General features: G+C 35.8%; 6 protein-coding genes across 6 annotated transcripts in view; 5 read left to right on the plus strand and 1 right to left on the minus strand.

Moving 5' to 3' along the window:
- The first annotated feature begins 8,085 nt into the window (after positions 1 to 8,085).
- On the plus strand, positions 8,086 to 12,113 carry RPT3 (regulatory particle triple-A ATPase 3). The gene is made up of 6 exons (XM_089630648.1): positions 8,086 to 8,700; positions 10,035 to 10,265; positions 10,532 to 10,690; positions 10,830 to 10,982; positions 11,517 to 11,600; positions 11,746 to 12,113. Exons 1-6 carry the CDS (start codon positions 8,200 to 8,202, stop codon positions 11,878 to 11,880), a joined length of 1,263 nt encoding a protein of 420 aa, XP_089486774.1. The 5' UTR covers positions 8,086 to 8,199; the 3' UTR covers positions 11,881 to 12,113.
- Positions 12,114 to 33,498: 21,385 nt separating this feature from the next.
- LOC149381534 (Leucine-rich repeat protein kinase family protein) lies at positions 33,499 to 37,487 on the plus strand. Its single transcript, XM_089630444.1, has 3 exons — positions 33,499 to 34,048; positions 34,631 to 35,959; positions 36,560 to 37,487. Exons 2-3 carry the CDS (start codon positions 34,678 to 34,680, stop codon positions 37,213 to 37,215), a joined length of 1,938 nt encoding a protein of 645 aa, XP_089486570.1. The 5' UTR covers positions 33,499 to 34,048; positions 34,631 to 34,677; the 3' UTR covers positions 37,216 to 37,487.
- A 320-nt stretch (positions 37,488 to 37,807) lies between these two features.
- Positions 37,808 to 38,479, plus strand: LOC149381535 (Late embryogenesis abundant (LEA) hydroxyproline-rich glycoprotein family). Its single transcript, XM_089601377.1, has one exon. The coding sequence runs from the start codon at positions 37,808 to 37,810 to the stop codon at positions 38,477 to 38,479; it is 672 nt and encodes a 223-aa protein (XP_089457503.1).
- A 3,835-nt stretch (positions 38,480 to 42,314) lies between these two features.
- LOC149381536 (ubiquitin-conjugating enzyme E2-17 kDa-like) lies at positions 42,315 to 44,055 on the plus strand. The gene is made up of 4 exons (XM_089630199.1): positions 42,315 to 42,503; positions 42,709 to 42,836; positions 43,239 to 43,343; positions 43,603 to 44,055. Exons 1-4 carry the CDS (start codon positions 42,434 to 42,436, stop codon positions 43,744 to 43,746), a joined length of 447 nt encoding a protein of 148 aa, XP_089486325.1. The 5' UTR covers positions 42,315 to 42,433; the 3' UTR covers positions 43,747 to 44,055.
- A 12,957-nt stretch (positions 44,056 to 57,012) lies between these two features.
- On the plus strand, positions 57,013 to 58,377 carry LOC149381537 (pathogenesis-related genes transcriptional activator PTI6-like). Its single transcript, XM_089601751.1, has one exon. The coding sequence runs from the start codon at positions 57,238 to 57,240 to the stop codon at positions 58,015 to 58,017; it is 780 nt and encodes a 259-aa protein (XP_089457877.1). The 5' UTR covers positions 57,013 to 57,237; the 3' UTR covers positions 58,018 to 58,377.
- A 10,627-nt stretch (positions 58,378 to 69,004) lies between these two features.
- The window catches only part of MES18 (methyl esterase 18), a 4,928-nt gene continuing 1,843 nt past the window's right edge, over positions 69,005 to 72,089 (minus strand). The window contains exons 2-4 of the mRNA XM_089600868.1: positions 70,041 to 70,208; positions 69,765 to 69,878; positions 69,005 to 69,516 (exon numbers count right to left, since the gene is read on the minus strand). Coding sequence (XP_089456994.1) covers positions 69,226 to 69,516; positions 69,765 to 69,878; positions 70,041 to 70,208 — 573 coding nt within the window. The 3' untranslated portion in view covers positions 69,005 to 69,225. The remainder of the gene's footprint in view (positions 69,517 to 69,764; positions 69,879 to 70,040; positions 70,209 to 72,089) is intronic.

Genomic DNA, 72,089 nt, shown 5'->3' on the forward strand with positions numbered 1-72,089 from the left:
TTGAGAGGGAATGACAAAATAAATACATTATATTTTAGGTTGGATATATACTTTGTTACTATTTTTTTTCGTTGATGAAAATATTTAATGTTATATTATGATTTTGTTGTTACTAATACTACTTACTTTAAATCAACGGGTCAGATTTAACTATGAAATCGGCCAAAACTCACCGGGTGCCACGATTCATCGTTCACGACGTGACCGTGGTTCTTGTGATGTTCATGTAGCTTGCTGTGAGAGAATAAATTCATTACATTTATATAATCAACACAAAACCACAATTGCAATACTAAAAACCAATGAAAGTATAAATCAGCAACTAAAACTGACCATCCATGATAAGGAATAAATCAGCAACTAAAACTGACCATCCATGATAAGGAACAAGGAATGGAATGAAGAATGAATAATATGGCCAATCACATTGTTCATCTTCACATCGTTAGAGAAGCTTCTATGGTTGCTGAAAACACAACCTTAATCCCAAATAAAAGACTCGATCGTTCTTATATAATAAAAGAAAATTACTAGTCGTGTCCATGAACGAAGTGAACCCAAAAGATGATCGCTCGGGCAGCCCGACATAGAGGCCAGACGAGCTAGTTGTTGATGCTCGTCACGACGACGACAAGGCTAGCCGCCGCCTATATGCCCAACTCAACGGCCTCTCCTTCTTCCCCGTCGTCAACTCCAATCAGCCCAACTCAGCGTCTACATTTTTTTTTACATTTTTTATTATGATTTTTTATCACTTAATTTATTTTTCTATTTTTTTAATTAAAACTTTATATAAATTCACATCTATCATAGGATTGTGACATGTGTATTTTCGTTAAAATATAATAGTTAAAGTAGTAATAGCGTAATGAAAATATAACAATAAATATTATTTCACCGAAGAAAAAAAGAATTGATAGAAAAATGTATCTAGTTCAAAATATTTAAATACTGTTGCCATCATTCCGTATCCCTCGTTAGTTAATAATAACTCATAATAACTAACTAAACTCCATAAACGCTCCTTCAAATACCTCATTTTTTTATTATTTAATTCATAATATATTCTTAGTTGTTTACAATTTTATTTAAGTTTTTTTTAGTCTTTATGATATCATTTAATTTTTGTTTGTCCTTATCAATTTCTTTCAAAACGGTAATTTTATGAGGTGTTTAGAAAAATTCTATCTTCAACTCAAAATGATTTTTTTTTTACAGAGGTAGGTTTTTTTTATTTTATTTTATTTTTATTAAGTACAACACTTTTTTAAATAGTGGCTAATTTAAATTATCTCAAAACTAGTGTTTTATTTAAGCAGTGGAAAAAGTTAAATGAAGCTCAAAATAGTACACCAATTTTTTTTACAAAAATCTGTAAAAATATATTTTAAAAATAATTGTTTATGACTTGAAAAAAACTATTTTTGTATAAAAACTTCAGACACGGAATTAGCACAAGGCGATTTACACACTAACTAGCTAGTTGTCTCCAATAAAAAATCAAAAATTTTTCATAACTAACTTAAAATATGTGTTACTTTTTATATTTCACTAACATTTTCAAAACATTTCACTAGAAACCGTTTCTCCTTTTATCGGATTAAAATACCCTCGTGTTTCAAAAATTTAGTCAACAATTACTGAAATTTGATCACAAATTATTGAAATATGGTCAACAACTATTGGCATCTTGTTAATTGTTATTTAAATCTGGTTAATTATTATTGAAATCTGGTGAACTGTTATTGAAATATTATTAAAAGTTATTGAAATCTGGTAAAAAGTTATTGAAATATGAAGAACAATTATTGAAATATGATTAACAATTATTGAAATCTGGTAACTGTCATTGAAATCTGGTTAACTGTTATTGAAGACAATTATTTATGAAAATTAGAAAGTTCAACGGTTAATATTAAAAAAAACTTACGAAAAACGGTTACTTTTGACTATTTCCACAAAAAGTCACACCGTGCAACATTGCTGTATTTGGTAATAATAACGTGGAAGTTATTCCTGGTAGCTTTGTAGTTTAATTAATCATGAAAATAGCATAATTAACAATTTTTAGTTTTCTAAAATTTTGTGTAGTTATTTGGGCTCTACTTAATTTTATTTACTTTTTACAACTTAATTTAAAAATAAAATAATTTTTTAGCATTTTAAAAAGTTGTTTTGAAAGGATCAAATAGAGAAATTGCTCAAACTACCACCTTATCGCTAATTTTTTCCAAAAATCCACCAAAGTATAATTTTGGCCAAAAATACAAATTGGCCACTTGTAAAAAACCAAGTTTACCCTCCACTTTAAATTTTCTTTCAATCTCACACATACCCTCTCATACCTCATATAATACCATCATTTAATCCATTTTGAATTAAACTTTTTTTTATCTCTCTCTCTCTCTCTCTCTCTCTCTCTCTCTCTCTCTCTCTCTCTCTCTCTCTCTCGCCAGAAAAAGCTCAAAGCTCAAAACCAAAAGAGAACCAAAACCCTAGATTTGAGCTCACTCAATCCTTGCCAAAGTTGAGCTGACCCAAACCCTTGGATTTGAGCTCCGACACGCTCAAGGAAGCACGACCAAAGCTCATAGATCCGGTCACGATGAAGACCGTAGCTCCGATCCTCGCCGAAGGTTAGTTTTGTTTTTTGTTTTATCAAACTTTTCTTTCGTTTTTGTGTATGTTTATTATGGGTATGTTTAAATTTGGGGCAAAAATAAGGTTTTCGTGATTCTGGGTAATTTTTGAAGTTGTTTAGCGAAGTTCGTAAGTTTCGTCAGATGTCAACAATTGACGTCAACAATTGACGTCAACAGTTGACGTCAACAATTGACGTCAACAGTTGACATCAATTGTTGACATCTTATGTCAACAGTTGATGTCATCTGTTGACATATATTGTTGATGTATAATGTCAACAGTTGACATCAACTGTTGACGTCAACTGTTGACATCTGATGTCAACAATTACTAACTTTGGATTTCTTCTTGATTTGTACAGTGATGGCGGAAATTTATTTATTATTCAAGCAAGATGGTACTTTGGTTGAACCTGGTCAGTATCATGAGAAAAGATCTTTCAGAATTATGGTGTCGTCCGAAGTGAACTTCGCTAGCTTTGTTCAATACCCTTATGCCATCGAATCCCCTTATGCCATCAATACTCGAGGATGGGTGTGATTCGGTCCCAACTCATGAATCGGCAATTCGTTCTACATTAGGATTGGATGATTATTTTTTTATACTTTGTTCAGACTACTTTTTTTAATTTATTATGTTTTGTTCATACTACTTTTGTTTAAGAGTCTATTTGTTTAATTCATTATGCTTTTTGTTCAAACTACTTTTGTTAAAGAGAATCTCTTTTGTGCAGACTACTTGTTAACCTCAACTGTTGACGTTGATGTCAACAATTGACGTCAACTATTGACATCAATGTCAACATCGTCAATGTCAACAATTGACGTCAACTGTTGATATCAATGTCAACAATTGACGTCAATTGTTGACATCATTGTCAACAACATCAATGTCAACAATTGACGTCAATTGTTGATATCAATGTCAATAGCTGACGTCAATTGTTGACATCAATGTCAATAAACAGAGAGCTCATAAATCACAGATGTCAACAATTGACGTAAACTGTTGACATTGATGTCAACAATTGACGTCAAAACCATTAAAAAATAACTACATATTGATAATTGATATATTGTTGATATTCATTAAACATGCTATCAAAAGCATACCAAAAGATTAAGATAAGAGTACACTACTACAAATTTGGTTTTCTGATGCGCATGACTATCAGGTGCGACTAGTCGCACCTAAAAGTCGCATCTAAATGACTTTCGGGTGCGACTAGTCGCACCAGATTGTCAACCCGAAGTATAAAAAATTTCGCTAATTTTTTTTTGCTTTTGAGTATCAGGTGCGACTAGTTTAAAATTACTATCAGGTGCGACAAAGTCGCACCTGATTGTTTGAAATTTTAACCGGGCCAATTCTCCCCCTCATTTTTTCATTCAGTTTTAAAAACAACAACGAGAGAACCGAGAGGGAGGGAAAGAGAGATCGAGCGAGAGAGAGATGGTAAGAGAGCGAGAGAGCGAGACTGAGAAGGGGGGAGAGAGAGAGAGAGAACTCGGGGGAGAGAGAGAGAGGGAGCGAGAGAGTGAGAGACGAAGATCGCGTGAGGACGGGAGTGACGCGCGGCCGAGAGAAGAAGAAGAGGAAGGAATGGCGGCGAGGAATTTTGGCGGCGGCGGAGTTGAGATCTCGCGGAGGCGCAAGGCAACCGTGGGGAAGAAGAGGGCGACAAGTACCTCCGACCGAGACTCAAAATGAACAAAGGTACAACCACGAACCCAATTTCTAGGGTTTCAGATTTAAAGATTTGGGGCTTTTGTGAAATCCGGTTTAAATCTCTCGTTTATGTCTGAATTTTGCTCGTTGGGTTGTTTGAGTTTTGGATTCGATGATGATTCTTAGTTATGGATTAAATTGGTTGTTGGAATTTTCTCTCATTGCCTCTGTGTTGACCGATGTAAATGTTGGATATGGAATCTGAATTGTTGTAAATGTTGAGCTTGCTGAGTCTATGTTGATGGTGTTGGGTCACGTTGCTGGTTTTGTGTTTTTGGTCTCTGTTGGTTTGGTTTTGGCCGAGAGTGCGGGTTGTGTATTTTGGCTGAAAATGATTAAGCATTTTGTTGCGTGTTTTGGGCTGAAATGATATGAGTTTATTGTTTTGGCCGTGAATTGAAACCTATAATCTGAGAAGTCATGTGATGAGTTAGGAAATTGACGTTTTTTTTTTAATATGAGAGGTTATATATTCTTTTACTTTTACAAATCGACGTAGACAGACCTGTATGACCTGAGTTCTTATTTTTGGATATTTTTCATGGATAGTAGACTGTATGAGCTTTCTAAAATGACCAAGAACATGTAAATCCATTGAGTATTGAATGAGTTATGAATTTCCAAAGTTTGTGTTTCGCAACAGTAAAACGGGATTTCCAGAATTGTAACAGCGAATTACGGGCTGTTTTTGAGATATCTATTCTTGTCGTATATATGCTTGTAATATCTCGTTAGAAAGCTACATGAGTCTACTTTCATTTGCCGCTAGAATCAATCGATTTCAAGTTTTGTAGCTTGAGTTATGATGGCTTAAGCGCTAGTGGGTCAGGCTGTCGGGAATTCTCTTGACTTGGCTGAAATGAGTTTGTGATTTTGCTGTGATTCATTGGCCGTGACACTTGTTTTGGCTATGTGATTCATTTTGACTGTTTGTGATGTTGAAATTATAGGAGTGGCCTTGTTCGATTTGAATCGGTTTTGGGACGTGAATATGAGAAGGTTTTGGCCTCGATTCGGACCTCGCCGTGCGCTCAGCCCCGGCCCCGCTGCCTCCGAGTCCCAGCCACCGAGCCGCTGTCCCCGAGTCCCCGGCCGGCCGTCCTAGGTTAGTGTATATATTAGTTTTTTTTTTATATAATCATATATTAGTTAGTTAGCTAGGTTAGTTAGGTTGATAAATATATATTAGTGTATTAATGTGAAATATGTAAGTTAATATATGTTAATAATTGTAAATGTTAATTAGATAGTTAGTAATTTAATTTTGATTAGTTTTTTTAATTTAATTTTGATTAGTTTATGTTAATTGTAATTGTAATTGTAATTAATTTGATAACATGTTAATGTTTTGTAATATGTTTAGGTTAGTGTTTCTATTAAATTATTTATATAATTATTAGTTTAGGTTAAAATTAAGTTTAGGTTAAAATTAGTTTAGGTTAAAATTAAGTTTAGGTTATAATAATGTGATTAGTTTAGGTTAAAATTAAGTTTAGGTTATTTGTATGATTAGTTTAAGTTTAAATTTTCCTGAAAAATGAATGAATATTTTTTTTTCCTTTTTTTTTGTAAGTAATTTATTGGATAATTTAATAGTTAAAATCTTTAAATCTAATAAATATGAACATTTGTATTATTCATATTTATGTTAATAGACTTGGATATAACTTTTAAATTTTAGGTTTTTAAATCATAGAATAACTCCCTATATGGAACCCGATATGGTTCTTCAAATTTTAGTTTTAATATGCTGATTATATATTGTAATATATAATCAGCATATTAATTTTTTTTTTTAAAGATAAAGAGCATTAGGTGCGACTAGTCGCACCTGATAGTCAAGACTTTCAGGTGCGACTAATCACACCTGATAGTATAAGACTTTCAGGTGCGACTAGTCGCACCTGATAATCAAGAGGATTATCAGGTGCGGACTTTCGGGTGCGACTTTGTCGCATCTAAAGTCGCACCTGAAAGTACTTTCAGGTGCGACTTTTGCACTTTCAAGTGCGAAAAAAGTCGCACCTGATGCTATATTTTGTACTAGTGGTAGTACATGAAACACATTGCTATCTATTGTTTACATTGTTTCCTGATTGTCATAAATCTCCATGTCCGATCCAACATTGATCGCTAACTTCACTGCCCCGTGCCGGTATAAGTCGATCGTGAACTTTTACCGGTGCATGTACATCTCCTCTTGTTTGACATCTTGCAGATCTAAGCCGTGAGACATAAACGTAGAATTGACGGTCGTACCTGATCGCCAAGCCATTCTTCTTCGGTCCAGAGTTCATAGTAAAATGTCTTCAATTTGATTTCAACTTCTGTGAAATTTTATCCCTATGACAATTTATCTTCTAGTGGCTTGTACCAATCCCTTTCCTCATCTTTCTTCAGCCAACTCTCCATTACAGTGACGTCCTCAATAAATTTTCGTCATCACTGCGTACAAATCAAGAAGAAATCCAAAGTTAGTAATTGTTGAATCAGATGTCAACAGTTGATGTCAACAGTTGACATTATACGTCAACAGTTGATGTCAACTGTTGACATTATACATCAACAATATATGTCAACCGAATCACACCCCTCCTCGAGTATTGATGGCATAATGGGATTTGATGGCATAAGGGTATTGAACAAAGCTAGCGAAGTTCACTTCGGACGACACCATAATTCCGAAAGATCTTTTCTCATGATACCGCATAGGTTCAACCAAAGTACCACATTGCTTGAATAATAAGTAAATTTCCGCCATCACTGTACAAATCAAGAAGAAATCCAAAGTTAGTAATTGTTGACATCAGATGTCAACAGTTGATGTCAGCTGTTGACATTGTACATCAACAATATATGTCAACAGATGACATCAACTGTTGACATAAGATGTCAACAATTGATGTCAACTGTTGACGTCAATTGTTGACGTCAACTGTTGACATCTGACGAAACTTACGAACTTTGCTAAACAACTTAAAAAATTACCCAGAATCACGAAAACCTTATTTTTGCCCCAAATTTAAATATGCCCAGAATAAACATACACAAAAACGAAAGAAAAGTTTGATAAAACAAAAAACAAAACTAACCTTCGGCGATGATCGGAGCTACGTGCTTGGTCGGAGCTACGGTCTTTGTCGTGACCAAATCTATGAGCTTTGGTCCTGCTTCCTTGAGCGTGTCGGAGCTCAAATCCAAGGGTTTGGGTCAGCTTAACTTTGACAAAGATTGAGTGAGCTCAAATCTAGGGTTTTGGTTCTCTTTTGGTTTTGAGCTTTGAGCTCTTTTCTGACGAGAGAGAGAGAGAGAGAGAGAGAGAGAGAGAGAGAGAGAGAGAGAGATAAAAAAAAGTTTAATTCATAATGGATTAAATGATGGTATTAAATGAGGTATGAGAGGGTAGGTGTGAGATTGAAAGAAAATTTAAAGTGGATGGTAAATTTGGTTTTTCACAAGTGGCCAACTTGTATTTTTGGAAAAAATTATACTTTAGTGGGCAAGAAAAAATTAGTGATGAGGTGGTAGTTTGAGCAATTTCTCTCTAAAATAAGCAATAGTTTTGAAACACTAGACTTAAAAAACAATTTGTTTAGTAATTTCCCCCAACAACAGAACTTGGCCAACATACAAAGCCCAAATAACCGACTTGAAGAAGCCTGTCCAGTACAATACGTCGTCGTACCAAAGTCCCCAACTGAGAAGTGAGCAAAATCAAACACCGACTCAACCAGAGAAAGCATATATCATTTTTCTTGCCCACTACTCTTTCCTCTCTCACAAACACGAAACCCAAACGACAAACCCCAAATTCGAAGGTCTCCGTCAATGGCGTCGGCGATGGTGATGGATCCGAAACACGCGGCGGAGCCTCCGCCGTCGTTCCCTGCGTCCAGATCGGACATCCACGGCTGCGGCGAGGCCTCCCACGCGGCCTCGGACGACGACGACCTGTACGGACGCTTGAAATCGCTACAGAGGCAGATAGAGTTCATTGACATACAAGAGGAGTACGTGAAGGACGAGCAGAAGAATTTGAAGCGCGAGCTCCTCCGGGCTCAGGAGGAGGTGAAGCGGATCCAATCGGTGCCGCTCGTGATCGGTCAGTTCATGGAGATGGTCGACCAGAACAACGGAATCGTCGGCTCAACCACAGGATCGAACTACTACGTCAGGATTCTCAGCACCATCAATCGGGAGCTTCTGAAACCCTCCGCCTCCGTCGCGCTCCACCGTCACTCCAACGCTCTCGTCGATGTTCTTCCGCCGGAGGCTGATTCTAGTATTTCGCTCCTCAGTCAGTCTGAAAAGCCTGACGTTTCCTACAATGTAAGTTCAATTAGGTTTTTATTTTCTTCTACTTTTGGAAATTTGATTGGGATCGCTAGGGTTTTTTTTTATTTTTTTATTTTTATGTTTAAGTTTGTCGGAGAGTGTCTGAGTGGGGGATTGGGCGTCTCTTGGGGGAATTGGAAGTGGTTCGGTTAGGGATTCAGATGGATATGTAGAGCTGAGACTTTGGTTAGGGTTTGGTTTCATTTCTGCTGGTGTAGTTTGTAGAATGGAGAATTGGCTAGGGTTTGGGGACAAGTAAACAAAGATTGGGACTTTGGGGTTGTTGTTTTGGGCGTTCTGGACTTGTTGGTATCAAGCCTTTGAGTGTCTTGAGAGGAACTATATCGTGTTGATAGAAATTTAATATGGCGTGGGAGAAAAAAGAGGTGGAAATTTGGAATTTTGTCTGTGTTGACATATTGTCATCGGCTGAATGAGTTAGGGGTTCAATTGGGGGCTTTGTAGTCAAGCAAGCTACGTAATTATAGTGACTGGTTTATACTCATTTGTTTATCTCCATCGTGGTTTTAAATTACACTGGGCTTAAAATTTTGACAAACATAAAATTTCCTGCTATCAAGTATTTGGTGTCTTTATTAGTCAGGTGTTAAGAATATGCTTTGCTTATTATCTTTTCATTGTTTGAAAATGCTTGGTTCCTTTCATTTCGGATGTCAATGACGGTCAAAGTTGCTAAAAATGATATGTCCTAGGTTATAACGTCAGGGGCCTTGTGGATTTAGTTGGGTTTAACCTGGACACAATGGCTTTAAAAAATATTAACAGATTGTTTGGTTAAATTTCAAATGCTTGAAAGTCTGTGCAATGAAGCCGTGTTTTGGATTTTTCTCGAAATAACTCAGAAGGGGATCTCTGCCTCTTGTTTTAATCATGCAAACTATTTCTAATTTATGCTAATTGAAACCTATATTGTACGTTTCATTTTTTCGTGATGAACTCAGTGATATCATTTTATCGACTAAGTTTGTTATGAACTTTAAAACCCTTGGAATGATTATGGGGGCACAACATCATGCTTTTGTACAATTATAATCAATAGAAGTGTGAGAAAAATTAGAATACAAAAATGAGTTACTCTTGAATTGTAAGTCATATTTGGAGTGTGTTTGATTCTTTGTTAGAATTGGACACCTATCTTATCTCTGGCAAGCTATTCGTAACTGTGCGTCATTTGTTTGTTTTCACTCTGTCATTGTGTTAGACATTTTTTACTCACGTTCCCAGAAAGATGATACTGCTGTTTAGCATCTACATTTTTTACTCGCTCCTATCAAGATGATACTGATGTTTACCGTCTGTGGCATTAGGATATTGGAGGTTGTGACATCCAGAAGCAAGAAATTCGTGAAGCGGTAGAGCTACCACTAACTCACCATGAACTCTACAAACAAATCGGTATCGATCCACCACGTGGTGTGTTGCTGTACGGCCCCCCGGGTACTGGTAAAACTATGTTAGCAAAGGCTGTTGCAAATCATACCACTGCTGCGTTCATCCGAGTTGTTGGTTCTGAATTTGTTCAAAAGTATCTGGGTGAGGTAAGGTGTTTGCTTTCTTCTACATGTCAGTTTTGGAGAATTTTTAGGTTTTTTTATTTTTTTTTTTTATTTTATTTTTTTTTTCCCAATCCTTTTATTCGCAGAAAAACATGGTTACTTGTTACTTGTGTTTGTGGGAATGAATAATGAAATTTTAATTCATATATTAACAAAATGTTTTTCTTCTCCACTTGTATCATGTGAATTGGTCTTTTTTTCTTGCTCCAATAAACTGAGACAAATTATTACTTTGTTTCAATTTCCAGGGACCTCGGATGGTTCGTGATGTCTTCCGTCTTGCTAAGGAGAATGCCCCAGCAATTATCTTTATTGATGAAGTTGATGCCATAGCAACTGCCAGGTTTGATGCCCAAACTGGAGCGGATAGAGAAGTTCAGCGTATTCTCATGGAGCTTCTGAATCAGGTATACTGTTTTTTAGAGGTGGTGAATGAAAGCAAGTTGGGTGGTTTATTTTAATTTTAGAAGTTTATATATCTGAAACAAAATAGCTATACGTTACCATTGACCTATACTTGGTCATTCAAATATTGATTATTTGCAGATGGATGGATTTGACCAAACGGTAAACGTGAAGGTTATAATGGCAACTAATAGAGCCGACACTTTGGACCCAGCACTTCTGCGTCCGGGACGTCTAGACAGGAAGATTGAGTTTCCATTGCCTGATAGGAGGCAGAAGAGACTTGTTTTTCAGGTGAGTTTTTGTGTACATATAAACAGATGCTTCTCTTATTTTTATTTAATTTTTTGGTTCAGCGCAAGTTATTCTTCCCAAACCACCATTTGGTATGCCAAATTGTCTGATAGCTAAAACCTTGTGATGTTGTCGGTCTTAATTTCCTACATTTCACCATCTATGCTACTATTCACCTCTGTGTTTTATTTAATGAGTACTATTGCAAGTCCACTTAATATACACACATCACAGCAGTTTTCGTATAACCAAATATCCACTGGAAATTGTTGGTAGAACCGTAGAACTACGGTTTAAGAGGTATACTGTGAAATTTTGATTCATTTGATCAGTGCCGTGGTGTTCTTTTGATCCATATTGTTGGCACAATCCCATATGCGCATGCACACACGCACAGATCAAAGAATAGACATTATATCTATGCTTTATATATTTTTGACCTCATATGGATTTTCAGCAACAGTGGTGTGGTGATATAGGTTTGGTATTTAAACATTTGTTCATAAACTAGCTAACTGCGATGTTATATAACAGGTTTGCACATCTAAGATGAACCTTGGTGATGAGGTTGACTTGGAAGACTACGTTTCTCGGCCAGACAAAATCAGCGCCGCTGAGGTACGTTGATATATGTTAATCAGTCTAGCCATCCCCGCAATAGTTATGGCCGTGGGATCTAAATCATTTTCCATTACCATATGTGATGTTATCCCAAGGATTGTTACAGTCATTCGTCAACTCTTTTAACTGTGAATTTGTTCAGATTTCGGCGATATGTCAAGAAGCAGGAATGCACGCTGTTCGCAAGAACCGGTACGTGATTCTTCCCAAGGATTTCGAGAAGGGTTACCGGACCAACGTTAAGAAGCCCGACACCGACTTTGAGTTCTACAAGTGATGATCTTGTCTTGTGCTCGATACAGTTGCTTTAGATTTGTCCTCAAAGTTCCTATGTCTAATGCGGTACTGGCATTTTGTCCATTTTATTTTCTGGATATATCAAAGCTGGATGAAAGGAATTTTATTTCACACACTGCTCGTTTTAGAAATTGTTTTCTATATCATGCTGAGATTTGCCGATCCGGCTGAGCGATGAACAGGTATATCTTGAAGCGGCTTCTTTAGAATCTACTCTAGCGTCGTCCTTGTATTACGTTCGTTCTTCCTAGACGGTTTGTTACAACATTTATAGCTATCAAGAAAAATGATGGCCTCATTCTTATCTTTGAATTAAGCCGACGAAGCAGACAGATTATAGCGATTCAATTAGACTTCTGGCCTCGAGCTTAATGAAAACCAGCCTATGCTCATCTGTTTGCTGTGATTAGCGTTGTGAAAGTTGGGAAAAATGTAACCAGGTCCTTGGTGGGGAATAACAATAATAAATATAGAGAAAGAATACACGACTCCTAAGAATTCTTAGCCATAGTAATTCTTGTGAACCCAACACAACAATCGAAAGTTTTTGTCTTATACGTTGTTCATTCTTAATTTCATTTTAATGTATTGCATTTAAAAAAACTTAGAAAAGATTGCTAGATCATCTCCAAGCCGTCAGATTTGAGTTATGAGAAGAGAAAAAAGGTGAAAAAAAATTACTACCAAATAGTCTATACTTTTTGGGAAATATAAATCTGGCGTTGATGTTGCATGCAAACTGTTCCCAGCTACAAATCCTAAACTATGGAGAGAAGTACTAAGTAAATTGCACCGCTGATTAGGCCGAGTTTGATAGAGAAAAAAGTGACGCCTTGAGGGGACGGTGAGCCGGCGAGGAGGTGCGTGTGCGCGGACAAATCAACAACTTTGTTTGAAATTAAGGAATTTTGGTTAACCTACCCGGGACAACTAAATTGATTGACATCTAGTCAGTGTCATGTGAGGTTTACCTTCTTCCAAAGTTCATTGCTCTAAGCTAACTGTTGACTTTGGGAAAATACCGATATTTTATCGTTGTTCTTAGGAAAATTTTAAATTGTCAACGGATCAGAGTTCAAAGCAAAAATCGTTATTGGCAAACTTTTCCATTTTTGTTAATCTTAAGATTTATTAACACGGATTTAATCTAGAGCTACATAAAAATCCTTTTATTTTAAGATTTGAAATGATTTCTCCTAGTTTATGTTAAAACCTTTATCACAATGTTTCAGTCAGCAATACAGTTATAAAACCAAACACAATAATGTCACATTAATTATATTTTTTTTATAAGACACAAACACAATAACGTCGCATTTTCGGGAATCTGCTTAAACTATTAACTTTTAGAATAAAACAGTGTAATCTTACTTTTATGAGAACTTGATTACTTAAATCACATTCTCGGGTATGAGCTCCGAGTCGCCTCCGATCAAACACACTCAAAAGTTATTTAAGGCTGAACCGGTCATATCCGTGGTCGACGCAGTTCTAGATGAAATAACATATTGTTGACTGATTAGTGATTAGTGATGGTGACGGGTCAGCCACGACTCGTAGACATATCAAACCTGTGGCCCTAAACTCGAATCATGTATTTTCTCTGGGTCATTCCAAAATGCATTATTTTGGATGCTTTTTCATGACTTGACATCAACTTTCTTGATTGTTGGTTTGTTTTGGTTGTTTTTTGGAAGATCTCGATCTTATAAAAAGGAATTGATTTGTGCCTACATTCATTATACTTTAACATTTATCCACAATTCATGCGAGATCTTTATTTGGGGCTTGACAATTTGCGTTTGTAACGTAGTTTTGATCTTTGTTTGATTTTGGTTTAAATCCTACATTGCCCTTTTATTTTTCTAAATAAATAAAAATTGCAATTTGGTACGAGGTGTACCTAGTATATGTGCGTGACAACGAAATAACATTCTCATTCAATTAGTTTAATAATTTATTCATGGACTAAGACTAAGTAGTGAGCCCTACACTCGCACCAAATATAATGTTATGAGTTCAAGTTCACTTGGGACTAGGGACGCAGCGAGACTCAAAAGGGGCTAAAATAATTTTTTTTAAGGGAGGTTAATTTATGATTTTAAAGGGTAAAAATATATAAAAAAAAAAATTAAATTCGGGTAATAAATATAAAAGATAAAAATTTGAGGGGGGATTGAGCCCCTGCTTGGCTCAAGCTAACCTTCATCCCTGCTTGAGACGATATTCGTATACGAAGAAAGGAAAAAAAAAAAAAAACCCTACAATCCACTAGCTCAACGCGGAAAGAGAAAGTTGCCACCTCAGCCCCTGACCTTTGTCCTTCGATCATCAAACTCAGCCGCGGCCCGCCCTAGCTTCAACCTCGATTTGGTCTAAGCTTTCAATCGAAGTCTTCAACCTCAATCCTGAAAAATCAGTATCGGTCCTAGCCTTGGACCCAATACGTGCCTCGGTTCCTTGGCCCATTGGTCGTGAGCCCAACTTGGGTCTTATATTTGAACATTATCTTAGTTCAAGCCGCGGGGTGCGGGGTGCTAATCTCGCTATCAAATTTTTGGACTATCAAATTCTCTCTTAAGACTTCATTATTTTGCACTAAAGATTCTCTTCAAATATGAGAGGCCTTATCATCAATGGCATTGGCAGGTTAACGACCTTGTCACGGTGCTTGTTATTTTGGACCAAACACTGCTTGACCAACTTATACCCTGAGTCCATATTTCGATTTCCATATAATATATACAAGATTCCTAAGGAAGGAAAATCAAAGAGTTCAAAGTTCAATAACATTCTAACCTCTCGAGCATTGATAATGAAAGATCTCTTTCTTATTCGTTCCATTAAGAAACCAGCAACTTATTTTTAGGAAAAAATAATAATAGCCTAAGTAGTTTTATTTAATTTTATAATTTTAATTAAGTTTATCAAAAATGTATTTTAAAATTGAATTGCTAAATTGTTTTTTATTTTTCAGAGTTTAAAATTCAACAATTAAAATGAGTAATAATAGTTAAAATTGAGACAAATTATATACACATTATTGATATACATATATATATATATTATAAATATAATTTAATGTCAAACATATAATCCATAAACAGTATTTCATTAAGGACAAATAAAGTGGATCAATTGACATTTAAAAAAAAAAAGCGGACTTTGTTTATTTTATTATTTTATGAAGATTTGTCGCCATCAAACAACCATTTGATAATCTGAATATCTGATAGATTTTGATTAAAATTGCAACAGCAATCGTGTTTTTAATTGTGAAGTTTAGAGGTTGAATAATTTAATTGGTGTCTGAAGATTCAATAGGTACTAAAAGACACGGAGATTTGTCACACACACCTAATTTAAATAGCATTAAAGTGAGTAGTAGCCGTCGTTTTTGTCGGTTGCACTTTATCACTAATTCCTAATGTTTTCCTCTACTTAATCCCATTTTTTTAAATTACGGATGACAAATTCAAGTACGGTATTATAATTTCTGCCCCTTTATTTGTCATTGAAAGCAAATTATTAATTTCAGGGGACCTTAAGCCAAAATTATTGAGTAGGGCAATTATTCTGCGACGATAATTTATTATTGTGTATCCATTTTTATATTATTTGTTGACATTCTATGCGTCTGCTTTATAATTATTGCTTAAGCTTTACTACCTAATGTACGTACCTAATCAAAGAGATTACAATAAGAAACATATCATCTCTCGTAAATCTAAATATGTCTGTCTAAGTTGTATCCAATATATTTTTTTATGTAATAATCCAATATTTTTTAGCTATAAATATACTTTATCTTGTATTTTCCTCCGATCATTTTCCATATTTTGCGATTGATTTCGTGTAAATTTTAACAAAAGATACATGATGCTACTTTAAATTTGGTATGTGTTTTTGTTTTTAGTTTTAATTTTTTCAAATAATTTTTTTTTATTTTTATATTATTCTGTCCATGTGGTTGAGTTAGGACTGATTTGTGGATATTTGACAAGAATTAGGGCCGTATGATAAAGAATGATAAGTTGTTGTGTACTGTCTGTTTCATGTGCTTCATAATGTGAAATTGATACGTATTATTATTATTCGTCTAATCTAACAAAAACCCTTGTTTTGGAATTAATTAATTGGTCTTGCTAGGAAAGCATATTCGAAAACCAACTACTTGGGACCAGAGATCGAATCAGTACACGGCTTAGTAGGTAAGCTATCTGTCATGGGTCTCCATTCTCTAGCTGTAAACTATATTCACATTCAGGTAGCATTTAATTTCAACCGAAGAAAGGAAATAAATAATAATGGCCCAAAGCTTGTGCATTAGTTACATTATCTTTTTCAAAGAAGTGTAAATGAGCCAAGCCATTAGGGAGTTACTAGGGTTTTACTCGATCAAAAACTAGTTCTTGTTTTACTCATCGAGTAAACGAGTTGAGTTTGAACTTATTTGAGGGTTTTGATTAAAAAACACACGTGAACATATATATTTTGTTTTGGGGCTCGTGAAGATGTTCGTTTGATCGCTTTACACAAATTACTGATAAGTTTTTGTTGTGATGAGTCAAAATATCACTTTGGCGTACATTATCTATGCGACAATGTCTATTGGCGTGAGATTTCTCTTGTCAAACAGTCATGGATTACGAAAAAATTTGATTATATTTAATGAGTACTGCTATTTGACACCACTCACGACTTTTGACGATCAATACACTGCTTGACACGTGGAAATAATTTTAAACAGTTTTTAGGCTTTATTGCTTTGTTGGGGGAGTCGTGAGTCGTTGACTCGTGATAAAAATCTTTACCGATATTTAATAGATAGAGATCTATATTCTTGTCTTGAGATCTGAATCGAACTTATTAATATAAAGAGAATAATAAGATAATAGAATAATGAGATAAGAACACTGCATTAATAAGGAGTGAATTAGAAATGAAATGAACACAATAAAAATTTGAATCATTCGATGGATCGAACTCGATTGCAATATAACAATGTACATGGGATTTGGGTAGAGAATATTTTATGCTTTTTTTAGCCTTGCCTACATGTATATATACTCAACATCTAATAACATAATCGCGGATTTGGAGGCTAACGTTCATTTTATATTGATGACTTGATCTCACAATGTCTTCATTTATTTCAATCGTTACTAATACGACCCTGTTTATTTCCTTGTCGTTTTATTCCTTTATGTGTCACTAGTCAGCTTAGTCAGCTTTTATTTTATTTTCTTTTTTTCCTGCTTTCACAGATTAGTTAGTTTATATATATCTTCTGTTTTCACGAAAGTAATATGGTATCAGAGCAAAATTATTCCGCAATTCTTATCCTCAATTTCGAGTCCCAGTAATTCACAGATCTTCCAACTTCGCCGAGAACTGTCAAATTTGGCTCAGGACCAAATGTCTGTGACGACATACTACACCAAACTCAAGGGGCTTTGGGAGCAATTGAGTGATTTTCGTCCTAGTTGTACCTGCGAAGGTTGTTCTTGTGGAGCTACCAAGGCAATGATGTCATTCCTCGAATCCGAGCATGTCATGGCTTTCCTCATGGGTCTAAATGAGTCTTTCACCACTACGAGAGGACAAGTACTTCTCATGGATCCGATACCTTCCATTAACAAGGTATACGCGCTTGTGTCGCAAGAGGAAAAGCAGAGATCCATCGGAGCAGAGATTGGAGCTCAAGAAACATCAAATGCCATGGCCATGGTGACCAAAGAAGACAACGCTCAAAGGAAGCCAACCAAGAAGGATAAGCCCTACTGCACTCACTGTAAGATCCTTGGCCACACAATCGACAAATGCTTCAAGATCCATGGCTATCCGCCAGGATACAATCAGCGAGTCAAAGGCCAAGCAAATGCGGCGGAGCATGTTCAGGTTGATAAGTTGGAAACTATCGACGGTCTCTCTGACGCACAATGTCACCGGCTGATCAACCTCATCTCAAACAAGCTCACGAAGTCGTCAAGCTCAGGTGCATCGTCAAAGACTGAAATCAACCTAGCTTCATACGACTCAGGTGCTTGCTGTTCTATTAAAAATTATGATGATTTGGTTATATTACATAGTCAATGGATTCTTGACTCGGGGGCTTCTCGACATATTTGTATTTACAAATCCCTGTTTAGCACCTTGAGGCCTCTTGTAAATTCCACAGTAACCTTACCAAATCACTCTGTCATTCGTGTTCACCAGTGTGGCGACATTAGAATCAGTCCTCTTCTTGTACTGAAAAATGTTCTTTTTGTTCCTGATTTTAAGTTCAATCTTTTGTCTGTCTGTGCTTTAACCAAAAATTCCAATGTCAAGGTTACATTCACCGATTCTTGTTTCATTATACAGGACATACAGACTTTGAAGACGATTGGCAAGGGTAACCTGCAAGATGATCTCTACCTGCTTGATCCAAGTCAAGATACTGTAGTCAGCAATGTAGTGAATAACGTCTCTGTCCAGGTTTGGCACGATCGCTTGGGACATTTGTCTTACAAGCGACTAGAGCCTCTCAAACCCTTTCTACATTTTGTGTCTAGTCGAAATGTTGTCCCTTGTTGTATTTGTCCCCTTGCAAAACAGCGTCGTTTACCTTTCAATAGTAATAATAATCTGAGTGATAATCTTCTTGATATTGTTCATTGTGATATATGGGGTCCGTTTCATATTGAATCTCATTCTGGCTATAAATGCTTTTTGACTTTAGTTGATGATTGTTCTCGTTTCACATGGATCTTTCTTATGAAGCAAAAATATGATGTCCATAACATTATCCCTCGTTTTTGTGCTATGATTGAGAATCAATTGTCTAGAACTATTAAAGTTTTTAGGTCTGATAATGCCAAGGAACTTGTCTTTGCTCAGTTCTTCTCTAAAAAAGGAATAGTGCATCATTTTTCTTGTGTGGAAACTCCACAACAAAATTCTGTTGTGGAGAGAAAACACCAACACATATTAAATGTTGCTCGTGCCCTTTATTTTTAGTCTTGTGTTCCCATTCGTTTCTGGTCTGAATGTGTTTGCACTGCAGTGTATCTTATAAATAGCACACCAACTCCTATTTTACATAACAAAACACCGTACAATACCATGACTCAAAAGAACTTTGATTATCAGTCCCTCCGTGTCTTTGGTTGTTTCTGTTTTGCATCAACTATTAAGGCTCACAGGTCAAAGTTTGAACCACGCGCAAGGAGGTGCGCTTTTATTGGATATCCACCGGGTATTAAAGGTTATAAACTCGTGGATCTTAACACTCACGAGATTTTTGTCTCAAGAGATGTGACATTCCACGAGTCCCTCTTCCCTTTTTCTGATATTAATAAGCCCGAGTCAATCGTTGACCCTTTTTGTGATTTGGTCTTGCCACAGCCTGCAGATAGTTGTCCTGATTTTACACATGCAGATTATAGTACAAAAACCATTCCTTTGGCTGAATCAAATTGCCGAGACTTGGAAGTTGAGACTTCACCTAGCCACGCATCACAAGATGATACCTTGGAAGATATGGATACTTCTACCACAATGAGACGTTCCACTCGACAAGTTAAGGCTCCTAATTATCTCAAGGACTTCCATTGTAGCTTGATCACTACACAACCGGCTAAGTTAACTTCTCCTCATACTTTAGACAAGGTAGTAAAATATGATCTTCTTTCTCCTTCTTTTAGACATTATATCTGGTCTATTTCTGTTGAGTACGAGCCTCAATACTATCACCAAGCTGCTAAACACTCTCATTGGCAAACTGCCATGATAGAAGAAATAGAAGCTATGCATGACAATAAAACTTGAAGTATTGTATCCTTACCTCCAGGTAAGAAAGCCATCGGATGTAGATGGATTTATAAAAATAAATTCACTTCTGATGGTTCTTTATCAAGACGTAAAGCTCGTTTAGTTGCTAAGGGTTATAACCAACAAGAAGGGTTAGATTATCTTGATACCTTTTCTCCGGTTGCAAAGTTGGTTACTGTCAAGCTTTTATTGGCAATATCGGCTGCAAAGCAGTGGCATCTTGTCCAAATGGATGTAAATAATGCCATTCTCAACGGAGACCTTTTTGAGGAAGTATATATGGAACTGCCTCTCGGATATAAACCTCAGGGGGAGCTACCGCCAGGGAAGCCAGTCTGCAGATTACATAAATCTATTTACGGGTTAAAACAAGCGTCTCGCCTGTGGAATATTAAGTTCACACAGGTTCTTCTTCAGTTTGGTTTTCAACAATCCAAATCTGACTATTCTTTGTTTACACGGGGTTCTGCTACAACCCTTGTTATTGTTTTATTATATGTTGACGATATCATTTTAGCTGGTCCTAATCTTCAAGCTATTGATGATGTTAAAACTTTTCTACATAATCATTTTAAACTGAAAGATTTGGGACATTTGAGATATTTTCTAGGTCTTGAAATAGCTCGTTCTAGCTCAGGCTTGGTTATTTCTCAACGCCAATATGCTTTGCAGATTTTGTCTGATTATGATTTCCTTGATTCCAGACCGGCTAAGACTCCTATGGATCCAAGGAAGCAACTTAACTCTATGGATGGTGCGGTTCTGGAAGACCCTACAGTCTATCGGCGTTTGGTTGGTCGACTGCTCTATTTGACCATCTTGAGGCCGGACATAACTTTTGCAGTACATCAGCTCAGTCAGTTCATTTCTTCGCCACGACAGGATCATCTTGTAGCGGCTCATCATCTCCTGCGATATTTGAAAGGCAAACCGGGCCTTGGTTTGTTCTACTCTGCAAGTTCGAGCATTCAGCTCAGGGCTTTTTCCGACGCAGACTGGGGGACTTGTTTAGACACGAGGCGTTCAGTGACTGGGTTCTGCGTTTTTCTGGGAAATTCACTAGTTTCTTGGAAAGCTAAGAAACAGTCCACCGTGTCCAGGTCGTCCGCGGAATCAGAGTATCGAGCACTTGGCTTAGCGACGTCGGAAATTCTGTGGCTTCAGCAACTTCTTCGTGATTTGTCCATGACTGAAGTGAAGCCTACTGCACTCTTCTGCGATAATCAAGCAGCAGTACAAATTGCATCGAATCCGTCCTTTCACGAGCGGACTAAACACATTGAAATAGATTGTCACTTTGTGCGTGAGCATTTCAAGTCTGGTGCAATCAAGCTCTTACCAGTTAGGACAAATCACCAGCTGGCTGATCTCTTCACTAAGCCTTTAGCTTCTCCACAGTTGTCTTCGCTTCTTTCCAAGATGGTGTTCAAAGACATTTATTCTCCATCTTGATGGGGAGTAATACGACACTATTTATTTCCTTGTCGTTTTATTCCTTTATGTGTCACTAGTCAGCTTAGTCAGCTTTTATTTTCTTTTCTTTTTTTTCCTGCTTTCACAGATTAGTTAGTTTATATATATCTTCTGTTTTCACGAAAGTAATAGTTACTTCCAGCTCGTGATTCATACTTGATCCTCCTGTTCTTCCTTTCGAGTTAAGGTGGGTCTGGTCCAGATTGTTTTTTCTCATTGAAAGTGAGCTCTATTTTAAGCCCAGTTATATTCTTTAATAAACGAGGACGAAGTCCTACACAAACAATATTCAATGTGTTATAGTGTCGTCATACTGCATGTTTGAAGTAAAAGATAACGTGTTAAAACAGATAAGGCGTTGACAATTCGAGGCCTATACAAACTTTCGCAAGTCTGCAAGCCATCCCGTATCTGGTGACCCTTCAAGAGCTGATCAAAGCCTTCCCATGGATGACAGAGAAAAGGAAGAAATGGACTCTAAATTGAGTTGAAAAGTCGTAATTAATTTAAAGGGAGCATGTTCTTGCGAAGCTTTCACATAAATAGCAACCTTTAACATCTTAATGACAATAATTTTAATCTTATCATAACAATTTTTTAAGGGTTTTTTAGTTATATAGTCATTTGACTTGTAGCGTTTTGTATAATAATCAACTTTTGGTTAATTTTCTGTAAATAGTCACCACAATTTGATTACGGCACTCAACAAGATAAAAAAAAACTCAAAATAGGCGGAAATATTTTTGGGTACTTCTATCTTTTTGAGTGCCGTAAATAAATTGAGGTGACTATTGAAAAAAAAAAAAAAACTATAAAAAGTTGGTTATCTGGTAAAGGTAATTTTTAATCTTTCGGTGGCTTCTTTGGCTGATTTCCTTTTTTTAATTGTAATCTCTCTTGAAGTTGTCTCCCTTATTCCCGTGAGATTCGAAAACCATTTATGAAGAAGGTTAGAAAAGAGAGCTGAGTAGTTGAATTTTATTTGTTTGTTCTTCAATATACATGCATGCACAACATATATATATATATATATATATATATATATAATATTTGTATGAATAAATAAATTATGTTTCATTTCTTCTTTCATAAAAAAATTAACGCGAGCTTAATAAGTCGTGTTTGAACTCGGATGAGTTTCTAAATGAGTTTGTATTTTCAAATTTTACACATGCATTAATCGTTTGTTTACATTCAATATTAAAAAACGTAAAATTAAGTCACGAAATTCTTACAATTACTAAATACTTAAGATAATAGACTATTTTAGAATTCAAAAACCCTAAAAAAAAAAAAGAAACGAAAAAAAATCTAAACAATGCTATTTTTAAAGATTCATCCATATTCTCTATTTAGATTCGTCTCTCATTCAATCCTCCAATCTCACAGGTTAATATTGGGTAATATCACTTATACATATTATTAGTCAATATTAGTACTATATATTTTATATAAACGGTTAATAACAGCTTATAATATGTATATATTGGTTAATATCACTTATACATATTATAATATGTATAATATGTATATATATATATATATATATATATATATATATTTGTATGTTTTTACATTTTTGGGACCTTATAAACTTTTGGATTATTTGCTTATATTCAGTATTTGTTATCAATATGTCTTGAGTACACAAGTGGATGATTGAATTGGTTAGTAAAAAAATGACCCCATCAACCATACCAGAACAGATTTGAGATCAAAAGGAACAAAAATTACAATTCTCTAAGAAAGATAAGACCTGTTGGGTCACTGAGAAGAAGATGTTTCAAGATCATCGGTTGGTCAATCGTGATACTCAAAGAAGCCTAAATAAACTTCAATAAAAAAAATACATAAAAATAATAGGGATCAAAACAAAAGAACAGAACAGTTTACTCTCCAAAAAGTTATAGATCTCGATAGTGAGTCTCGAGCTCGAGATCGGGGCGTTGATTGGAAAATGAGCGTAAAGTCATATTGTATTGGAGGAAATGGGTACATGTCTTGAAAAATAGAGAGATAGAGAGTATTAAGTATTAACTACGTGCTAGAATTAACGGGACAAAAAAGACAAATAAATGACACATTAAAGGAAAGAAAAAATAGCCGAAAATATTTCAAAATTGGGATTAGATTTTGCATACTATCACATATAGCCAAAATGACTATTTTATCAAAATTATCTAATTATTAGCCGCAGCTTTAAGGTTTAAAATGGCTTAGTGTAGTTTTTCTATTAAAAAAATGCTTAACATTCATCTTTACTTGACGGTACAAGATCTAAGAGTTAACTATTCGGTGATGAGCATAGAGAGAATCTTGATTCGGTACAATCTCTTTAAAAAAAAAATCATTGTATATTACATACTTTTTAAACAAATTGAATATTCATATTAAGTTTTAAAATGAGTCTATTTATTTAAATGTATGTGATATTAACGTTAAATTATACTTAACCGTTCAATACATTTGAACCAGCACATAAAATAAATAAAGCAATAATAAATAAGGGAAAAAAGTTAATTTCTTTTCAGTAAACTAAGTCAAACGCTTTTGATTTCGTTTGAAGCGTACTTGATGACATGTTCACTTGGCAGTTGGCACTTTTCTTTTATTATTATTTTTTATTTTATTACAAATTTATTTATCGATAATTGGCAGTTAGTACTTGGTAATTGATCAGTTATATGAGTGTTAGCTAGTATCATACTATATAAATATATAGCAAGTAATATCTAATCTAGACGTTTGGAATAATGTAAAACAACATTATGCCGTGGTAGCTAACTTGGTCTCAACGGAGAGGTATTAGGTTCGAACGCTTTAGGTTATAGAAATGTATGTCTTTTTAGAATTTATCTTAAATTATGTAATTTTGGTTAATAGTGCAATATTGCACTGTTATATATCATGTAATTTTGCTCAATAGTATCATTTCTAAAAAAAAAAATTGTTTACGAAATTTGTTTAACTTTTTTTATTTCCAGTATTAGAGTAGATTTTTTATTTTTAATATTCATTAATAATACTTGACTTAACCAACCAAAGCATAATTTATCGCCAAAATTCAAATACTGTTTGGACCAAAATATTCTACACCGTTTGGATCTAGAATTCTGGTAAACCAGAATGAAATTTCAAATTCTCAAGTTTACATGTAGGGTTGAAGTTTATATTTTGGTAAAATAAAACTAACACGGTATATATGTGATATATGATTGGTTTTTTCAATTTATGCAAATCATAATTTAAAATTTATTTTATAGAATATATAGGTAAAATCCTCAATATTTGTATTTTGATATTGTTTAAGAAGGCATGGGTATTATTAGAATATTGATTACCATTATTTTTAATTATATCCTCTTACAAATTGTTAATGTCTCAATAAATTCATATCGGTGTCCGTATTTCAAATCGCTACGATAATATTTGATGGTAGCCAATACTCAAGTAAACACTGGTGAGTATTTAACAGTTAGTATATAAAATGCATAACCTTGTTAGAGCATCTGCAATGCATCTCTAAAATAGAGATAGAGATAGAGTTTGCTCCATAATGCATATTCATTTGCATCTCTATTCTATAAATATGGAGCTGATTTCAATAGTGTATCTCCAAATATGGAGATGAACTATTCCATCTCTATATTTGCCTCAAACTTTTAAAAATTATATTATTTGCCCAAAATTTAATTTATAACTACAATTTAGTGCTTATATGTATTATGTATATATTTGTAAATTAGTGTATTCTAAAAATTATTAATTAAAAAACAACTCATACTTGAAAAGAGAAAATAAAATTAATGGTGTTGGCCAAATTGTGCAATTAATGAATATTTTTTTTTATATTTTCGGATAGATTATTAATAATATCTATGTATTTGGACTAGTATGAACAAAATTAATGGTGTTGGTCAAATTTGTAATTTATCAAAACATTAATGGGTTAAAACTCAATTATAAAAAAATATAGTGGGAGAAGATATACTTAGAATATTCTTTAAAGCAGATGTAAAATAGAGATGAAGTGCAGATAAAATATACTGTTCACTGATGTAAATATGTAAAATAGAGATGAAAAATAGAGATGGATTGTGGATGGTCTTAAATTTGAGCCACAAATTCGACCTAATATAAAAAAAAAGGTTATTTGCTAAACAAATATCTTTCTAATATAATTTCTTGTTGTGCATAACAGTAGTAAGGTCTTCATAGGTAATGTCAATTAATTAAGCTCCACAATCCAACAGGTCTCACGTCTCACTCTCACCCACCGTAAAATCTCAACATGACTATGTAATTTTTAGCAAAAATTTTAAAATTAATACAGTTATACGTTGCGAAAAAATTCTGATAAAATACGAATTTAATACAATTTATATAACAACAAGGGGCGGCATGACACAAACATTATTATAATTTTCTTTTAAATGCGATGACTCAAATATTATAGTTCAAGAGATGGATTGATAGGCCATGTATCATAATAATATTTTTAAAGGGATGTGCATCCAAATTATGAACTTTTTAAAAACCAAAATCCACTTATTAGTTATTGGCCCTTTACCAGAGGGGACATGCTCAGAAAATGATCGAAAAAGGCTTGACACTTTAATAATCAGCACCTCTTTTTCTGATTAAAAAAAAAAAAAAAAAAAAAAAAAAAACACAGCACCTCTTTCAAATTTTGAATGAAATTCCGACTAAAAAGTATAAGTAAATAAATAAATGAATATGTGGCCATGAAAATCCAGCCATCTTCTTTGACTACAAAGCCACTTATTAGGTAGTAGTGGTTGTTACCAGAAGCTACAAGATGATCAAGGGCATGAATCATGATATTTTTCAAAACCTAACCAAACATCTAATTTAGGTGTGCGTGTGTGTGTGTTTTTTTTTTTTTTTTTTTTTGGGTGTGTAACAAAAGAAACAATATTTTTGACACAGAAAACACAAATAGTAACAACAATGTGTAACCAAACAAATGCAAATATTTTGGCGAAACAGTGGATAGAAATAAAATCTAAAACGCCATGCATTGCATGCATGCCAAATGTGAGCCTAAAGTATTATGTTTGTTTTTCATATTTGTCCAAAAATAATTGTCACTTTGATTTTGTCAAGACCTAGAAAAAAAAATAACATAGACAATAACCTATGGTTTATTCCGGTTTTTCGAAATGTATTATTATTATTATTTGGTGTCCTCGTACTATTGTATAATTTATCAAAACACATATAAAGAAATAACAATTACCCAACGTTCATCCCGGTCATCGGAACCAAAAGCTATTGAAAGTTCTGGTTTCGATGCCTTAATATTGTCTAGCGAAAGTTCCGCTACCGTTAATAATGGCATCGGAAGGCACACTTCTGACAGCGTGTCGGAAATGAAAGAAAGGTGTTGGAAGGTCTGACTTCCAATAGCTTCCATTAGAGCTTTTTTTTTTTTTAAATCTCAACCAATAGTATTATTTTAAAATTGATTTTTTTTATTTATTTTTATTATTAAAATCGGAAGTTAATGACATAAAACTTTTCATTAACCTTAACGAAAATACCACTTTCATTAGCACGAAATTCTAATACTATGCTTATTGGAAATACCATTTCCATTAAAGACTAGAAGGCACACTAATGGTGACGATAATTCCGTTAACTTCCGTTGTCCAAGATGACCCAACATCACTAAATATCAATTTATGTAGGAGAAAAACATCAATATATGTAATATTATATTCAATCATGACATTGTTATGCTATAGTGTGTGATAAAAAAAATAATATTATAATTATCGTTGATATGCCAAAAAAAACTCTCTTTATTTTTAAATTATTTTATGATTCAATATCAAAGACGGTAGGTCAACATTACTCCATTTTAATCGAGGAAATTCACCAATATCCACATTCTAATTTTCACCCAATTCCATCTCAATATTTAGAATTTAAAAGCAGTTCACATGTGGAAGATCGCGAATATATTTTAATTTTTTTCTTCTTTAATTGATATATTTTTTTAGAAAATTGCACGAAACTTCCATTAAAAATACAAAAAATTAGAAAAATAGCCAACTTAAACGTTTGATATTGCTAAATAGCCAAGGTTTGGTAAATATTAAGTAAATAGCCATAAATGGTGACGTGGCTTAATATGGCAGTGGCTATTTACTTGATATTTACGTTTGTAAATATATAAAAATGGCTATTTACCTACTATTTACCAAACCTTGGCTATTTAGCAATTCTCAACGTTTAAGTTGGCTATTTTGCTAAATTACCCTTAAAAATAAGGTATAAAATCCCCGAATACATGAAAAGAAATCTAACAACACGAATCATGGATTTATATTGGAGTGAACCTAACTCTAAATACATGTAATAGATCGTTTTGTGCAAGCTTCCGATAAATGGAAGAACGGATAGCACATTACAAATCGAGCATTCATAAAGCTCTTTCAAAATACCCAAATTGGATGGTGGAAAGATCCAGTCAACCGAGGTCTGATGACCATATGGAAGATAATTCTTTCGCTGACATAGACTAAAATCTAACATGAAATCCAAATCAGGATGAGGGATGAAGGCTAATCCATACATAAAAAAACAAGCCAAAAAATAACCAATAACAAAATAAAGAATTTGAGCAAAAAAAAAAAAAAAGTAGACTAGACAACAACCCAAATAACTGAGCAAGAAAATAAAAATGTCAAAATCCATGCCTACCACAATCGCTCCGCCCCACACTCCGGTACTCCTCGTATAGCACACCATCTCTGCCTCCAAGCCTCTTACCTCTTGTACTCCTCGCCTAGCACAATTGCACCGTCCTTGCAAAAATATTCTATGTGATGAACGCCAGAAGTGTTACACCACCGTACTTTGAGAAGCATTTATCAAGGTAACCCCGATCCGGATCTTGAAGTGAGCCATCAAATGCCTATCCACAGATGACTCCCTGCATCCAACAAGTGCGCATCCCTATACTCCTGAACCAGGGTTACAGATCGTGGCCAGTTGAGGCAACTTCCGGGGAGAACAAGCGCCACCACCAAGAGCCACCTAATGCAACCAATCTCTGTCACCATTGACAAATGCCCACTACTGAATAACTCCGGTACGAAGAAGAGAAGTGTTGTCGGAGAAGAAGCTGGAAAGGCTAAGAGATCTGAGAAAATAGAGACTCAAGAAGAAAAGCATAATGGTGGTAGATGTGGAAAAATAGTAATCTTCGCCCCTTCCCAAGTCGGAGCCACGTCGGACGCTCGTAATCTCGGGAGGGAGAGGCAGCGGCTAAATTATTAAGTGAAAACCCTAGGGTTTTTTTTTTCTCTTTTCCAAAGGTTCGATTTTGCAAAAAGTTATTGATGCCTCTTCTTTAATTAATATTGATACTCTTCGAACTTATTTGTTTAATAATTATATATTTTGTCCTTTTTCGTCATGAAATTATTATTAAAGTAAAATAATAACTGTTAAGGCATCATTTTCAATACCAGAAAATGACCTCTCCAAAAATAAAAACGATTTGTGGCGCAAATTCCGAGATGAAGCCACAATCAAGAGCACCACGGAGACCCAACTTGCCACACACCTTTTCGTTATAATGTTGTTTCTTACAGACGACAAAGATTGGATATCAACGAATCTCTTACGCTGTATTTACAATTGCGCCACCCAAATTGTAATTCCACTGAACATGCGACAAGTATGGCTAATGTTGTTTTCTTATCAGACGAAAAGTTCGCTGAGCAGATTAGATATGGCCGAAGTCCCTTGTACTCTATATTTACAAGCGCGCCACCCAAAATACAGTCGAGCCACCCAAATTGCAGTTCCACTGAAGAGAAGGCAAGTTCGGCGTGTAGATTAAAACTTGCAAGAATAATGAGGTTAAGCTGTTCTCTGATAGATAAACTGTTAATGCGATTTCTCGGATAACATTTGCGAGACACGTGTCGGGGTGCGAGCTTGCGACGTGTCTTGATCTTGTGTTGTAGGAGTCACATTTCCTCGGTTCTAAAAAAGGATTGTGACAACTTGCTGTCCTCTTGAGAGTCCTTCGGATTAGAGAATATCTTCTCGTTGCCTTCTTGGTTGTTCTTGTTGGATTCTTTGTCTTCTATTTGCTGTCTTTGTTAGGTAATCAGATCTTCAATCTTTCTCTTTTTCTTTTTCGTCGAGTCGGATCATCGGTCTTTATTTATGAGTTGAGAGAGTTCTAGGTTGAGAGAATTCTGAGTTGAGAGATGATTTTGAGTTGAGAGAATGACATGCTTTCTGGTTTGTACGAGTGAGCTATTTATAGGGTGTTAATCTCGGCGCTTGTTGCTTGGCGCTTGGTGCTTGTTGCTTGATTTTAGTCAATCATATTTATAGCCCGTTTGACTAAATTGTCCTTTTAACGTCGTTTTAGCAATTGAGATGTCGTTCTTACATAAGAAAAATGACGGTATAACATAAACTATATTTCATGAATTCCCATTACCTCTTTTTCGATGAGTTTCAGAGGGTTTTGAGAGATTTTCAACATTATAACTACCGAAATGCATATATCATTTTCTGGTCCGCGCCTAATTCATACTTCACTTTTAGGGTTTGAGCGTACATCTGTATTGCAACGGAGGCCAATATCACATTATATAGAGGTTAAATCGAATCTAATGGGCTAATCTAACTAACCACTCGAAGAACTCTTCATCAACTTTAAGCTGGAGTTTGATCTGGAGCTCGGAAATCCCTAGCTTTGTCGTCGGAGACAAAGCATTCTATTCTAATACTATATTTCTGCTGGTGGCGTTGCCTTTTCCATTTAAGTAACAACAAAAACAAAGAAGTCAAAAAGATAAGAACGAAAGATAAAAACTTGATCCCACAAAAACATAATCATCCAATGGAAGCAAGACTAGTGAATCCGTGTCTTAATTATTAATCGTATTCAAAATGGACAGATCATAGTGGTGTAACATTAATGTTGTAAATCAACGGTGCAACATTAAAATATTTGCCAATTTAAAAATACTTTTGAATTACAAAATCGGACCAAGAACCCAAAGCGAGGAAAAAGCATCATCAAATTATGTAACCCATCCATATAATCTATGAATCGTCATTAAACTCAAATCAATCAGTCATAAATTTGGGTTTATAGCTCAGAAGTTAAAAATGGTAACTGGAACATCAAGAATCCTAAAAAAACCTCTAAACTTACCTCTACTCGCCGAGGTAGACCATGGCAAAGACGACGAAGACAACAGAGCAACGCCGATAAGAAAGAAGACATGGAGAAACGAGCAACATTACGGTGGCGAGGAGAGAACAACGCGACGTAAAAAAAAACAAAGGAAGAAGGAGAAGAACGAGATAAATAGTATACTGATTTTTCCAACTAAAGGATAGGCTATGAAAAGAAAAGGAATCAAAGAAGTCCTACATGGGAAGCGAAGAAGATGAATTGGGTAGTGAAGATGATATATATAATATAATGAAAGAGTGTTTGGGTGAATGGTACTCACTTGGGCGAGGGGGCCAACCTAAGAGAGAAAACAATAAGCCATAATTATCGATCACAGGAAATCCACAAACATCCACATTCTATTTTCTACCCAATTGCATCCCAATAAGTGATGGAGCTATACTCTAAATTTAGGGGGAGCTAAAATGAATCTTTTTAGGCTAATTTGTAAAATTTTAGACTGAGAACGAAGAAAAATAATTAAACTTGGGTAAAATATATAATTATTTTTAGGGGGGCTTAAATCCCTGGTGGGCTTTAACTAGCTCCGTGTCCAATATTTAGAATTAAAAAACAATACGCATATGGAAGATGGTGAATATATTTGAAAACTCTGTAAACCATTGTACAATTAACACCCATATTGACTATTTTATTGACATGTTTGTTGTTGTCGAAGTATAATATTTTAAGTTTCATATATATGTTCCTTAGAAGAAATAATTTTTTTTTTCTAGTTTTTAGCTGGTCTGTTGTCAATGGTGTTTGGTATTTGTTTAGCCTATATTATTTTTTTTACATTTTTTGAGGGAATATATCAGTGACTAATTATTAGTCTCGAACAGTATACGCAACCAAATCAATCCTGAATACTATCAGATACAACCAACTCAGTCCCGGATGCCAACTATCAGAGACTAAAATATTGTCTCCTACGATTTGCTCCATTTTTCACTTTGAAGGGAATACATCCATGACCGAAAATTAGTCTCGAATACTATTAGTCCTGAATACTATTCGAGACAACCAAATCTGTCTCGAATGCCCGCAATCAGAGACCAAAAATTAGTCTCTACAAATTTGCGTCATTTTTACATTTTTGGAGGGAATATATCTGTGACTAATTATTAATCTCGAATAGTATATGCAACCAAATCAGTCCCGAATAATATCAGATACAACTAAATCAGTTCCGGATGCCAACTATCAGAGACTAAAAAATTGTCTCCTACGATTTGCTCCATTTTCATTTTAGAGGGAATACATCCGTGACCGACAATTAGTCTCTCCTAAAATTATGACCGGAGAAATATATATTTGTGACTAAATATTAGTCTCGAATAGTATACGCATGAAAATCATTCTCTAATAGCATCAGAGCCAGCATGATCAGTCTTTGATGCCCACTATCAAAGACTAATAAATCAGTCTCGGATACTGTAGTCTCTGATACCCTGTTTTCTTGTGTATGGTCTACATTACTATGATTGGTTTCGTGTCCCAGAGATAATCTACTCATCTTTCGGTTAGGAGTTTGAAATTTTATGTTGGCGTTTTTGAGGTACATGCCCTCGAACGTCTTTCCCCCACGATCATTGGTCCTCTAGCATTATGGTTCATCCTTCATCATCGAAGGGCATTGCAAAAGAGTCATTGAGCTGCTTGAAGTTTAGTGCAAACTATTTCCTGTTCGCCAAAAGTTCACACACGCTGATTAGACTTAGTTTTTCTTAATCATATTTATTTTGAGGTCTTATTATTCTTTGTTGGAAGATGGTTGATATTTGTACTTTTGGGTGTTATATTCATTATCTAATAGAAAAACCTCCCACTATTGTTATGAAAAAGTCTCATATTTGAAACAAATTAATTATATTTAGATAATATGAAAATTTCACTTTTAATATATATTAGCGTCGTAATCTTTGTTAATGTTTGAATTACCAATATAATTTTAACAATATTTTGTTCTTAGAGAGATGCTAAAGAAATGCAGGCCTTAGCAATTTTTCAAATTTGTTCTTCAGAAGTTATTTTAGAGTTTGGTCCAGTCGTCATTGAATCATAAAGGGAAAATATCAGGAGTATCTCTCGTGTTTAATCGAAATGCGAGATTTATCCCCTCTATTTTTAGAAATATCAGACATATTCCTTCAGTTTAATATAAATGACATATATCTCCCCTAAAAAATGTTATATTACAAATATCACCATGTTCGTTTATTTTTTACAAAAAAAATAATTTGAACTCCCCAAAATACCCCTAATAGAATAAATATTTATTTACTATTTTATTAAAAAAAATCAAAATCTCTCTTTATAAAAAAATCCTTAACTTTTTATAAAGAAATTTTTTAATTTAATTTTTTTTTGTATATGGAATAGAAAATAAAAAATTATTTCATTAAGGGTATTTAGGGGAGTTCAAATTATTTTTTTGTAAAAAATAAACGAAAAATGGTGATATTTGTAATATAACATTTTTTAAGGGATGTATATGTCATTTATATTAAACTGAAGGTATATGTCTGATATTTCTAGAAATAGAGGGGATAATTCTCGCATTTCGATTAAACACGAGGGATACTCATGATATTTTCCCAATTATAAATTGAAAAATCATCAAACCCAAAATTATCTAAGTTTTCACAAAATAAATTTTTAAAAAAATTCAAACAGTCGATATATTTTGAATTCTTCTTTTTAAAACCCATTATTGCATCATTTTCCCTCAAGACTATGGTCTTTGGTTGCACATAAAACATTACAAAAGAATTATCTTTTTTCTTCATTTAATTGGATCATCTTTTTTTTTTTTTTTCTAAAACAAATTTACTTGGATCATCTTGGTTTCTCTCAAGAGTGCATTATTCACAAAAAAATTAAAACAATTCTCCTAAAAAAACTAAAAGAAGGACAAGTTACAACTTCTAGGACAAAATAAAAATATAAATAAAAAGAAAAGCCAACGTAACCGGAACGAAATGATGAGCTGTATATTTAGTCATTTTTTCCTAATCTATATTTGTACCTTTTTCCTATGTGGGTGTGAAAATAACTAATAAAATATAGTCATTTTTGCATGTTCTCTCTCCCCATCGGTCAAGTCCAACAACACTCTCTCACGCAAATCTCTCTCACTACTGTGTCAGAGTCTCTCTCTCTCTCTCTCTCTCTCTCTCTCTCTCTCTCTCTAGTTTTTCACCTCTCAACCCAGAAAAAAAAAAACCCAACTGCCCATGAGGCCACGACTGAGTTGGTTTAATTAATTTTTTATTTTTCCCCATGTCAGAGCTCTCTATTCCATCGCTCATGTTTTGTCACTTAAACCTCTAATTAGTAATTAAAGAAGATCCACCACCTAATTCTAACTAAAGAAAGAGAGAAAAAAAGGAAGGAGAAGCAATTAGTACTTGAATTACTCGAGTTCAACCTCGTAGTCGTACTCTTTGAACCAACCAAGGCTGAGCACAGCTGTCAACTCAAATCCTCGGATCTGAAGCCTCTCTCGGCTCTCTTTCTTTTCTGCCAAAATGCCGTTTCGAAACCGCCTCGATTTCGGGCCCAATGTTGTCGAACTCGACCGCTCTTTGATGGATTCTCTCGCGTAGTTCGTTTACAGGTACGACTCGTTTCTTCGTCCTGGCTCTCTCTTCTGTGGCTTCAGTCGAGTTAGGTTGTCTCTGTAATGTGGTTTCTGAGGTTAGTAGATCTGGGTATTTGTTTTATTTTGTTTCGTTTTCTCACAAGTGTGCTGGTTAATTGAGATAAGTTCGTCTTCTGAGGATTCTGGTCAATGTGGTTGGATTTCTTGTCATATATGAACAATGCCGGTGTTTAGTCTCTCTAATTCAAGTGTTAGAAGTTTGAATTCCTTAACTTGAATTTTGGACTTCACTTTGTTAAGCTACTCTTTAGCTTTGCTCATTATCTTGCACAAGTTTCCCTGTTAGGGTGAGAGACTTTAGGCAGCTGCTGTTTTGATTAAAGTAACACGCCTTCCTTTTATATGCTTTTGGCGAAATGGGCTTCTCTGATTTATAATAGCTTTCCAAATTACGTGCACAGAGATTTTTTGATATCTCAAATGGTGTTGAACACACATGACAAATTACTCAGAGGGCTCTACTCTTTGAACATTTATTGCAATTCAATTCTTGCAATCACTCCAACACTACTGTTGTCTTATTCTTTTGCCAAACAGACACACCAGTCGTATTTATTCTTTCCCCCAAAAAAAGAAAGCTCGCCATGAAGTTCGGTTCAACTGCATTGCTTAGCTCCCTGGTTTTCACAGCCGTCGTTCTTCACTCGGTGATCGCGGACCTGAACTCCGACAAGCAAGCCCTCCTAGACTTCGCCGCCTCAGTCCCGCACCGCCGGAACCTCCGGTGGGACCCGGCCACGCCGGTCTGCTCATCCTGGCTCGGAGTCACCTGCACCGACGACAACGACCGGGTTCTCTCTCTCCGCCTCCCCGGAGTCGGGCTCGTGGGCCCGATCCCGGCCCAAACCCTCGGCAAGCTCGACGGCCTCGCAATCCTCAGCCTCCGCTCCAACCTCCTCAGCGGAAATCTCCCCGCCGATATCGCCTCGCTCCCAAAGCTCCGGCTCCTCTACCTCCAACACAACAACTTCTCCGGCGAGATTCCCTCCTCTCTCTCCCCCGCGCTCACCGTCCTCGACCTCTCCTACAACTCCTTCGCCGGAGATATTCCCCGGACGCTGAAGAATCTGACCGACCTGACGGGCTTAAACCTCGCAAACAACTCCCTCGCCGGACCCATCCCCGAGCTCAGCCCCGGCATCAAGCACCTCAACCTCAGCTACAACAGCCTCAACGGCTCGGTCCCGCCGCCTCTCCGAAAATTCCCCGGCTCCTCGTTCGTCGGAAACTCGGCCCTGTGCGGGCCGCCCCTCGGAGCCTGCTCCTCCGTCGCCACTGTTTCGCCTCCTTCCTCCGACCACGTAATGCCCGCCATTCCTCGGGGAGAGGATCGGAAGAGGAAGCTTCCGCGGTGGGCCGTGATCGCCATCGCGGCCGGAGCGTCGGCGGTTCTACTAGCTCTGGCGGTGCTCCTCGTCCTCTGCTGCTGCTTCTGCAAGAAGAAGAAGAAGAGAGGCGAAGCGGAGGAGAAGAAGAAGAAGGCGAAATCGGTGGTGGGAGAGAAGCCTCGGGAGGGGTTTGGGAGCGGGGTTCAAGAGGCGGAGAAGAACAAGCTGGTGTTCTTTGAGGGTTGCTCGTTCAACTTCGACTTGGAGGACTTGCTGAGAGCTTCAGCGGAGGTGTTGGGGAAAGGGAGCTACGGGACGGCGTACAAGGCCATACTCGAGGAAGCCACCACGGTGGTCGTGAAGAGGCTCAAGGAGGTCGTCGTCACCAAAAAGGACTTTGACCATCACATGGAAACCGTCGGCCGCGTCGGACACCACCCAAACGTCATGCCCCTCCGCGCTTACTACTACTCCAAAGACGAGAAGCTTCTCGTCTACGACTACGTCCCTCGCGGAAGCCTCTCCGCTCTCTTGCACGGTAAACCCTTCTTCTATCATCTTCAAATGTAACATATTTTCGAGAAACTAATCAAAGCAATAATCTAACTCTAACAACACCGAATCAAAGTTAGACACTTTTGGGTTTTTGGGTTAGATTTTGTTTTGATTAGATAAGTCATATAAGTTCGTTAGCATCAAATAAATTATTTAGTGACTAGATTCTATCATTTTTTTTTTTTTTTTAATCAGAGTAATTTTTCTACGAAAACTGTACAAAATCAATACCTATCAGAGTAATCAGCAAAACTTGTGAAAAAACTGCCCAACTTGTAAGAAGAAGCTTGGAAAAAATGTCTCCAAATTTACATAAAGTGACCCTATTTGTATTGCTGCTAATCAAACTCTAATAACAACACTGAATCAAATTTAGACACTTTGGGTTTTTAGGTTAGGTTTTGTTTTGATTAGATAAGTCATATTAGTTTGTTAGCATCGAATAAATGATATAGCTACTAAATTCTATCAACTTTTTTTTTACTTAATAAGATGAGAGTATATTCACTACTAAAAGTGCAGCAAAAACTGGCCAACTTGTTACATAAGTAACCTCTTTTTGGTGCGATTTTGACCGACACAGGGAACAGAGGAGCAGGAAGGACCGCGCTAGACTGGGAGACGCGAGTAAAGATCGCATTGCACACGGCCAAGGGGCTGGCCCACATCCACAGGATGGGAGGGCCGAAGTTCAGCCACGGAAACGTCAAAGCCACCAACGTCCTCCTCCTCCCCGACAACGACGCCTGCGTCTCCGACTTCGGCCTCAGCCCCCTCATGACCGCCGCCGCCACGTCATCGTCCACGTCGTCGGCGGCGGCGGCGGGGTACCGGGCCCCGGAGGTGGTGGAGGCACGCAAGTACTCCCACAAGTCGGACGTGTACAGCTTCGGGGTGGTGCTGCTGGAGATGCTGACGGGGAAGGCGCCGCAGATGTCGCCGGGGCGGGACGAGGCGGCGGCGGTGGACCTGCCGCGGTGGGTGCAGTCGGTGGTGAGGGAGGAGTGGACGGCGGAGGTGTTCGACGTGGAGCTCATGAGGTACAATGACATCGAGGAAGAGATGGTGCAGATGCTCCAGATCGCCATGGCTTGCGTCGCCAAGCTCCCCGACGCCCGCCCCACCATGGATGAGGTCGTTCGCATGATCGATGATCTCAGGCACAACAACGACTCCGATAATCGCCCTTCTTCCGAGGAGAATGTTAAGTCCAAGGACTCCAATCCCCAAACTCCTTGAACTTTTCGTTGCTTCCCTATGACTTCCTTTGCTTTTGTTGCTTTCTTTTTAAGTGTCAATTTGTCTAATTTTTTTTTAAATTTTTTTTATGGGGGGTTTTAGTGTCATTATATTTTGACCTTCATTAGGTGTTTCTTTGATGATTTGGTGTAATTTGTGACATAATGAATCAATTCATTTCGTTATTTTTCTGGACCGCCTGAAAATTTTGAAAATGTCCGGTCTGGTTTAAACTGTAAACAGCTCTTTGTAATTAATGACAAATAGATTTGTGAAGAAAAAAAAAATACAAATAAAAGTGGGTATTATTGACCGACTAATCAAAATTTAAAAGATAAAATTTGAATATGAAGTCAAAATAAAAGGTTTTCAGTTTTCCCGGATGATAAGATTTGAAGGCTTTAATTAGGCGGCAGAAATAGAGTCTTCTGGTATTTGAGAAATCGTCTCAGATAGAATCACAGCAAATAGTGGAGCCAAAAATAGGAAACGGTTGTGTAACGATCTCCCAGGCCCAAAATTAAGCAAAAATGTCAAAGGCAAGCATGGAAGCCAACAAACCACAGCTCCCAGAACTCCCCTTCCTCCGGCAATGGCGGCGTCCACGGCCAGCGCCGACAGCCTCTCCGTAGAGCCTCCGTCTTCACCGAGGTTCAATCCTCCGCGCCGCGTCAACTTCTCGGAGCTCCCGCCGAAGCACCGCGCCGAGCGGTGCCGACCGGTGTGCCTGGCGATCGTGGCCTGGGCGTGCCTCGCCGCCTTCGCCTGCGTCCTCGTGGTCCTCCTCCTCGGCGTCCTCCTCGCCGCGCTCCTCCACTCAGGGCTGCCGGAGATCGGCGTCCGCGGCGTCCGGTACGCGCTCCTCGACCTCTCGGGCGGGACCGTCACCGCCGCGGCGGACTTCGCGCTGGAGTTCGACAACCGAAATGACCGGACTGTCCTCGAGTTCGGGCCTCTGGCGCTGGAGGCCTCGGTGGGCCGGGTCGGCCTTGGCCGGGCCCGGGTCGACGGCTTTTCGCAGCCGGCCCGTAACTCGACGGTCGTCACGGCCTCCACGTCGGTGCGCGGGGCCGCCGCGGATGCCGAGGACGCCGAGGATATTAGGGCGGGTCCCATCGTCGTCGTGCTGAAGGGACACGTGGCGTTCTGCTGGGGGAGGATCAAGTTCAGGAATGTCCCCGTGCTGATCACGTGCAGCGCTGTCGTGGCCGACGACCGTCGGCCTCGTAAGTCTCCTTGTAATGTTAGGATTATTCCTGTGTGACTCTATTTGTTTTGTAAATCTACTTTACCACGTCATCAACGACGCATTTTTTTCCTTTTGCTATTGGCTAGGACTTTATATATTTATTTAAACGGAAGGAAATTTTATGTTTGCATGGATTCAAAACATTAGTGTTCATTTTGGCTAAATTAAAGGGATTTCGAAGGTGAACAAGTAAATTATATTTGAAATTTGACGGTTCTATTGTATATTAAGATGTACAAAAAAATGTTATATCCTTCATACGAAATAAATATATGACATGTCATGAAATGTTGAAAATAATGTCTAGATCGTTCAATCCTTGTCATAGGATATAAAGTGTGATTGAAAGTGAAATGAAGTTGCCTCTCCGATGGCGGCGGAGGAAAAAATTCTGTGTACGCCATTGGGTTGTCCACGTCATATTCCTCCTCCACGGCATCGACGTTGTCCACGTCATCTTTGCCGTGCTCGGTCGCGGCCACGAGAAATCCCACATATGTCCCAACAGATCTGCAATCCCCTTCTTCTTCCTCCCCATCTTTGACTTCTCCTCCAACTGCCATGCCACCATGGCCGCCACCACCGATGAGGATTCGACGATGACGAGTCTCTCCTTGACAAAAACTCTGTCGACGCCGGACGAGGGAATCGACACCATCATGGGTGACCTCGCTGCTGCTAATGATGATTAATTCCTAACCGCCGCGGGCGGCAAGGGCTAGAGAAGTTAATCACGAGAGAGAATAGATTTTTTTTAATATTTTGAAAAAAAAAGAGAAAAAAATAACTAAGAGAGTATTTTTGTATGAAAACAATTCGCTCTTCGCCATGAACTAATAGAACGGTAGATTTTGGGTTTTTCTTGAATTTGGGAAGACCACTTGTTTTTATGAATATTAGTGTCAAATTCCCTAAAAAAATATATATATACTTAACTTTATGAAGAAAATTGATAAAAACAAAACGCTTTGTCATCAAGAAGTATGTGGCGATTAATAAGGTGGAAAAAAAAAAAAAAACTCTGCTTCACCTTTTTAAAGTGCCACTTCCTTCCCGGTGATCGGCGCCGGCATCGGTTGGCTCTAACCGAGAAGGAGATGGTAAATCTTCATCATGTTCTTCATGAAAGCTTGCCTAGCTATATCTCTCGTATCCGTAGATCTCTACCGTGGATTCTAGGCGTCATCGATCTTCCTCCGCCATTATACGATAGAGAAGTTTCAATATCTTCATCGGCGCAAGAAGTAGTTCCTTGTCAACGATGGTGTCGGCCTATTCCTCTCGACGTCACCAAGGTATAGATTGGGTGTTTTTTATTTGGGTATGATTAAGTTAGTCTTAATTTATTTTATGAAAGCAAATTGAGCTGCCACGTGTTTATAAAAGATTATGGCTTACTCCACTCATTACATTACTAATTGATTTTGAGATGGAATCCTGTTATGCTTTCATATTTAGGTGTTCGGATTCATCCGTCATGACAAATACTTGAACAAGCATTGATGTAGTTCTAAATTATAATGTGTATGATTGTCTTTATCGTTAATAATATGATGTGTCATTAGTTAATTCTACTTTTAAATCTTTAACGACTTGAGGTTCTAACTTTTACCGTAGAAAACTCACATTGAAAAAAAAATAATGGTTTTGAAAGTAAAGTTCAAAGAAAGTTAAATTTTATTATATAAAAACACTAATGCAATGCACGCAAAATAAGAAATATGCAATACTTTTTATTATTAAATGAACAAAACGGTATACTTAGATTTAATGGCAAATGGTCGATATAAGTAATTGGGGAAGTTGCCTCGAATTGCTAACATTAATTCCTTAAATTTATACTAATTATCTAGCTATTATTCTTCAAATACTTCATGATCTAAATATTCATACGAAAATATTTTGAGATTATACTAACTACCTATTATATAAATTTAAATCATAATTTATTTTTGCGATTATCATTTTACCTCTATTATTGCCGCTAGCCTAAAAAGAAATTCATTTTTATAGTCGAGGTTCAAACTTAAAAAAAAACGTGTATGATAAAAAAAGTGCACACAAGAAGTTAGATATTTTTAGAATAATAATAAAAAGCTAGGTACTATAAAAAAAACAAGTTTTGAAGATATGATAGCCATGTAATTTCTCAGACGATAGATCATCTGAAAGTTCAAAAAAGGTTTTAGATGGGCTTAAACTGGCTCGTGAGATCATTCCCTTTATCTATTAAAGCCAATCGAAGTCATGTGCACATTCGACTGGGCTCACCCTGGATTATGGGTTGTCCACGTTAGGATAAAAAGGGAAGGTTAAATTGGTATATATTTTCTATTGACTGGATTAGGGGTTGTCCACGTTAGGATAAAAATGGAAGGTTAAATTGGTATATCTTGTCTATTGTCGCTGTCGAAGACTTCGGACGATTTGACCCAAGGTCAGACCAAGTGGTCGTGCCCGAGCTGAGTTTGTAGAAACTCGAAAGTCACGAGTTTCCTCCTCTAGCTCAAGAACGTTCTTCGTTCGCCGTGGAGATTCGAGAGTAAGAAGAAAGAAGAAAATAAGCTTAGAAAGGCGTAGAGGCAGTGCCTCAAACACGCGTTTCGGTGCTCAACATTAGTCTGATTGCTGTGAGTGAGGTGGGGACGCCATTATTCTTTAAGAATATTTGAGAGAACCAGACTCGATCAAAGTGAAAGCATGTGCGGAGAGTCCTTGGTAGCATTTAACCACTCTGAAATCGAGTGATTGTGTTGAGAGAGGATTGTCTACCTTTTGCATCTAAGTGAGAGGTCTATTTATAGTGGATTGAGGGTTGGAGAAGCCATAAATTTCGTGCTGCAAGGAGCGCACGGTGTGATTTGACTTGCAAGGCGCTGGTGCGGCGTGCCAGTCGTGAGGCGGCGCGGCGTGCGCGAAAGGATTTTTAGGAGCGCGCTTCGCGCGTGCATTTGTGCGGTGCTAAGGGGTTTTTTTTGCTTTTTTTTTTTCGTTTTGACTTCTTTGGACTTTATAGTTTTCGTGGGCCCGAAACGAGTTTCTTTGACGTAGAATTATTTGTAAGTCGCAAAAAAATTTAATATTTCCGAAAATGATCGAAAACATTACCTATTGATTAGAAGAGAGATATAAGAACAGGGAAAAATTCTAAGAACTTCCTTGTGGTCTTTTTGGTTTTGTTACTAGTGTAATCCTCGTTATCGTCTTCAAAAAAAAAATGTTTAGTTTCCAAAGGCGAAAAATAAGAAGTGCAAAAGCAGTTCCTGATGTGACATGAACCTCACAGTCCAATAATGGAATAATAAAAAATTAGTTTGTGGGAAGAGAACATTTTTAATGCCATTGCCAAAATAATGATAACATTGTGGGGACATAGACACCAATAGAATCTAGACCCGATTCGAAGGAAGACCCAAGATAAACAAGTTGTAAAGATCTAAAAAAAAAACAAAAAAACCTTTAAAAAACAAAAAAAATTTACGCCGCCTTAACGAATATATCAACAGAATATAGGGATATGTTTGCAATAATATCAGGGTGTGGTCGTAATTCGTTTTACCTAAAAGGGTTTCTCTGCAATATTCGCTACAATTAAAGTGTAAGCACGTTAATTTTACGCGGAGTCGGAATAAAGGTGGAAATTTCTAGAATCTGTGAAGTCTTATAGCTGTGAATTTCTTTCTTCAGATTTGGTACCAGCGATTATTCAAAATCTCAAAGCTGGTTCTTCCTCTTCGGCAAATCTTTGAGGCGATTCTTTGCTTTCCAGGTAAAATTTGTTTTTTATTCCTCTCATCGTCTCTCTGAGATCTGTTTCCTTTGTTATGTAATCTTGGAGATCGATTTTTAATTTTTTTTTTTTAATTATGTTGCGTTGATATCTGTGTTGCTTTTGGCTGACGATCTGGCTGGAATTTTCGGTTTTGATTTTTTTTTCTTTTCCGGATTTAGAGCTTTGCGCGAGTACTAATGGCGTCGAAGCGGATCTTGAAAGAGCTCAAGGATCTGCAGAAAGATCCTCCGACGTCTTGCAGCGCCGGTATGGCTATTTGCCCTAATATATTTTTGGCGTCTGTGGTATTACTATCTCTTAGGGAAATCTAGGGCTATGATCCAGTTCGGTAAAAGATAAGATTGAATCTTTTAGAATACTTGTAGTTGATTGATGAAGCTTTGATTTGTATGGAAGCGAATCTTCGATGTAGATGTAATTTTGCCTTACTTTTTTTATGATGTTTGTGTAGGACCTGTGGCTGAGGACATGTTCCACTGGCAAGCAACGATTATGGGGCCATCTGATAGCCCTTACGCCGGTGGTGTTTTCCTAGTCTCCATTCACTTCCCGCCAGATTATCCCTTTAAGCCCCCAAAGGTATTGTCTCTGGTTGAATCTGAGTATTAAAACGGATCAAGAGTTTTATTTTTTATTTTATTTTGTGTTTATCTTTGTCTTTTTATTGATCTAATTTTATTATAAAGCTGTGTTCGAGATTGTTTTTCGCGCTTGCACCTAGTGCTATGTTGTTAATGGTGTATGATATTTAATTGTGAACCTATGTTGGACTCTGTGATGATGATGATTGTTACGGGTTACTTGTATCTTTGTATCCTGTTGCTATTATCTCCGTGTATGTTGAATTTATCCAACTGTGTTATGGGTTATCTTCAACTGTGGTTTTGGGTTGTTTTCTTTACTGATTTATAGCTCCGTGTTTGTTGAAGTTCATGTTCTTTTTCTTTAAAATTTCAAGGCTTGATGAGTTTTATGTTTCAGGTTGCGTTCAGGACCAAAGTGTTCCATCCGAACATTAACAGCAATGGAAGCATATGCCTAGATATTCTCAAAGAACAATGGAGCCCTGCTCTAACTATTTCCAAGGTTTGTAATTGTTTTTTGAACAAGCGTTGGGTTCTTTAGTTGGTGTTTTTTTTTTATGATGTGTTCACGTGTTGATTTTTTCACGTTTCACATACTGACTCCGATTCTCCGTTATGATGTTTATTTGTGTTGTATCATTATTGTTCCCTCTCAAATCACCCCTCTACTGAATCATTATTTTGAATGAAAGAATGAGGAAGAGGATAATAAACTGTATAATTGTTGAGAATTGATCATCCTAACAAACTGCGTTTTTCAGGTTCTGCTATCTATTTGCTCTCTGTTGACCGATCCAAACCCCGATGACCCTCTTGTCCCCGAGATTGCTCACATGTACAAGACTGACCGTACCAAGTACGAATCAACTGCTCGCAGCTGGACACAGAAGTATGCCATGGGCTAAATAAATGCAGCTTAAAAAATGAACACCGAACTTTTGTTTAAAAGGTTGAAAAACGCATGGATTTGCTAGTTCTTTCCTAAAAAAAGGAAATATTTGGATTGTTTTTTTTTCTTCTTTTTTCGTTTGCGCCCTTTAATTTATTTTCGCTGTCTAGTTGAAACCTGCGAGGAATTTGGTTATTTTGTGAATATGCAATTCTATGATATTGAAGTTATGTTTAAAGGAAGTGTAACGCATTGTTGCTATGCTATGTATGGTGGTGCTACTCTATCAAGTCAAGTGTTTACAGGAATAATCTTTTTGCAGAAACTGAGTACATTTACTCTGGTTATTTTAACAAATTGTTAGCTGATTCGAGTTGGTTTATGTTGTATTTCTGAGAAAACAAACGCAAGGAGTACATGGATAGATTACGGAGGTCCGAGCTCTCTATCCTAATAGGAGGCTCTGAAAATATTGTTACATCACATTCGAGATGATTCTCTGACTTCGAAAGGAATGGAACCGAAAGCGGCGATTCTACTATTCAAATCAGATTCTAAAATTTCAATTTTATCACGGTTGGAGTCTGGCCAAGAAAAACAGATTTGTTTGGGGCATCTATGACGACCAATTGTAGTATTTATGAATATATATATATATATATATATATATATATATATATATATTTTTTTTTTTTTGAGGAAACGTGGTCGGTGCCACGGAATGACATAAAAGTCCTCACTTATGGCGGATGAATACCGTGGTTACAAAGATAAGAGTGAAACAGAAACCAACGGTAAGGAAAACAGGAGACTAAAAAAAACAGGCCCCTAGGAGGCCGCGCGGGACCTCAACTCGCGATCATCGGCTCTAATGGCCTCTTCCGAACAAGGCGGGACTAAACCCAGCCAGGTCGAAGACGAGAGATGGTTAACCGCGTAGCGCGCTAGATTATGCGCAGCAACATTACAAAGACGGGAAATATGCAAAATGCGAAAGACCTCAAGCTCCCTCACCTCTCTGATGATGCGATGCAGGATCGTCCCAAGCTCTGTCGCAGGTGTCGCGCCCTCATCGATCATCCTCACCACCCCCAAGCAGTCAGACTGGATCTCCGCTCTCCTGCCACTAACGCTGCGAACTAACTCTATGCCCTGGAGGACAGCATACGCTTCCGCAAGCTGGGGGGAGAACCCCCTAGCCAGGAAAAGCGTCTGCGAGGCGATCACCTCTCCGGTGTGGTTTCGAACTATACAACCGACACCGAAGCCTCCACGGTCGCGAGCGAGAGCCGCGTCGACGTTAATCGAGAGGGTCCCGTCCCTAGGGGGGGTCCATCTGGGGGTCGTAGTCACCCTCATGCTCGTCGGAGTATCCCCAGCCGTAGCCGCCCTGTACTCCTCGAGGAAGCTCACCGTCCACTAGACTAGCTGAGGTTGGCTCCAAGCTGATCTCCCGGCCAAGACGTTGTTCCTGTGGTTCCAAAGTTCCCAAATAATGGTAATGAAAAGCTCATGGAAACGAACCTCAAGGGTCTCCGTCGCTCTGAGGATAGCGTCGAAAGCATCGCCGTCTCTGAAAGGCGGAAGAATGTGGCCGAAGCCCACCTCTTTCCAGACTCTCCTGCTCCACCTGCAGCCCCAAAAAGTGTGGAAAACAGTCTCTCTCGCCTCCTGACAGACAGGGCAACTGTCGTCGGAGGTGATCCTCTTCTTGGCTAAGACTGCTCTGGCCGGGATCTGGCCTAAACAGACTCGCCAGGAGAAGAGTTTCACCTTAGGAGGAGCTCTCAACTGCCAGAGCTTCGTCCACCACTTCTCCATCACCGTCGGATCGGAAGAGCTGGCGACCGGAGTACTGGCTCTCTCCATCGCGACACGGAAGCCACTCTTGACGGAGTACTCTCCGTTCTCAGTGAACCGCCAGCGTCGCACGTCAGGAATGCCCTCACCCCCACACGGAATGCTCAGAATCGCCGCAGCGTCCTCCTCCCCGAACATCGCAGTGATAAGATCAACGTCCCAGTTACCGTCAAGTCTCATAAGCTCAGCTACCCGCATATCGGGGGGGATCCAAGGGGGGTCGATCCAGGTGGCCGGTCTGTCCCTCGGAACCCAACTGTCGCCCATGACCAACACAGACTCCCCGTCCCCGATCCTCCATCTCGAACCAGACTGAATGATATCACGGCCCCAAAGAAGACTGCGCCAAATGGAGGAGCTACACGAACCAGGGAGAGCTGTCATAATATCACCGTCGGAGAAGTAGCTCTGTCTATAGACACGACCAACCAGACTATCCGGTCTCCTGAGAAGCCTCCAGACACTCTTAGCCAGAAGGGCCTGGTTGGACTTCTCCAGATCTCTGAAGCCCATCCCGCCCTCTGACTTGTGGCGCGTGAGGACCTCCCACTTACACCAGTGGATCTTCTTCGTCGCCGTTCCGCCCCCCCACCAAAATCTGGCGATCGCCGAGTGGATGTCTCTAATCAAACGCAGCGGGATCCTGTAGCACGAGGCCACGTAACTGGGGATCGACTGAAGGACGGATTTAATGAGGACCTCTCTACCAGCCTGCGAGAGGGAGAGGCCATTCCAGCTTTTAATCTTATCCCAGACATATATATATATATATATATATATATATATATATATATATATATATATATATATATATATATATAAACGTAAGAATTTCAAGGATTGATATCAGATATTCGACAATTTCGAGCTTTCCGATTTTAAGAATTTCAAGGATTGATATCAGATATTCGACAATTTCGAGCTCTCCAAATCGGAAACGTTTCCTCAATCTATTCTTTGATACCATTTTAGCACCTTGAACACACTTATGGTTATGTACAATTTTCCACCTTGAACACACTTATGTACCATTTTAGCACCAAATAGGAAAAGTTATTTAGCTTATATATATACCAATTCACATCCCTCGTATATATATAAGCTAAATAACTTCCAGGTATTATATGTTCAACCCACTTATGAACACACATTAGCACCTTGAACATTATCTTATATCAAAATTAAATATCTGAATAATTGTCTAGAAAATGAATCTTTTCAGTTTTTAGAGTTCTCCAAATTTGAATTTACCATTTGAATATGAGTATATATATACCTGCAATGCAAGACCATCCTTTTAGTCTGTATCATTAGCACAACCTTTGCTATAGAAATATAGAATTTTAATTGGTAGCGTGGTTGGTTTCCGATCTATGGCTCTCAAGACTTCCAATAAATGCTCGTTAGAAATGAAGCAAAAAAAAAAATGAAAAATGAAAAAGAAACACAATTTTTTTTTTCCTATGCATTAGGGGTGAAACTGGATCGGTTCGGTTCGGTTTTTGACATTTTTAGTATCCGAATCCGAATTTTCGGTTTTTAAAAACTCGGTCCAGTATCCGGTCCAATTTAGTCTAAAACCGAAATTCGGTTATCCGAATATTCGGTTATCCGGTTTCTTAAATCCAGTATCCAGTCCAGTATCCAATTTTTAAAATTCGGTTATCCAGTTTGTAAAATTTCAGATCCAGTTTTATAAAATGGATATCCAGTTTCTAAAATCCAATTCCGGTTTGTAAAAATTCAAAAAACGAGTACAAACGACTCTTATAAAGCTCCAAAATGACAATACATAATCTAAAACTGAGTAAAAAAATAAAATTCAAAAGAACACTCGTCTCCAACTATCTGCATATGTAAATATCATAATATAAAATTAAAATTATTACCCTAATGATCATAATAAACCATACAACAATTGAATTTGTATTTTACCTTCATAGATCACATAATCAAGTTATAGTATCAGTATGAGTTGATATATGAGAAGTTTGTTCTTCTATGACAACTTGACCATCATGTGTTAATAATAGTGACATAAATTTGTTTTAATATATATTTATTTTTAATTAAAAAAAATCGGTTAAATATCCGATATCCAGATTTTCCCAAAATCAAATCCGATATCCGGTCCAGTTTTGTAAACCGGATCGGTTATCCGAATCCGAATTTCGGTTAGCTGACGTGGCTCCGAATTTCGGTTTCGGTTCGGTTTGGATATCGGTTTTATCCGATTTTCGGTTCGGTTTTGTACAGCCCTACTATGCATTTCCATACTTAATTTGATCTAGTGATAATTCTACGTCAATTTTAGAGATGGTGAGTTTAATCCAATAGTACAATAATTTTTTTTACAAAAAAATTGTTCAATGCATTGAATTTGGTTCGTAAGGACTATTACAAGACCTTATAAAAGGGAAATGGCATTTTACTTTTTCAAACCAACACTGTGAAAGGACTTGAGCTTTACATTGGAAGCATCAACATGTTGACCAATGCCAATGTCATTGATTGAACATTTTGCTCAACGCTTATCGTCCTCTCAACTCTCAACAACTATGTTTGACCTGGCTTGCTGGATTTAACTTTAACTTTGATCCATGATATATATATATATTAACTAACAATAATAATAAACAAATGAGGAGGGTAAGCATAACAATAACTAGCCCAGTTGGTAATCCCCCAAATGAGGGGAGCAATTTGTTCGACAAAAAAAAACAGTAATAATAATAATAATAATAATATTGATGATTATACTAAGGGCACATAATATTCAAGTTTGAGTAATCAATAAGACGATGTTTGCTTTTAATAGTCGGGGTATAAAATACTGCACGCAAACGACTTTGATTCGTTTCCCATTAAGCGTTGACTGGGAAGCCAAATGGATCATATCTTTATTTGTATATGTATAGTAACTATATACGAGGTCTGAAGACCCTTTTTGTTTTGTTTAATATTCTTACTTGTGAGGTGGGCCTCAACTTTTTTTTTTTCTTAATGATTTGTATTACTGTATTTTGTTTAATGTGGTAGAAAGATGGGGATTTGCTAGCCGAAAGGCAGATTGCGATAATATTGTGACAAGTTCGTCATTCATGAACGAAAAAGTTTGCATATGATGTATCGTTGCAAACCTCATTTCACGAAATTTTCAAGATATAGAAAAATAAAGAATAGTATATATATATATATATATATATATATAAATAATTGAGCGATCGAAAACTTTTGCTTTGTTGACATGCGACACGAAATGGGGTCATCACTCATCACTAATCCTTCAGCTTCTCCCGCGCGCTAACCCTCCAATAATATAATTATAGATAAATACATTATTGCTCACGTGCTTGATGGTAGTCATTTTGCCTTTGCTTCTTTTCCAAGCATTAACCAACTCTTATTCCCCTTTTTATTCTTTTTAAGTGGATTTGTTCCAACCCATTTCCGTGAAAGTGATTCAGGGGTGTTCATATACGAAGTTTTATTTATTTATATATATGTATATTTTAGTCCGCGCACGTTTAAACGACAAAGTAGTTTGTCGTTTATACGATCTCATCGTTTATACGATCTCATAGTGAAGGTCAAGGCAAATCAGAAGAAAAACACTGGTAATTCAGTGGTTGACTTGAAATAATAATGGTTTAGAAACCGGAGCGTATATTCAACTTCAATCACTGAACAATAATGGTTTTATATTTAAGTAGACTTTCAAAGAAAAATTTCACAAAGGTAAATAGAATATTATTTTATTTATGGATATCATATTAAAAACAAAAATTAAATAGTGCGTTGATTTTTTAACTTTCCCACTTTGGGAGAGATAAATTCTTCACCACAGACATCTCGGTGTAACCGTTTCTGGCTAAAGTCATGAAGTAGGGTGTTTTTTTTTTTTTTCTTCTCGAAAAGTAGGATCATTCATAAACTAAACGGAATTCCCAAGATCCGACGGAATGTCAAGAGCCGAGAAAGACCCAAAACTGTTTCGCATGCACAGCCCACTTACAACAGATGTGACGTAAGGTAGAATATGAGTCTGGCACTTTGTTTGTTGTAGTTTTTTTTTTTTTTAAAGGAAATTGGAAGTCAGTCAAAAATCATTTCCCTATATAATATTTACAAGTTGGGGAATTCGAAGTGTTTATTTTTCAAACTACCATAATTCGTCAATCAAGTATTTTTAATTTTTATGTTATCATTACCTAGGTCTTGATTTTTTTTTTTTAATTTTTTTTTTGCGAGACATGATACGAATTACGAATACATGACAGCCAAACGAATTTTTAACTGGAAAAATTCTTTATGATATTTCAATTAAGCATATGAACAAGACATATAATATCATAATATATACCTTAATTAAAAATTACAGACAAGATAAAACTACAAATAATATATCATAAAAATTCTCATAAATTACAAATAAATTACATGTTCATCAGATATAGAACAAGTGACGAGACTATTGTAATATATAAGATCGCATAGATGTTGTTGATAGATCAAGATTTTAGAAGATAATTAAAAATTAGGCCTTAAATCAACTTTTTTTTTTTTTAAAATTGTATCATATTTTTTAAGACCATCATTTGTGATAAAATCAAAATAATACGTTGCTCTAGCTACATTATGAAAAAAAATAATTTATTAGATACACAAACCCCAAAATAAAAAGAAGTTGAAATTAATGTGTGTGTGTGTGTGTGTGTGTATATATATATGTGTGTTCAATGTTCTAACTATGTCTTGTTTTTCTTCTTTCCCATACAGCTTTCATTCTCTTGTTAGGTTTTAGTTTGTAGTAGAAAAAGATGTTGGCAAATCATTTTTAATTACTTTTTAAGTAATGGAGAAAAGTCTAGACCGTAGACTTTTTGTTACTCCAACTTTTAATGTCCAACTACAACTCCAAATTTTAAGCCTATTTTTCCTTAAAAATTATGGGGCCTGAGGCAATTGTCTAGCACTCCAAAAGACTGGGTCGACCATATCGATAGTACTAAACCCATGGCATGTAAGGTTCACAATTATGAATGAAAATCCTTACGTGCACGTCCTGATTGTTCTGGTCCATAATCCACACGTTCAAAATTGTTCAGCGGATGATACCAGTGACGGAGCCAGTATAGGCCCAGCAGGGGCTTAAGCCCCCCCCTCCCCCCCTCAAAATTTTTTTTTTTGCACTTTTTGCCCATTTTAAAAAAAAATTACATTTTTTTCACTTGAAAATTTATACTTTTGGCCCAATTTTTTACAATCAAGCCCCCCCTGAATTATTTTTTTTTCAAATTAGCTTCCCCCTGATGGGCTTTTCTGGCTCCGTCACTGGATGATACATCATATATGCCTAAAGACCATGACTTTGCACTGGTCTAGCTACATGCCATCGAAAATATATTAGGGATCAAAGATTCACCGAAGCGATGAGACGTTTTCATAACAGTAACTAGTTCCATCGTGGAATCATTGTCGCGACTAGGTATGTGCACATCGTGGCGAGATCTAATGTTTAGATGACAAAAAAAAAATCAATCATGGTAATTAACTGACAAATATTATGATAAAATTCCTCGCGGCGTGATTTGATGTTTCGACGAGTGCTTTTGGTTACATGCCATGCACTCTTTCCACGACGATTTTGGAACCATCATGGAAACTCCATAACAAATTAAAAAATATAGAAAAGTTTTATCTTAGTTTCCGCGTGCAAAAAACTTGTTCATACAACAAATATCCCAAAATCTATATCCGATATATCCAAAAGCATATCTACACCATCCATATATATATATATATTCAATGCTCTCAACAATTATTTGAATTTCGATGAATGTTGTTACATAATCCACCCAATCGTGTCTAATATCTATATCCTCTTGTGTATATTTAACTAAAAGTTTCGCAATACATCTATCCATAATATTGTTCATATAGAGTAAACCATGAGTACTCTGTATTTCTTGGGGGGTCCAGTGGCTATATAACCATATGAAATGTTAGAAATTTTGATATAGCAAACGTTTGGTAATTTTTTGTAAATAGCCCTGTAAAACTATTTACGCTATCAAAATAATAAAAAACGCAAAGTAAATTTCTAGTAAATATGACTATTTACGAAATATTTACAAAGTTTTTGGCTATTTATGAAAAATTTAAAAAACGTTGGGCTAAAACGCAAACGCTTATGTTTATGTGGCTTATATCGCTAAATTTTTGTTTCTTGGGTGTCTTGGATGTCTTTTAGAAATGGTAATCATTCAGTTCCCTCGAGGGGCCATATGATGATCAAACTTAAATTTAATGTTAATCCTATGAACCTCAACCATAAAAACAAGGGTGTTCTAGCTTACTAGCCTTTTTAAAACTTAGAATTGTGAAATAGCCAACGTTTTAGTAGTATTTGGTAATTAGCCAATCTTTGATGCAATAAAACATAATTACCCTTATTTTTCTCCCTATTTCTTTGCAAAAAATAAATTAAATGAAAATAATTTATGTATACCTAAATACTCTCTCTCTCTCTCTCTCTCTCTCTCTCTTTTCGTTATATTTTTAGTCATGACGGAGGTAAAAAAACAGCATTGCAGTTAATAGTCGGTAATAATTGTTAATAGATCTATTAACAGTTATTACCGGCTATTAGTTCAAGCAGAAACCTATTAACAGTTATTAACAAATAATAATTGCGTTTTTAATGTTTTTGACATTTGTTCATAGCTAAAAAAATGTGACGAGAGAGAGAGAGAGAGAGAGAGAGAGAGAGAGAGAGAGAGAGAGAGAGTGTGAACGCGAAAATAGGGAGATATGGATAACTGAGATCCTAATAATTAAGAATTTTGAATAATGAATTAGATTTTATTAATTTCAAAAATAATTTATTTTAACTAATTAGTAAGGGTAAAAATGGTATAAACAATGTGCCACAAAAGTAGAATAATGGTTAGAAATAAAAAAAATCTAAAACGTTGACAAAATGAAATTCTTAGATTTGAATAAGTTTAGTCAGTTACAAATTTATAAAAACAAACATTAGAACTTAATCATATTAGAATCATGAAAAAGAAAACATCGTTAATATTAGAAAACTTACTTGAGATCAATATAAACTTATACAATGACCTTTATATACTCTTTTTTATTATAAATATATATGGTAAACAAAAAAATACACCAAGTTATTAAGCGTTTCATTAAAATTAGTGATCCACTTTAGTCTAAAGATAAAAATTTTAGATTTAAAGTTGATTATTTTATATTTGATATGTGAAGATAAATATGAAAATCCTTACTCCTGAACTGAAGACTTAGAGCATCAATAAATAGAGTCATATAATGCTTACGTTTAGGCCATAAACCTCTTATTTTTCAATTGAACTTATTTAATGATTGAAGATATCAAGCTATATGTAACTTGATTTTACGAAACTATTGATCATTGACAGAATTATCAACGAAATCTTCCGATAAACATAAATCTTATTTTATATGAAAATATTGATCCTTTACTCAAATTTCATAACCTTGAATAATAAGTGGCAATACACGTCCGATAAGTATTGGAAAAGAAAGTACGTATAGGTACTTTAATGAGTATTGGCAGGGTAACTACTCTCAACAACAAGAGACTGATTGAAACTTGAAAGGTGATGAACACAAAAGACGACCGTTAGAACTTGCATGGCTTCGGACTAGAATCGTCAACCATTCAGTTATTAGTTCACCGCCGACAATTACAGCTCTCCAACTCGGTTCATTATACGCAATATGAACAAAAGACAATCGTACGTAAGTATCAAGTAGTTTATTTTTTTCTCATAAGAAAGTGCATATATAATTAGAGGATTTTTACTCTTATTAATCGATCTTAGTTATAATGTGGGCGAGTTGGCTTTGTAAATAACAATGAATCATTCAAATCTTATATTACTACTTTTATGTAATTATTCTTTTTTTGAGAAAATACGGATAAGAGTAATCATAACTTATTGGATAAAATCCTTAGGGAGGTATCTACTTCCTCTCGCTGGCATTTCATCACCAAGACAAAAATGACACAACAATTTAGGTAGATATGGTCCCTAATTGATCGTGGTAATAATATACGGTCTTCATGGGGCTTGTAAGTGTCTCGTACACTCAAGAAATGGTAACTCTTGTTGGCACAATTGATTTTCAAATTACATAGCCATCTCTACATGACGTTAATTTGAGGCTCTCCTATATTTTACATGCGCTAGATTGGCTTTTAATTTATTCGTTGACATTGGAAAATTTTGAATTTTGAAAACTTGGCGTATAGGTTTTATTTGTTTTGTTGTGTTTAATTTTTGTCAATATTCAACGGAATATTTATGACTCACGTGATCTGTAACTTAAGGTATTTATGTAGTTCCTTAAAAGCATATGAGATTCATGGAATTGTAATTACCAAATAGTAAAATAATCACGTGAGCTTATTATTTTCTATAAATAAACAAATAAAAAATAATAATATCCCCGTGGTCCTATACTTGATATTTCGTCTAAATCTTAATGGAAGATGCGCGAAGAGGCCATGCATTCCAATACTTAAGTTAAAAAGATTGTTGGTTAAAAAAGAAAAGAAAAAAAAAAGAGTATGTTGTCTGATCTGGCAGGTCCGTAAAGTTCACGAACCGAAAAAATAAAGAAGAAAATATATAAATTGATTTGGCAGTGTTTGAGTGGTGAGAAGATAGGGTTTTAAGTCTAGTAGGACGGAATTAGAAAAAGAGGAGGTGTCCCCATAGAACACCTAAAAAGGAACCACGAAATCGACAGTAAAGAAAAAGTTACAGAGACAAATGAAGACCACAATAGCGTTTTTCTTTTTCTTCACTCTTCGGCTCGCAATCAATACAAAAAGAATTTGCGATTTTTTTTATATATATTATTATTAATAATATAGTATTTATTACTGTAATTGTCGTTCTCGACGTGTACAAATCCGTTGAACTGTCAGGACTGTCAATGCCATTCTCATCTTTTGTTATTATGTCATTTGTCGTTAGATTTTTTTTTTTTTTTTTTAATTTATCAAACCGTTTGTTTATTTACAAAATGTATATATATTTCTTTTTGAAGGGGAAAATGCTATTAAACAATATATATATATATATATATATATATATATATATATATATATATATAACTAGTAGAATCTAGAAGGCAGGCTGATGATAATATCTCCGGATATACGATTATGTACCATGTAGCAAAATAAATGTAGCAATTATCCCTAAATGAATTAGTGATAGGCGCATGACTAATGTATATTAGTAGACATAATTGTTAATTTTATATTGTTATAATTACGTTTCATGAAACTATCACGAGTGAATGTGAGTAAGTATTCATAGAATTCAAAATCACTACTGTCAACTTGCGAAAAAAGAAAATAAGAAACCAACAGCAATATTTGCAGATTACTACAAGGATATAATGTAAGCAATATCATATAATAAATGCACCAATTATGTTGTTTTTGACTAGTTTTCTTTCTTTCTATAAAGAAAAAGAACAGATTTGAACAACGTGTAGTTTCCTTACAAAGAAAAGCAATTTTTCCATGATCCCACATTGAGATAGTGCATGTAAAGTGTACCAAATATTCATGTAATTTATATATATATATATATATATATATATATATATATACATATATAATATCCCTTTTCCACATATATTTTTTATTAAAATTATAGTTACATTATAAAAATAATAAATAAATTGTTTAACCCTTCCTTCCTTAATGACTTTTTTAAGTGAATCAATTAACTATGATGGTAAAGTAAACTAACTGAAATTCAGTCAAATTAGCCTTGGCCAAACTTTATTTTTTTCAAGCTTCGTATTAGCAATTAATAACTCTCTTGAGTAATTTAAATAAATCATCATAGTGAATTATCTCTTTTCTCTCACATTAAATCTTTTTTTTACCAAATCTCGATAAAACTATGGTCATTTAAAAAATGGACCAAAATATATTAATTGTTTCTAATTACAAAATTATGATTATTTATTGATAAATTTGTCAATAAATAACTGTGCTTATTTACAAACACATCAATAATCAATTGTGTTTATTGAAAAATTTGATCATTATTTAAGAATTAGAAACAGCTAATGTATTTTAGTCAAAATAAAGTTTTAAATAGTCATAGTCTTAGAATGATAATCTAATTTTTTTTTATTGTTTTTGTTGTTGTTATTTAACTCATCTTTTTAACCAAGTCTTAATAAATTTGGAAGAGAAAATAACACATATGTATTATGTGTTTTAGTAAAATATCGACTTTAACTTTTAATTAAATAGAAAGTATGAACTCGACATTTTTGAAAAACAAAAGTTAAACTCGACATTTCACTAAAGTACATAGTATATATGTCATTTTTCCAATTTGAAAACGTGATCATTATTTATAAAAAAATTATTATTAATCGTAAAAATTGATATTAATTAGAGACTCCATCTGGAGAGAGACTTCCTCTAACTAAATAAGCTTTGTCTAAAAAAAGAGTCAAAATAGCTAAATTATGAACCGTCATATTGACTTTAGTAAATATACGAGACATCTCAACTCATATCATTTTTATTTTTAGTGACTCGAAATAATCTTATTATTCTTAGTTGCGGGGAGTCTTCACTACCTATGTTGTCAAAAGCCTTTGATAAATTTATTGTGGCTTGAGAAATTCTTCGTGGCAGGAGATAATATTTTTTGACGATTGATATAGGTGAAAAATACTATTATAAAAAGAAGTAGGAAAATATCAAGTATCAAGTAGGCGAAGAAAAAAAAAGGGGGGGAAAAATAATGATATTGAGGAATTATGTGGAAGGCGTGGCGTAGGCGTTGGAGTTGGGAGTGGGGTTGGTTTGGAAAATCGTTGCAGAAACGACTTTGGTCAAAGCACCACTTAGCTAGCTAGCTGTATTGCACTCCTCGACTCACTCTGACCCACTGAGTTCACTCACCGATTCATTCCCGATCGACCATCGCGTGGACTGGAAACATAAAAACACAATATATTTACGAGACATACGGATTGTCATCATTAGGAATATTCATGTGATTAAAATTATCATTCAAAATATACTTATTATTATTAACAAACATCGTAACAGAAAGGACCATCATGAACAAAATCAGGACAATAACACTCTACATAACAACGCTCCACTTGATAATAAAAAAAAATGTTTTTTTTTTATTTTATGTAAAATTTTGGTTCACATCACATCCACATCATATTTATTTTTAGTATAGTATCTTCCGAAAGAAAAAGAAAAAAAAATAAAGAAAGTAAAGAACATTAGTCTATATATAGTGTATGTAGGTACACACCTTCCTTTACAATTTCTTCTCTCTCTCTTTTTTTTTTTTCTTTTTCTTTTTTTTTTTGTATGGATTCACAGTTTCTTTTCTTAATAAAGGAATTAAATATTGACAGTGTGTCCCAATTCGCAATTCTCTTCTTCTTTCTTATTTATTTTTTTTGTTCCTCTCTCTCTCTCTCTTCCTTGGGGTTTTGATAAATCTCCAAAGTCCGAAATCATTTCCAAACTAATTAATTCTGTCTCACCACTTCACTCCCAAATCACTTTTGACTTTCTACGATGATAACAAACAACGACGCTTTTCTCCGCGACGAAAGTCCGATCAAGTACTCGGAGCACGTGACCACCACGACGAAGCCAGGTCCGTCGAAGAAGCTCGTACGGATCATCATGACCGACGCTGACGCGACCGACTCCTCTAGCGACGAAGACTCTGGAGTTTCCGTACGGAGAAAGAGAGTCAAGAAACACATCAAGCAGATCGACTTCGGCGACGAAACCAAATCCTCTTCAAACTCTAGGTCGCCGGCGAAGAGGCCTCTCAGACCGTCTGAAACCGAATCTTCCCACCGGGGAAAGTTCCGCGGCGTTCGGCGGAGGCCGTGGGGTCGCTGGGCCGCGGAGATCCGAGACCCGACCCGAAGAAAACGGGTCTGGCTCGGAACGTTCGACACGGCCGAGGAAGCCGCGACGGTCTACGATCAAGCCGCCGTGAAACTCAAAGGCGTCAACGCCGTCACTAATTTCCCCAGCTTCGCAACAGCGAGCACGGAGGTCGTAACGGAAACGGAGACAGAGACGGAGACGGTCGTGAGCTCCGAATCCGTCTCTGACTTAACGGCGTTTCCGTCTCCGACTTCGGTGCTTAGATCCGTACATCCGGCGTCGTTTAAAGCGATCATCTCGTCGCTCGAGAATCCTGACGTGTACGGGTTCGGGTTCGATTTCGGGTTGGAATACGACTACGAGCTATACGGGCTGGGCTTGGCTCTCCCTTCGACGAATCCCTTGGAAAACGTTGAGTTCAGCGAGTTCGATATAGTGGATGTCGTTTTCTGAAGCTCAGACGACAGACACGTGTACGGCGATAACAGAGGGTGTGTTTTCGTAATTTCGCGTGCAAGCGGCAAAGTAATTATTCGCACGTGGCGGTTTCTACCGGTTTGGGATACACGGCGATTTTGCTTGATGCCGTGTCCTTGGGTGAGTGAGGCCACGAGGATTCTACTCCTAGTTTTTCTCATTGTTATTGTAATTTGTGCATGAGATATTATAATGTCCTACAAATGTGATGACGTGTAATTATTCCTTAATTAATTATCTGTGATGTGAGAGTGAGGGGACGGAGAGTGATTCCTTGGGGATCACGCCTAATTTTGATGAAGGATATATATAAATATTTTAAATTAAACAAATCTATTTATTGTGGTATTGGAAGATTAATATTATAATAATTTGCATAGAGTACTTTTTTTTTTTTTTTTTTTTTTTTTCACGTTGCTTGAATTTTGTGGGCAAATGCAATGCTTGACTGGGTCGCATCGCATGCTTGTAAAGTGTCAATCAGAATCAGACATGTTTCTGAAAACTAGATTAATGTGGTCACAACTAACAATCAATCACGCCGATATTTCTCTATTCTTTCGATTAAAATAATTGGAACTCTAATTTAATTACGATTTTACGAATCATGTCAACGTACGTGAAAAAGCGTCACTTGCACATCAGAATAAATACAAATTATTACAACGCGGTCCCTCAAACATATTTACAATCACAATAATTCATACAATGGTTGTTATTTTACCCAAGGACGGAGCAAGAGAAGCTCACCAGGGGTTAATTTGAAAAACAAAGAGTTTCATAATTATTTTGTGAATTTTTAGAGTAAAAAAGTGTAATTAAAAAATGATCAAAAGTGCAAAAAAAAAAAAATAATTGAGAGGGGCTTGAATCTCTCATCGACCTACTGTAACTCCGTCTCTGATTTTACTCTCCTCTGAGATTTATCGCATGCAGATATGCTTTGATTACAATGCTAATTGTCAACTAAACTAACCATGATGATTCACAAGTGAAATATATAAGAGATTAAGTACGAAAATTTAGGATTGTCAGGGTTTAAATTATAAAAGCCAAGGGTAAAAATCGAATAAACAATTTAAGAGAGACAAATAATTAAACTTGTAACGAGCTAAAAATAATTTTGTATTTTGAAATTATATTATATTTCTTATATAAGTGTATTTGGATGGTCAATTTTTAAATTTATTGTATAAATGAGACTTTTAACGTAAATAAATAAATAGATGGGTTGAATTTTGATTGTATAATATAAATACAATCAAGAGGTCTAAAATGCAAAGTAAATGGGGCCAAGGCTCCTTATGTTTCAATAATGTGTATCAGCCAGCCACTGCCTTCGCGCGTGTGTGTGTATATATATACACACACACAAAAATATTAATATATATGTATATATAAACAGAAATATAAATATTAGAAATATGGATCTCTGTAAAATAGTGTTTGACAGCGACTAAATTATCTTAGACTTTATTGTAATTAAAGATGAACATTTTGATCAATATTTAAATTTTTTAACCGGTTTTAACTAGTTCAAAAATGTTTGGCTGGAAACAAACCGCTTTAGTGCTACATTTGACACAACATTTACTACAACACATTATGTAACGAAGACTTTTCTTTTGCTGCGATGTTTAAGTGAAAGACTATTCAAACATATAGGCTCTATGTTATCAGTTTGTTACTTTTATTCATAATCATAAGATTATATTCACACATATAGTGAGAGCGACGGATATGATAGTATTAAAAAAATATATATAATTGAATTTATGATAATATTAAACTAAACCCGAAATTCACAAATTAAAGGACATCGAAGCTTGAGGGAAAAACTGCAGAAAAAGGCTATCGCATTCTCCTAATCAAAACATGAATCAGGATACTGAGATATCCAACTAATTATTTAGTGGGCAGTAATCAAAATATATAGTCCCCCATTTGCTGATGTCACACCTACGACTAGATACACAATATAGCATGATAAGTGTACCTTTTTTGGGCTACCGGCGGCTGAAAAGAAAATAAGATGCAAAGTCTAGAGAAATACTGAATTTTTATACTTAAAGATAACTCCTATTTTCTTTTTTATAAACGTTGATTAAAATATCATAGAGATATAAATTTCTTGTTATTTCGGAAAAAATACTCAGCCACGAATATTTTTTAAGATCAATTTTTTTTCCCAAAAACAATAGATTTTTTGGAAGACCCAATTTTTTTTACTTCATAAAAATCTATTATTTTTCATAAAAGAAATTATTTTCTTCAGAAAATCATCATTAAATTATTTTTAAAAAAATCATCAAAATATAAAAGCATCAAATTTTTCAATATCCAGCTAAAATATTATATATACCAAATGATATATTGGGTCGTGGTCTCGCGATCTACTCTTATCCAATGTGTACTTAATTCAGACACCATAAAATTAATTTTAATTAAAATTTAATGAATTAAAATATTGCACATCAATTAGGTACTTGAGCAATGTGTTATTTATAAGTTATCTTTATACTATTGAATTGGCTTTTTAGTGTGAGTTAAGCCTATACATTTTTAATATGGTATCAGAGCGGGGCCCAATTTTGATTGTGGGGCAGCCTGTAGACGACTATTCTCACAAACATCACGCTTCAGTTGTTCATCTTGAGCATGAGAAAAGTGTGTTAGAACGTCGCACATTGATTGAGTATCTGATTAATGTGTTTTTTTTATAAGTGTGTGACATTACTGTACTTTTGAATACGTTTTTTAGTGTGAGTTAGACTCACACTTGTACTATAATGTGTTTATATATATTATGAAATATAGTCGAGATTCAAAATTAGAGCGTCGGCTTTACCACACAACTAATCTTAGTCATCTAGAGTTCATAATGTAATTACTTGGTAATTATATAAGTCATCAACATTCTATGGTGACTTTTATATACACGTCCGAGCAAGTCAAGTTCTATTCCAAACTTGACACTATATCGTGCAACCAAGTACCTTTCCCATCTTGAAGATCTGGTGAACAAGAATTTAATAGATTAGAGGAAAAGCTAATAATAAGCATAAAGACATGTCATGTGAAATAGGAAAATTTATTTGCAAGAATTACTTAATAGATTAGATTAAGTCTGAAATAGAATATAATGCACGTAGTATGATAGCATGTTTGTAATTAATTTGAACATGCTTATTGTTAACCGCGTTTTTTGGTCAACACTTAAAACCATCCATAGTTCGATATAGGGCAAGACTTTAAGACTGCACTTTGATTGGAGTGTTGTGAAGTATTTATTCTCGTCATCCTTGTCTCACCGACAAGAAGTTTTTGGTTCCTCGTCACTTCATCAATAGTCGGCTTTTGTGTTCTTCGTTTGTGTTCACGTTCTTCATGTTCGTCGTGTGCTTCTCGTTTTTCGTGTCCTTCATGTTTTTTGCATTATTCGTGTTTTTCGTATTTTTTTGTGTTTTTCATGTTCTTCGTCTGAGAATAAAGAAACATAAAATTAGGGGCACATAAGATTTTTCTCCGACGCTCAACATCAGTCGAGGTGTGGGATCTCATCTCGTCTGAAGACAGAAAGAGTACATATTCCTATAGTGAGAGAAAGTCAGATGTTTTTCAAGTCAATATATACTTACCTTGAGAGTTAGTTGAGAGGGATATTTATAGAGCTCTTGGAGGTTATGAGGATGTTTTATTATATCTTGGAGATATGTAGACCAAGATATGACCGAGATATGGGGTTGGGGGCCATGGAAAAGAGTTGGAGGTGATAGGTGCGTTAATCACGCGTAAAACTCCTATTTTTCGAACAAAAAACCGACGAGTTCTCAAGTATTTTAATGGTTTTTAGTAGGTTTTTTAGTAGTTTCAGGTTCAAAGGAGCAATAGAGCGTCTACAATCAATTTTGTGGAAAGAGGACGAGATTTGGAGACAAAACGGTCGAAATAGAGTAAAAAAGAGATGAGCAAGAAGATTGGTGACTACGCGCGCCGCGCGCATCCCCTCGCGCGCCGCGGGAAGACAGAATTCGAGACCGCGCGCCACGTGCTTCTGGTCACGCGCCGCGCATACTGGGGGCATAAACCGTGAAAATGCACAAAGTCTTATGCGCGGAGCGCGCGTAACCTGGAGTCTGATCCGTGCGCCGCACATCAACAACCACGCACCGTGGGTTCCTTCGGGTTTTGACGGACTCACTTTCCGTTTTTGATGTTTGTGGGCTATTTGAACCGTTTCAAAGGCCCAATATGCTCCGAAAATCACCCCTTGACCTATTTATGCGACTTTAAGCTCTGAAAAACACAGTTTTCTTTTTGTTTTAGTTTTTATTTTATTGTTTGGTTGTTCTTGAGAGCTTTTGAAAGAGGAAAAAGACGTTCTTCAACGGAATTGACAACCCGACGAGTTCTCCTTCTCCGAATTCATTCGTTATTCTTTCTTCTCTTCTTTTATCTATTTTATTTCTCTAAATTATTGTTGAACATCAATTTTATTTAATATGAATTTTATTTTGGTTTCAATCTTTATTTTATTGCTTTTAATTATTCTGTTATGTTTAGCGTTGATTATGAACACCATTAGAGGCTAAGTTTCTTATGGGGTTGCGATGTAGCCGGGATTGATAGTGGTTGGGGGGCTCGTTAGGATTAGATAATTGTTGTTTGCTTCATTATTATGGACTGCTTGATATGAATTGTTCTTTATGCTTTCTAATGCTTGATCACCATTAGAGTTGTTATCTAGGATTGTTTAGCTACTTGAGAGAGATAGAGTAAATACTCGTGCTTTTGTTCATGTCTTCATAGTTGATCATAGGTTAGAAAATCTAGGCAATTTATGTAATCGTTTGAACTCTTGTTTCATTGCATGTGATTGTTTTAATAGGATTAGATGCCGAGAGGATAATAATCCGTCAATTACATAGGTTTGCTAGAACACTCGAGAGAGGCTAGTGAATAACTTTGATAGTGTGAGATTAGCATCCATAGGAGTAGATTTTGTTGTTCAAACCCGAAACCCCCAACCTAGTTAATTCCGGTGAAATCGCGACCCCTACTTTCTCTTCTTGCAAAACTCGTATTTAATTCTCTGCTTTAGTTTTATTGTTACTCTTGTTACAAACATCTTCTTAATTTTACTTGGAGTTAATTAGCATCAAGTTTTAGGAAATCGCTATTTCACTAGTCTCTGTGGGTACGATACTCGAATTTACATTCTATATTACTTGAGCGACACACGTACGCTTGCGTGCGCGAGTTATTTCGCAACAGGAGGAATCATTTTGGAGGGTGGCGGGACCTTGGGTTGACGACAACTTGGAGTTGGCTGCATGGAAGGGTTGGCCGTGTCATCAGGTAGGCGCCGCAATCAGGTTGGTGGCGTTGTCATGTTGACGGGGGCATCATCAAATTGGCGGTGTCATCAGGTTGGTGGCACCATTAGGTTAGGCTAATTTGGTGGCCAAATATGTTGATGGTATAACTTGTTTTGTAGCCAAAATGGGTTGGCGACGAGGCTCATTTGGTGGCCAAAATGCTGAAATGAGTTAAATGCAAAGCTTGTTTTATGGCTAAAATGAGTCAAAGTCAAAGCTCATTTGGTGGCCAAAATGAGTTGAAGGCAAACCTTGTTTAGTAGCCAAATTGGGTTAAAGACAATGCTCCTTTATGGCCCAAATAACTTGAAGGCCAAGCTCATTTGGTGGTCAAAATGAGTTGAAGACAAACATTATTTAATGTCCAAATTGGGTTGAAGGCAATGCTCTTTTGATTGCCAAAATAAGTTAAAGAAAAATCTCAATTTGTGACCAAAATAAGTTGAAGGCAATAGTCAAATGCAATATTCGAGTTGAAGGTAAAACTCGGATTGAAAACAAGAGTCAAGGTTGACTCGAGTTTTGACCAAATGATTTTACTTGTGGGCTTAAGCTTTACGTATGAGTTTATATTGTGATAGACACCTTGTGATTTAGCTTATTAGTCAAGCTCTTAAATTTAAGAATAAACACTTTGTATCATGTCATTCATCATTTAGTCTTTACTCATTCAGGATTTTACTATCGAGAAGATAATAAGTGAATGTAAAATCGAGTACCACGTTATATAATTTGTCAATGCAATTCAGGTTCTCACACAAACATATATTTTAGCACAAATTTAAAAATTAAATGTTACTTTTAAAAAGGTAACATCAATATAAAAATAAAAATAATTCTAAAATAATGTAGAGCAGAGTTCTTATTAGAATCATAGTAAATTTATCAGGTAATAAGCAAGAAATTAATAATAAAAGACAGAAAATCTCACATTTGTAAAGGATCTATATATTTATCCTTCCTCGAAAGATTTTTGAAATAATAAATTACATAATATTGCCGACGAACAGAAAAGTGGAAGCAAGATTATGGCCTATAAAAAAAAGTGGTGGGTCAAAGAAACTTGGAATCAGATGGTTCTACTTGTAGCAAAAGAATTTATATAAAAATAACAATGAATTGAAAAGACGAATACGGTTAAAAAAAAGAGAGAAAGGATGATGAGGGGGGATACTGTGGGACCCACTGGTTGGTGACCAAACGGATACGAAAGCTACAGAAGCCCAAACATGGCCCATTTAACGCCCTACTAACTCAGCCGCCTTCCACTATTGCAACTTTGTGTGTATTTATTGGGGAAAGCAGCAAAATTTGTCATCATATTTTTTTTTAATGTTCAAAAGAGTCTTAAGAGCGTTTAAAACTTAAAAAGCAATAAATTGCGTCCGTTTATGAGGTGATTTATGCGAGAGTGCTTCAACCACAAAAAAAAAAAAAATACAAAAAATATTTCATTAAAATTGAAAATTATTCATTGTAATATGATTTAATTGTCTAATACAACTAATAACATGCTATAATGTACTCTTCTCATGAAAGTGACGTAAAGACAAAATTACTGTACTCGTTATGATTCTCAAAAAGAATGTTCCTGAGTCCATCTATTCCCTAGAGAGAATTTTTTCCATGTAAAATTTTTTTCTTAATTTTTTTTTTCTTTTATCGAAGTATTTATTTTTTTCTCCCGTAATTATATGGATGAGCTGGTCTCATATTAGTTTTTGTATAGATGGTTGATTAAGAACATGGAGTTTGCCTTAAATCTATTGAGGAGTATTCTCACATCTCAATGGCACTAAAGATTTTGTCGTTATCTTTGTTTTATGGAAGAAAAAAATAATTAAGTCATTTATTTAATAAAATAAACGTTGCGATCAAGCTTTATTTTTGCAATCCTCTAAAAAAACCTTTTTTTTATTGTGAAAATAAGCAATGACTCGGAGTGGTAAAAACAAAGTTTATGGTTTGATAGATAATTGATATATCAATAAAGTTCACTAGTATTTTTGATTCTCTGCTTATCACATGTTCCACACAGCGTTAATCCTTTTGATTTTATGTAAAAAGGTTAAAAACCAAGTTTATGATTTGATATATAATTATTATATCAATCAAGCTCACTAGTATATTTTTTTATTCTCTGCCTATTATCACGTGATCCACACAGCGTTAATCCTTTTCATTTTGTATTATTCTTTGTACGTAGATTTTTGTTGGTAGCCTAAATAAAGTATTTATAAAAAAATTTCAAATAATTAAAGCACTCCAAAACTATTAATAAAGCAACAAGACCCCAAATCACATCATAAACCAACACAAAAGCAGAAGCTACGTTTATTTTTATTTATTTTCTGTTCTGTAATGGAGCGTCCATCGCATACCGATAACAATTCAAATAAACCAAATGAATTATTACAAATATTAAAAACTAAAAATCTCTTTCGATGATTTGAAGAACAGCAAATCTAACAGAGATTTCGATAGTGCTACACTTGGCAGCGTAAATATAGAAACTCCAATAGATCGACACGAGGGTCCCACCGTAAACTAGAAATAATAGATAAGATCAACTATGTTATAATTTATAATACGCTTTCAATGAAAAATATATATTATATAGTACGCAGAAAATACATCTTATTTAATTGTGCTAAATAATAGAACCAATTAGACCAGGTTGTGTAAGGCTGCTATTAAATATTTCCAACCAAAGACAAAATCAAAGCATAAAAATTGCATTAGAGGTAGTGAATGGTGTGAAATGGTCACTTGCTTATATTTTGTCCAAATTATGGGGACCGAAATTTAGTTAAATCGTAGTTTATACTAAAAGAAGACGTGTTAGATCGGAACTTGGCTTCTAGATATCCCACTCGCTTTACTAAGAGTCAAAATTGTTGAATATTTATTTAATAAGCTCAGAATGCTCATATCTCGGCCGGTGATATTATAGTTTACAAGTAAATTACGCCAAACATTTGAATATATTAGCCAAGTAAATTATCTTCCGTCTCCTTATAATTTTTAAGTAAATTACAAGTAAAAATTTCAATATAATTATTAATTGCCTCTAAATACAATAATTAACTCCCGCCTTTTTATGATTTTCAGGTAAATTATGTTTAACATAATACAAATAAAATTTAAAGGGCTTGAAAAAACCAAAAAAATTAAAGTGATGAATATATTTACAAACATGAAATTTAGACACATGACAATAATTATAACAATATTCCAATGGTTTTTTTTTTTTAGAAATTCCCGAGTTTTTTTCCCTCTCCTTTCTCCTCTACCAATTATTATTTCGTTGATTTTTCAAGCCCCGGGAAAATTATTTGAGAATTCCCGTACGTACATATGCTTATATGGAATAGGAGCGAGTGACCAATATTTCGCAGGAAAATTATCACTCCGCCTAATCACGTGTGTTTCTATCCTATTTTCTCCCAAAAAAAAAAAAAATCTTGAGAAGGAAGCTTCCAAGAGCGGAATTTGCACTTAATATGTCATTTCAGATTGACTTTTCTTTACTCATATTTATTTATTGTTTAACAAACCCTATACAAGTATAATAATGTTCCCTCCCATGGACTAAGCAATGACCTAAACCACACATGAAAAGAAATTTCCAAGTGGCCACTGAAGCCAAAATTGGTGGGCCATTATCGCTGCGTGAAAAACAAGTGACTTTGACCTCTTTGAAACTTCACTCCCTCACCAAGGTTCTTAGAACCATTCCAAGCCATGCAATTGAAAATAAACACGTGGAGGAATTTGAATATTTAGATTATTCCCAGGATTATTTGTGCTATTTATTTGGACTCTAGTATCTTTGTTGATTTTTCGTTTATAATGTCAAGATGTATTATTGAGATCTAATCCGGAGTTCGACATATTTTGTTTCCATATGGATAAAAGAAACGAAAAGTGGCAATGAACATATATATATATATATATATATATATATATATATATATATATATTCTTTGCATTACATACCTATTTACATCGACTTTAAGAACTAATTAGACATGTCCATCGGTTTGGGTTATTCGATTTGGATATTTCATGAACCCGACCCGAAATCTTCAGTTTATCATTTTTATAATCCAATCTAAACCGTTTATGGTACTGAAATCAAATCAACCCGAACTGATATTAATTGGGTTAGTTTGATTTATTTAGGGTGGCTTAAGTCGGTTAGTTCGAGTTAATTTGTCACAACAAAAGTACATAATAGAATTGTTGAATCAAATTCATAAAAAATCATGCAAATACTAAGAATAAATAAATCATGTCTCATTTCAAATTTCATACTCCATAAAAATATATACCTCATGAAAAATCTATAAAGTAATAATAAAAAAAAAGAGTTGTAGAAACTAATATAAGCAAGTCTTTATGATCATATCGAGTCTACTTGTATTATCTATTTGTCAACTGACGTGAGCATAAAGATAAACCTACAAAATAATTAACTAATTTAAAAATACATTTATATTTTCATAAAGCATATGGTGTATTTTTTATTTTTACCTTAATAACATTTTTTTATTTTCTAGAGATTTTTTTTTACTTTCACGGGATCGAATTGGTTTGGTTCAATTCAATCTCATGACGATCAAAAACTAAACCAATCCGAAACACTTGCGGGTTGGGTTCAACTCAAACTTTTTCGAGTTGTAATGAAGAGGGTTAAAAAAGAGTGCAACTTAATTTGGATGATTGGATTGTTTGATTTGTCGGTTCTTATGAACACTCCAAGTTCTAACTACTGAGAATTGAATCTGTTTTAAAAGATAAATAAAAAAACCAAATGTATGACACATATTATGTCAAAAGTCTTTTAATCCATAACTAGTTTACAGATTCTTTAGTTTTAGTGATAATACGATCAGTAAAATTGGTCAAGAACTAAATATTTCAAGTATAGTACGTATGGAGATCATAAGTCTCCGCTCATCTATCTATTCAACATTATCTTAAAAGGTGATAAGATGTTAGTTTAAACTTCAGGCTCTTTTCAGAGAATCCCAACTATATATAGGCCCACGCCAAACCGAATATATGCCATTTTTCTTCGCAGAAACTAAAACTTTTCCATTAATTACACAAATACCATCATAATCACTTCCATTCTTGGATTAACTATTTGTTAGTGTACATATTTAGTCATTTATTCTGCAGTCAGTTAAAGTTTTTCATAACATATCATCCTAAAATTCTTCGTATTCCCTCCATTTTCTTATCCTTTCGGTTTTGTATCCGAATGGGTCTCATATATCTTCGTTGTCATCGCCGGTGTTCTAGAGGTTAGTCACGTTTGTCAATGGATTCTAAGTCGGAAAATGATCAAGGATAAAGTTGTATAAGTTTTAAACAAATAAGAAACCATGATGATATCTTCTAGCTTTATATTTTTATTTCGACACCCATAATTATATCGTACAATCAGAAGCAGAAAAATGAGAATTATGTCACGCATTGTTGATGGCAATATGGCATTCGCACGAGTAAGTTTCTTTCGAAAAGAGGTTTTTGGTACACCCTATACAATTAGAAGATCTCTTCCATCAGCCAAAAACTTGAAAAGAAATAAGCATATATTATGTGATACAGATAATAGAAGCTCATTTCTCAGCCTGAATATTAATATTATTGTTCAATTGTTGGCTGGTAATAGTAAAGGTAGTGAAATGTATCTAGATTTGGCTGATAATAGTAAAGTTTGCCAAATGTACACACACTTTCATGTCTATATGCATATATATATTGAACAAACGTAAACTTGGACATCAATCTCAAATTAAACAATCAAACCTCCGTTATGGGCGAAAATCGCGACTTCAACGAGAATTCGAGCGAGCTGAGACGGGGTAGAGAGGAATGGAGAGTGGTCGCTGCCGAGGGCATAGACTTTTGAGGGCGGCCATTGAGCGATCATATCATCTTGAGAGCTTTGAGTCATCAATTGATCTTTCAACGTCCTCACAAAAACCCGAGGCACTCTCAGCCCTTCTTCTGTTGGGCTCAACAGCACATGTATAAACGGAGTTACAGGGCATGGCCTCAATAATGTCCCCGCCAATGTGGAATCCTAAAAATATGAAGTTACTAAAAAATAATATACATTTTTTTTTATTATGGTTTATTATTAGTAGTAAACATTTAATAATTTTGTTGATGCATAAGCTCAAAATATATACTCTTTTGGTCTCAATTTTTTTTTTCTTTCCCCTCTAATCAAAATCCACATCATCATACTTTCAATGTTATTATTATTTTGTTGTTTAAATATAATATTATAGATAAATCCGGGTAATTTATTTTACTAGAACAAGTTACCTCAACAGGGCTCATATTATAGTACATGCTGCGCTGATATTCAGGCTTAGCGATGACACCGGGTAATTTACTAGGCTCTGGTCCGTACACCGTTTCCCATTCGGCTATGTGTATCTATTACATTTACGCAAAGTAGACAATTAAATCAACTACATTTAAAGAGGAAACATATTACGATGAAATTATTTAACAATATATCTAGATAAATAAATTAATAACAAAACATTAATCATGATCTTACGTGGACTCGGAACATGAGTTTACGATATCGATTACCTGCCTTTCCGATGCACTATTTGGAGAGGGGAACCTAACGGATGATGAAATTAGTCCGTCCTTCATCATGACTGCTGCGATATACACGGCCACAAGGATTTTATTGGGAAACTTGTAGAGAACGTCGGTAATGTTTAGACCCCCCATGCTGTGCCCAACCAACACTACCTTCAAAAATTTTATGAATGTTGTTTTATTTGCTATAGCTTTTGCAACTACCTTTTTGAATTATGGAATTACTATCTTTGCTGGTAAAATAATTTCATGGTTTGAAATATCCGTTTTTCACAAGGTTGCGGGAGCGGTTTTGTATTCTCCCGTTGGTTGGGTTGAATTCCGCAGGATTTTCGTATATATTGCAGTTTTGTTAATTATTGAAAAATATTGCACATATATTGATATCGTATACACGAGATAAACGGTATACTACAAGAACCAAACGAAACTAAATGATTCGATAAAAATAAAAGGGTTTTTTTTTTTATTTTTTTTTTTAAAAGAGTTATTCCTAATTAGACAATTAATTCCAATTCTGATTGACTAGCTAGTTCGATATATTTTTTTTTACATTAATGGAAATGCGTTTATGTTTTTACTTTACGAGTATGATATATTCTAGGCATTTCTTATTGTGAATTTACAACCCTTTATGCGTTGGAGAGACTGTTTCTTATTTTTGTGTCGTACCTAATAATAAATCACAAACTGAAACAGGTGGAATCAAAGGTCATTATGAAAAAAAGGCGGTCTTTGCGAGAGAATTGGGAGTTCCTATAGTAAATTCGTAATGCATGATTATTTAACAGGAGGGTTCACTGCGAATGCGACCTTGGCTCACCTTCTCTATTGTAGCTAATATCTTATTACGAATAATTCTAGCAATTTCAAAGGCTGAGTTCTACGGCGACGACGGCAGAGATCCACAGAAATCATGACAGAGATAGAAACCAAGTCGTCGGTGAGTGCTAACGCTTGATCGAGGGCTGTTTAGGTCAAAGATTCATCAGAGATGAAAATAGTCATCGACGAAGGTTAGAGATGCGAACGGCGAAGATGAGGACGGCAATATAGATCGACGAAGATGAGAACACTGATCAATAGCGACGGTGAGTCGAATTAGGTTTTGGCGATCAGAACTTTTAAGCGTTTTTTTGTCTAGTTGAATGGTTTGAGTGATCTGTTTGGGTATAAGGGGATTATTGGGCTTTTTCAAATTTGGGCTATTTTGCTAAAACTTGTGAAATGTTAGCTATTTTACCAAGTTCAAATGGCTAGTTAGCCACATGATCCTAAACTAATTTGACTTTTTAGGCGCAATTAGACCAATAGCCCATTAGTCCACATTGTTTTTGAAAAATAGCTTAAATTTTATTTTATCATTAAAGAATTCCCATTAACTCTGAGACTCCAATTCCGCCGTAGCTAACCGTAGGGATGAATACAGATGAAAAGAAATAGCCAATCACTACTACAAATTTACATTTCTGGTGCGAAATGGTATCGCACCAAAAAGTCGTACCTAATGTCGCACCAGATACTCATCCAGATGACTAAAAAATTCGCTAATGTTAGTAGTATCCGGTGTGACATTGTCGCACCTATTACTTTTAGGTGCGACAAAACTTTTAGGTGCGACAACTGTCGCACATAAAGGTTTTAAAATTCAAAATGGTCAGGAAAATCCCCCCGAAAATATTTGGCTGTGTGATTTCATATTCGGTGTGACATGACGCACCTAATATGAGTATTAGGTGCGATAATGTTGCACCCAATAGTTTTAGGTATTATAAAGCCCCGACCCCCTTCTTCCTCGCCCGATCGAACTTTGAAATTTCTCTGCATCTCTCTCTCTCAATCTCAGTCTCTCCCTCTCCGACCCATCTCCGGTGACCACCGTGTCTTCTTCGCCCCGCCCCGGTACGCCTCTTTCTCTGTCTCAGCTTTCTCTCCATCTCACCTTTTTCCTCTCCGACCAGTTTATCCTGCCCCGCCGTCTGCGACCTGCCCCACCCCGGCGCCGTGACCAGCCTCTCCCTTTTCGCCCTGCTG

The sequence above is a fragment of the Urtica dioica genome, chromosome 11 (assembly GCF_054948205.1).
Source record: "Urtica dioica subsp. dioica isolate 48M chromosome 11, U.dioica_male_clone48M_v1_H2, whole genome shotgun sequence".
Classification (NCBI taxonomy): Eukaryota; Viridiplantae; Streptophyta; class Magnoliopsida; order Rosales; family Urticaceae; genus Urtica; species Urtica dioica.

Bases quoted from the DNA above. Each gene is read 5' to 3' on its own strand.
- RPT3 (XM_089630648.1), top strand. From the start codon at position 8,200: ATGGCGTCGGCGATGGTGATGGATCCGAAACACGCGGCGGAGCCTCCG. The intron at 10,691-10,829 runs GTATACTGTTTT...GATTATTTGCAG, and splicing joins TCATGGAGCTTCTGAATCAG to ATGGATGGATTTGACCAAAC. The intron at 10,983-11,516 runs GTGAGTTTTTGT...GTTATATAACAG, and splicing joins AGAAGAGACTTGTTTTTCAG to GTTTGCACATCTAAGATGAA.
- LOC149381534 (XM_089630444.1), top strand. From the start codon at position 34,678: ATGAAGTTCGGTTCAACTGCATTGCTTAGCTCCCTGGTTTTCACAGCC. The intron at 35,960-36,559 runs GTAAACCCTTCT...TGACCGACACAG, and splicing joins CCTCTCCGCTCTCTTGCACG to GGAACAGAGGAGCAGGAAGG.
- LOC149381535 (XM_089601377.1), top strand. From the start codon at position 37,808: ATGGCGGCGTCCACGGCCAGCGCCGACAGCCTCTCCGTAGAGCCTCCG.
- LOC149381536 (XM_089630199.1), top strand. From the start codon at position 42,434: ATGGCGTCGAAGCGGATCTTGAAAGAGCTCAAGGATCTGCAGAAAGAT. The intron at 42,504-42,708 runs GTATGGCTATTT...ATGTTTGTGTAG, and splicing joins TCCGACGTCTTGCAGCGCCG to GACCTGTGGCTGAGGACATG. The intron at 42,837-43,238 runs GTATTGTCTCTG...TTTATGTTTCAG, and splicing joins ATCCCTTTAAGCCCCCAAAG to GTTGCGTTCAGGACCAAAGT.
- LOC149381537 (XM_089601751.1), top strand. From the start codon at position 57,238: ATGATAACAAACAACGACGCTTTTCTCCGCGACGAAAGTCCGATCAAG.